At 44.7% G+C, this 61457-nt stretch overlaps 2 protein-coding genes across 6 annotated transcripts; one reads left to right on the forward strand and one right to left on the reverse strand.

The window, feature by feature from the left end:
• Positions 1 to 13944: 13944 nt before the first annotated feature.
• SRRT (serrate, RNA effector molecule) lies at positions 13945 to 33934 on the forward strand. Of its 3 annotated transcripts, none has more exons than XM_032962149.2 (19): positions 13945 to 14063; positions 17426 to 17585; positions 18451 to 18579; positions 19281 to 19415; positions 20692 to 20880; positions 22893 to 23062; positions 23536 to 23696; positions 24779 to 24890; positions 25434 to 25582; positions 26306 to 26367; positions 27359 to 27437; positions 28232 to 28426; positions 29727 to 29891; positions 30547 to 30700; positions 31049 to 31242; positions 31684 to 31903; positions 32550 to 32639; positions 33007 to 33097; positions 33587 to 33934. In XM_032962149.2, exons 2-19 carry the CDS (start codon positions 17461 to 17463, stop codon positions 33660 to 33662), a joined length of 2496 nt encoding a protein of 831 aa, XP_032818040.1. In that variant the 5' UTR covers positions 13945 to 14063; positions 17426 to 17460; the 3' UTR covers positions 33663 to 33934. The 3 variants fall into 3 exon arrangements, with proteins under 3 accessions (XP_032818040.1, XP_032818042.1, XP_032818041.1); XM_032962151.2 differs by having other exon boundaries at positions 31684 to 31867; XM_032962150.2 differs by lacking the exon at positions 13945 to 14063 and adding an exon at positions 14112 to 14435.
• A 1115-nt stretch (positions 33935 to 35049) lies between these two features.
• KIF17 (kinesin family member 17) lies at positions 35050 to 60261 on the reverse strand. Of its 3 annotated transcripts, none has more exons than XM_032962156.2 (16): positions 58959 to 60261; positions 54761 to 54907; positions 53708 to 53809; positions 53089 to 53278; positions 51108 to 51328; positions 49651 to 49882; positions 48864 to 48949; positions 48093 to 48231; positions 47552 to 47661; positions 46704 to 46858; positions 45571 to 45820; positions 42970 to 43228; positions 42214 to 42284; positions 41195 to 41309; positions 40499 to 40688; positions 35050 to 40185 (listed from the first exon to the last, which is right to left on the reverse strand). In XM_032962156.2, exons 1-16 carry the CDS (start codon positions 59184 to 59186, stop codon positions 40152 to 40154), a joined length of 2529 nt encoding a protein of 842 aa, XP_032818047.2. In that variant the 5' UTR covers positions 59187 to 60261; the 3' UTR covers positions 35050 to 40151. The 3 variants fall into 3 exon arrangements, with proteins under 3 accessions (XP_032818047.2, XP_032818044.2, XP_032818045.2); XM_032962153.2 differs by having other exon boundaries at positions 41165 to 41309; XM_032962154.2 differs by having other exon boundaries at positions 41165 to 41309; positions 48864 to 48946; positions 58959 to 60260.
• Positions 60262 to 61457: the final 1196 nt, after the last annotated feature.

The following is a 61457-nucleotide window of genomic DNA, read 5'->3' on the forward strand; positions in this document are numbered from 1 at the left end:
CAGTGAAATCGACAGGAGACCGAGGGCCCTGCACTAGTGGCATCGGTTTGCCAGGCCTTGCTGATGATGCCATAGTAAGTCAGAACCCGTAGTGCAAATTTGCGCTGTTCAAATGAACACTATAGTGATGAGCCCCCACTGTGGAATGTGTGTGGATTAAATGCTCATCTGATTTAACTAAGTCTCGCTTAGGTTTCATTCAGTGATCTGCTGAAGCGGCAAAAGCAATCCAACAACATGGCCATCTTGAGCTCCTGGCTTTGAGCGGCGGAGTTGGTGAGTGTTATCTGCTCGTGTTATTACGGTAAGTGTTAAACATCACGAATTCTATAATTGCGCAGTGACACATGGAAATGTCGCTTGTTATGATGGAAAAAACCAGCACAATTCGAGTACAATTTGCGGCAATACAATTGGGGAGAAAACTGCCGAAATCAAACTGAGTTCATCCTGCGTCCTCAAAACTCGGGTCACGCTAATTGCTGTACCAACTTTGTCGCATGTGCCCACGTTATCGTATAACAGCGGTCCCTATAAATACAGCATGTTTCCACAGTCCTCAACACACCCTTGCCGCAGGGGGAAACGAATCCTCGTCTAATTTTAGTTTCGAACATATGACGGCCTAATGCGCGCGTTCATTCCGATTGACGTGACCTGATCTTGGCCATTATCGGGATTGCTAGCTATCATCATCATCATCGGCAGCAGGGGTGATCATTCCACTGCTGGATGAAAGCTTCCCCTAATCATGGCCATAGCTCAGGGTTCTGCGATGTTACACGCTGGCTATTCCGTCAATGGACAAAGCTTTTTTCAATCCACTACTGGCTGGATGAGGGCTGCTACACAGAATCCGAATCTTTCTTCTGGAGGAATCCGTTTAGCTGTAAAGCTCTTTTTCACGCACCCGCCATAGGAGTCGTGGGGGATATGCGCTCACATTTCTGTAAGCTCAACATATTAGTCAAAAACACTGTGGCCTTTAGAGCAAAGCATGTAGTCGGTGACGTGTCTCGCCCTTCTGCAGAGCACGTGCTCGTAAGTGCGGTCAGATGTTGGAGCGTAGCACAGGACAACTGCTTTTTCAGCATTGCCCTCTGCGACCCACCAGCTGGCCTTGCAAGCCTATAACGCCTCAGTTATGAATAGCACCACGGCCTCATCTACGAGATTAGCTTCTCCTGACGCGGTCGCCTGGCTTGACCACCTGAATGTCAAATTGTAGTTGTTGCTCTGAACCTACATCAGTAGCCGTACTCAAGAAGAAGATGATGTACCACATCTGTAATCAAGCAACTTGGCGTCAGGGTTGGTGGATTACAAAGAGATGAGGCTGAGATGTGTGTGTGTGATACCCAAATACAGGGCCCTGGCGAAGTTGTGACTTGAGAAGACAGTATAGCAAGTAGATTCATGACTTGCTATATCAGTAGGGTTTTCTCTAGCCGGTTACCTAATATGGAAATATTTATATATTTCGAACAGTGGGTGAGAGTCCCAAAGTAAACAACCCCATGAACAAAAAAAGACCCATTTACGAAGGTTCCACTAGTAGAGTGGGTTTGGTGAGAGTGGATTGATCCAGGCCTGCACGTTTTCTAACTGGATACTGTACTGTATCGGCACATTGACCAAATCACCCACAATTTTCCCGATCACAATTTTCCCGATCCCATCGTATCTCGGAAGCTCAGCGTGACTGAGCCTGCAAAGTGAATGAAAGGTTCAGCAACACGCACAATCGGATAAAAGGGCTGTGGGCAGCAAAACATCCACTATTGTACCGTCCTGCCTTTGCAAACCGCAGTGCCCACGGTAGTCGAGTGCTGTCCCAGTAAACATGTCAAAGTCTCGGAGCGCCATCGTCGGCACGTGGTTGGAACCGTTGGTCCAACGTTGTCTGAACGTTGGCGTGTGGTTGGAACCGTCGGCACAATGTTGGTCCAACGTTCAACGTTTACTGCGGTGTGGTCAAATAAACGCCACTACCCAGCGTGGAGGGGCCAAGGGTGGGGAGCGGGGAGCCTCTCACCCAAACATTGCACGGTGCTGTATTGACACACGCGGTATAAACTATGATTACAAGCGCACCTGGCCTTGCCGTGTGTGTTGGTTCAGTTTCTTATTAAAATCACACGACCCACGTGTGCACGTCACATCGTCACCCTCCTCTACACTACCACCCCCACGACGTGTGTGGCACGCGCCCACCCCACCCACCCAATACTCCATCCCCTCCCCGTGTCCTCGTTTTGACCGTCGTGCAGACGAGCCCATGCCATTTCGGCCCTTGCGTCATTGCCGCATGCAGCAAACGCACACGCTGGGGTGGTCGCGAACAGTGGCGGAACGAGTTAAATCTTTCGGGCGATTCGATGGATTGTCTCTGGTCAAATTTAGCCGTCGATTATTTTGTAACAAAAAAAAGGCGGTGAGCGAAGGGAACTTTCGTGAGTGCAGCGGCCTCTAGTGTTGGATGTTCAACACGACGCTGATGATTTTTTTTGTCCCCAGTTGTGCGTTAACGACTGCGTTAGGCATATACGTTCTGCGTCGAACTCAGACCCCCCCACCCCACCCCATATTGTTAAGAAGAGAGCCCTTGCCTTTAAACATCTGACAGTTCGGCAGCCGTGATTCAAGGGAGTCTGATTCTGTTGATGAGACGCTCTGGAGTTTTGCTTTTCTTGAATCAATCATAAAAAAAAAGTTTTTTGGATGGAGGTTAAATGGCGTAAATGTGTGTCGTTAACGTCACCTTTATTACGGATAATAGTGTTCGCGAAAGCCCACGTGTTTAACTGTCTTGAATCAATGCTGCTGACATTACGAACTCCCAGAAGGCCGTGCGGCTGATGGGTTGTGTCAGAAATACTATTTATTAAATGTGAAAAGACGGGTGCGTGAAGGAAACATTGTTTCTCCGATTAGCACGGTCGGCTACGTACGTTGTGAAAGAAGTTCAGCATGCATACGTATGGTTATCTCGTGTTGTTCGGGTCAGATGCATTACATGCCTGTTAACCCATCACGGTTTACTCGTATTCCTGTACAGGGAAAATGAGTTTGCAGGTCCATACGGCGTTCAGCCGTTTCAATACGGGCAAAACAATTGTCTATTTATTTGTGTTTCTCCCTTGTGATAGGACTTTGTAGGATGAACGTTGAGATTTATAAGGGCACGGGGTGACCATTAAAGTGTGAATTGGTCTGTAATGAGGTAGGCACTGATAAGGGGTTGACAGGTATGGAATTATAACACGCAACCTCACATCATTGTTATCATCATCAGCCGTTATCAATCCACTGCTGGATGAAGGCCTCCCCAAGCTCGCGATTCTACGATGTAATAATCCGCCGAGCACCTGCACATGAGATGATTTCGTGGCTCCATCTCAACGGCGTTCGTCGTCTCAGCCACGTTCCATCCCCCTGCTACCACTCCGCTATTATTCGGGACCACCAACCACCATCCCTTCACGTGCCCTGCCCCAACCCCTGCTGACTTTACTTAATCGTTTAAATGATATACGATATTCAACCTGCGTATGTTCTCTAAGCCACGTGTTGTATTTCTGTTGATGCCTCTCAATGCTATTCCAATAATGCATCTTTCCACGCTTCTTTCCGTATTGTTTCGGTTTTTTTTTGATAGTTTTCTTCATAAACACGGGGTAATTATATGACCATACTTCACCATGCTGGTCAGTGCGGATTGATGAGGGTGGTAGGTGGGATTTGAAGCCGAGCGTTGCCAACGCTAGGTATCGCGTCGCAATTGCTCATCATCACGCATCGCGTTCCCAACGTTCAACACAAGGCGGCAGCACTTCAGAGGGTTAACCGGGTTCAAATCCAGCCTCCCGTCCAATAATTTATCATTTTTCCACTTCATAAACAAGCGCATTACACATTCACTTACAGTCGCTGATTGCGGTGTTTATCGTAAAAAAGATTATGGTTCGCAGTTTGATCACCAGTGACTTGCACCTAAAAATAAATTAACGGTAAATAAATATACAATTGCAACTGCTATTGTTGTGCCCGTGTGGTTTTACATGAAGTCCAGGTAAACAGTAAGGCTGGGCAGCAGTGCTCCCAATCATGAGTTCAGATCCAAGCCAAGGTTACAACAATTTTGGCCTGTTCAAGTTATTAGTTGGGATGTGTTCGTTCCTCGAACAAAACAGAAGTTTTTGGTCACAGGAATGTGGAATTTCCACCCACTGACTCAAGACGAATGCGTGTTTATTGTAAATATTTTAATACCGTTCACAGGAAGGATGTTGACATTGCTTGCATGGTTTAATGTCCTCACGATAATGCATTCACGAACGCGTGCCAAATCACGTTGAGTTTTAACGTGACGCGGTGCTGTGCGGGCTGTACGTTTCTGCGTTTGTAATAAATATCGAAACACATCTTTGAATGATCATCGGTGTAGACGTTTTCTTTTCTTGGCCTTGTGTTTGTTTTTTGTGTGTATGGGGGGGGTTTCTTCTCTTTTTCAACCATTCCGAAGTTGATTATATCGCTGGAAAACAAATGAAAACATTGGGTTGTACAGATGTAGCACGTGTATATGTCGAGTGTTTTTTAAAAATACAACAAAAATATTTTGCTTGGAAATTCCCTGGAGATAGAACATCTCATATTGTACGTCCAGGATGTCTGGTCACACGTAGCAAACACATAACTACACATAGGTTACACAGTTTACAACTTACACAGTATTTATGCAATGTAAAATACTTTAGTATGTAGTGTCAAGAACAAATCGGGTGGTGATGGCTCTTCACGCGGTCTGTGATCCAGCACGTTTCCAGTTCAAGTGTCTTTGCGTAACCATGCGAGAACTCAGAAAGTCAGTGATCCGTGTCACCAAAATGGCAAAAAGCTAAATAAAATAAAGTACACCGTTGAAGCAAATAGGAATCGGTGCAAAAACAACTGTGTCGTGTGAGAAATTAAAAAAAATCCCTGTAATGTGAGTTGGCGCGGGCAATTTATTTATTTTTTAGATTGATCAGAGCACAATATGGATATTCTTGGTTCTTTCGAAAGAACCAAGAATATGAATCCCTGCAGTCACGAAAGCTTTAAATCAAAAATTAAATGGATATCTACGGGACCCTTTTTGTCCTGATACGGTAACTTGTACTGATACGTATGTCAAATGCATTTATCTGAGCCCTGCGTTGACCTGACCTCCCCAAGGTCGACTCAGCCATAAATGAGCACATGGTGTAACGTTGCTAACATCAGCACACTCGAGGGACAAAAGCGGTTGGGTGCATGAGGCACTAACCCACCGCCCACTCACGTGACACACCATTCTCAATAAAGGATCGTTAAAATCACTTGCCTCTGCTGTTGGCATAGGGGTAAATAGAGATATATGTGTTTATGTACAACATCTGTCTCCTGTCCCGTGAGCTCGTGTCAGTGGTACACGTGGTCATAGCACGTGACGTGTGGTAGTTACCAAAGTTGGTCACTGGATGTACTGAAGAGTATATAGTGGCCCTACTGAAAACTGAACATTCATTGTCAAACCGACATAAGTGTCGACACTATGTCGCGACCATTCCAGAGTTTGCTTGTCTTGAATCAATGCTGCTAAAATTATGCACTCCCAGAAGGCCGTGCGGCTGATTGGTTGTGTCAAAAAAACTTTTAACTTTTTCATGCGGAGGGACAGATACGTGCACGAGACATAATAACTGCTGATTTATTCTACTTCGTAAATATCGGGTAGCCTCAAACTATTGCTGAAGGCCTCTTCCAAGGCATGTAGGCCATGGAGATTGTTGGACCATACTTCACCAGACTAGTCAGAATCAAAATATTTATTTATACTGCATGAGGAATCCGATTAGCTATAAAGCTCTTTTTCACAGTAGGGGCAGGTCAGAACGACACAACAACAAACACGTGACAGTACAGGAAAAGTAAACAAATTACCTAAAAAAACTAAAACAAATAAATCGAAACTATTGTTTTCGTCCGGGTTGGTGAAAGGAGTGATATCAAGAGGACAGGACCGGTTCGGATATCACTCGACACTGATGACAGCTGTTGCCGGGAATTCAACGGAGGTTATCGGGTTCCCAGCCCAGCGCGCTAACCGCTGCACCGCCTCTGCACCCCAGCTCACCTCCTTCCTATCCGTTTCATCGTGTCAGCAAGTTGCTCCCAGCGGACGCCACATTTTGGCATGGCGCTTTCAGCAGGGGCGCTGACAAACACATTGTTTACATTCGTCTCCTTTGCACCCACACTTTCCACCTCTTAGCATGCCGCCTGCATCTGATGCTGGCGGTTATGTCACCGCGACAGTATTTTGATGACAAATTATTTTTTGTGACGCTGTGCGTTTGCAGCGGGGCAAGAGCAAAAATAACAAACTACTCGATGCATTTGTCAATAACAGGCCTTGAAAAGAAATGTAGAAAATGTGACGTTTCGAGCAATGGCCCTTCTTCATAGCACGTTTTGTGTTTAGTTTGTTGTCCTTCCCCCCCCCCGCATCTCCGATGAGCACGGTTGGCTATGTACTGTGCAAAATAAGTTCAACATACATACAATTAAATAGATATTTCAGAGAGATAAAGTGGATGAGTTGGAGACTGCACGAGATACCATGGGACTTTTTAATGTTTTATCATGTCCATTTGTTTTATTGGCACGTGAATAGTTACCTAATAGTAGCTACTAGGTAACAGACAAATCCTTCCATTATCAAAAGGTATCACTAAATAAATTAATTTACTGTATATACAAAATGTTGTTATAAAATGTTACTGGCACATGATATTGACTTTTTATTAAAGTCAGCTCTCAATTATCTATGGTTATGGCAGGGGAAGGTAAAGCCCGGATAAAGCTAAAATCCTTGCAGTGCTAAATTCATTTGTTCGGTTATAGAAATATATACGTATCGTTTGTCTATATAGAAGATGCAGAAAGTAATTTGACACACGTATGTGGCAATGTGCGTGTGAATGTGACACTTGGGTCTGACGTGCGTAGGGCTCACAACTCTTTACCTGCGGTGCAGGGGCGCACACGCTCAGGTGTGCCGCTTACCCAGGCCGTTGGCCCTGGGCCTCAGTGGCGGAACAGGCTGTAGTAGGTGAGTAAGCCGCAGCCGACCACCCAGCCCAAGAGTAGCAGCGCCGGAACGGCATATCGCTGGTATTTCTTCAGACCTACCGACACACACACACGTGGGCGTGACCGTGCCGTGGCCGAGCAGTGAAGAGCTCGATTCGCCGCTCGTTTGCGGAGAGGTTCGCGGTTTAGAATCCAGCAGCCGCCCCGATTAATACTGCCGGTTGTAGTGCTACTGCTACTAACCACCGTATGCGAAGTCCGCTGTGCTTCACGGTGGACGTTAAAGATTCCCGTGACGTCATTCACAAGAGTAGGCCATTGTGTGATGGCATCAGGATTACCCGCACCTCCGATTAGCACGGTTAGCTACGTCTGGTGCGAAAGAAGCTCCACATACATAAACACATCTTACATTCTCATTTGGGATTAAACATAGCAATCACCCCACCCCCACCCCCTCGAGGATTTTCCACGTGTTAGAATGATACATAAGGAGTGTGCGGCTTTATTATTGGTTTGTCTCGACAGTGGAGGATGTCACGGAACTGCTTCTGAAGTCACTTCAATGGTCCTCTTTAACCACGCTGGGAGCCCGCTTTTTATCTCCCTGACATAGATTATTCATCATGTGTCAGTCAAACAGAGAACCCCGTTCATTCATGTGTGGCTGAATCAAGAATTCTTATTCAGCAGCGCCAACTCGGTGCAATCCACTTGGCCACCCCCCAATCATATTTTTCAAAGCATTTGAGTTAACGTTGTCGAATCTGATAAAATACCATATTTTTTATTTATTTTAGTTTTCAGTTCTTACGGCGCGCATCAGTTGTTTATGCTAGGTTTTCTGCGACATGGCGATACTGTGAGATATTGTACGATATGATTCCTAATAATTGCACGGCCAGTTTTGCTAAATAATATTAATCAAATCTGTAAACGATGAGAAAAGCCCGTCAGAACAGTATAATATTGTAATATCGTGATTATGATAACTCATATCGTCGCGTCCCTTAAAACATTCGATTGTAGCATGATAAGTTATCCCGCTGCAAACCTGGAGTGTACACTTCTGTACCAGTGCTTGTAACACTGCAACGCGCGAGTTCGGATAGCGGTCAAATACAACCGTTCGTGATCGCCATAAATAGGTGGCAAGGTTATGCAGCATTGAGTGTTCCGAACGCTCTCACGTCCTTAAGTGTGAAATCTTTTTTCAGAAGCGCATTTAATTCAACCGTCAGCTGTCAGGCGGCGGTGTTTTGAAACTGTGCCACCCTCAATGGAGCGACTTGTCAATTTGATGTAATAAGACGTGCGCTGCGATGGCAAAACCGCGTCCTAGAAAATTTGCCTCGACATTAATGAACTATGGTGCCTACGAATACTGTATACATGTTATACTTTAAACTGGTCTTGAGTATTCGGAATTGGAATCTTTATTTATTTGTACAGGAGGAATCTGATGAGCTTTAAAGCTCTTTTTCACACATGTCCAGTAGGGGCAGGACAGAAAACAGAGTATTGATTCATTGACACCGAACATTATTACGAACCAGGTTAGAATCAGGTTTAGGGTGGAGCAGTAAGTGGCTAGCGCACTGCGCTATGAACCCACCAACTTGCGTTTAATTCCTGATCACGGCTAACAATGTTTGTACGTATGTTGAACTTCTTTCACACCGTACGTAGCCAACCGCGACAATCGGAGGCTATCAGGGACCCTGCTATGGCTTGGCAACAATTTAAATACATGCAAGTATTTATGTCCCTACCGAGATTTAAAAAAACAATCATTGGCGATTTCTGAACCGATCTTGCCCCTCCACGCCGCCCTCCTTTCACCATCCCACACTGAGCAGCGTGGTCAGTCATGGTCAATCAACCCCTATGTCAGACACAGCATGACAAGTGAATTGAAAGAGGGCTGTAAATTATAATTATTTTTAAAACCCACTGAGACCACGTTCTGAAAAAGGGCCATTGTCCAAAACGTTCGTTTATGATCTATTCATGTACAAATTAGCTGTTGTGAAGAACAGTGGTAATGTATTTACACCCCTTACAAGCCAGAAAATCCAATGTTTGCCTCATGGGGTTGGCTGCTCTGATTTACTTTCTCTTTCAGCTTCTATACTGTGCCTGTTCTATACTCACATCCACTGCTCTCTCATCTCATTCCACCACATCCTTCCATCTCACCCTCAGTCTCCATCTACTCCTCATGCCATGCACCAGTGAGTTATATGGTTCTATGTCTGAGTCTATGGGTCTCTGTGTGAATCTACAGTTCTCTGTGTCGTCTATGGGTTTCTAATCTCCATAGCCCTGCTACTTGCATCCTCTGTGTCTCTTCTCAACTGTGTCCACAATATCTGAGTCCCGTATCTCCCTGACCCCAAGAATATTAGCGACCTCCGCTAAGGCCCTGCTTTCTTCATTCTACCATCTTCTTTCCCCTATATATTTTCCCAGTTCCCAACATCCATCTCAGCATTCTCATCGCTGTCTTTTGAAGTCTCTTCTTTTCTTCGTGCCCACGTCTCTACACCGTATGACACCACCGATCGTATCACTGTCTATGCGTATTTTCTTTCGGTTTTACTCACATCTTGCAATCAGTAACAATTTCTCAAACCTCTGTCCATTCATGCCATCGTGCCTCGCCTCTTTCTCTTTAATTATTGTTACATAATAAAAAAAAATTAATATATATTCTTACATTCCACAATGGTTCATTAAATAATAAGTACATATTCCACTGTATCCTAAGCAACTTAATGTAACTCTAGGTCACCCTTGCAATTGATGTTAATGTATCACGTATCTTAACTGGGACTGCATTTCATCATTTGGGTTGATACTAAATAGAGGACATTACATTACTCCGCAGCTTCCCTTACCTTCCTGGGAATATTATTTAAACGCACACGAACAGAACGTTAGTTTAGAATTCGCCAACTTCTTACCGGTCGCTTCCATCGTGTGCGTCTTCTCTCTCTTTCTCTGGCGAATGACGCGGCTGTGTGGCGTGTGCGCACACAGAGGACAATGGGCACATTAAGTATGGACGCGTGTGTCCTGTATTGCTCCATGCAAGTATAAATAACCGGCGGCTATCAGGGACCCTTCCGATGGCTCGGCAACAATGCGAACACCTGCAAGTATTTCTATCCCTACTGAGATGATAAAAAAAAGCAGCCAGCAAAAAGCCTTTTGGCCACCTGCCCCATGCGGAGTGTGCACTGAACATTTCATCGCCGGCTAAAAGGGGGGGGGGGGGGGGTGTTGACCTTGGTAAGTCATCTGAGATGGTTGATACTTGCTCCAGTCTGTTTATATCCTTTGCTCCTTCAATCCAATGTCCGGACATCTCCTAATGCCCCCTTTGACTGTCTCTCTCTGTGAGCCACGTGCTTTATCAAAGACGTCGTCAATCAGGGCCTTCTTCCATTTAGCCCAGGCTGTGAAATTTACTGAAAAATGTTGCGTCAGATGCTCCTCACAGTTGTATACAATTGTTCAAATTGTTCATGTTACTTAATTCGCTGTCTTCCCTGGCTTCTTCTACCTCTAATTGTCCCAGTCAATTCACATGTATTCAATTCACATGTATATTCAGTCGCTTGTTTTCTAATTGCATGTCTAACAAATCTAAAGTTTCCTATTTCAATTTAATTGTATTAATATTGTTGTTGGGTATCCTGCAGCTATCCATAATACATTCATGCCATTTATTTGACCGTGAAATGCTTAACATCCTGTTTTAACAAAAACAAATTTGCTTCTAGTTTGCTTTGTAGTGTCTTTGTAATTATCATTGTGAGTAACGTTGGCTAAAGTTACCTTATTCTTGGTTCTTTCGGTAAAGTCACATAGAAGGGAAACAATAAAATAATAAAAATATAAAACAATAGAATTCTCACGACGTTTCAAAACGTCGTGAAAATTATATTGTTTCAAAACGTCGTGAGAATTGTATTGTTTTATATCTTTATTATTTTATTGTTTCCCTTCTACGTGACTTTACCGAAAGAACCAAGAATATGAATCCATGCAGTCATGAAAGCTTTAAATAAAAAATTAAAGTTACCTTGTTTGGCTCCCCTTATAATACCTGTGTTCATATTCTTGGTTCTTTCGGTAAAGTCACGTAGAAGGGAAACAATAAAATAATAAAAATATAAAACAATGAAATCAAAATTTAATACCTGTGTTGTTATAATCGTCGTGCAATGTCAATGGAGCTGTTCGATTTTGATAAATGGCTTGTAAATATATATTTTTGGCATTGGTTTCAGAGCTTTAATGACTTACATCAATTTCCACCGAGTCGAATACATTTCCATTCATAGTCTACAGAGGCTAGGCAATGGTATTTTCCAGAATGATTGAGTAAATATAATTAAAATACAATTCATAACGTGTACAATCTATCACGGACTTATTTGACACCGGCTCTGACGCAGGCCCTATAAGAAAGAGGTGTCCCTTTAATAAATTGACCTTTAAGAGGTGAGACTTTTATAAATTGGGCTTTAAGAAAGAGGTGGGCCTTTAAATGCATATTAAAAGTCAACGTAGTTCAGTGTTCTTCACTGATTTTAGGAGGTGGGCCACTTTCACCGATAAGACATCATCAGTGTGAGGGCCGCCACACATTTGAAACCATTGTGGGTTTGACAGCAGCACGATGATGATGCTGATGATGGGGTTGTTTTTTCACCATTTGTGTATGGTCGGGGGCCGCACGTCAGGGGCCGAACTAAAGGCCACCAGGGGCTGCCAGTGGCCCGCGGGCCTTGCAGTGAAGAACGCTGCCGTAGATTTTATGCTTGTGGATATTCAGAGGGATGGTTGCTGCCACGGAGAAGCGACGCCTGGCAGTGATAGATGATAATAAAGTATCAACAAGGTCGAAGGTAGAGAAACATTTTATAAACCTGGTTTGCTCGTGCAATTGGTTTGCCCTCTATATGTCCCCTTACTGTTCTCATATACAGTATATCCTGATAAATCTATTTATATGCAATAACATACTAACTGGTCCGTACTTTTTCAACAAATTATCATAATATTTATTTATACTGGAGGAATCCTATTAGCTATAGAGATATTTTATATATAGATGTCCAGTAGGGGCAGGGTCAGAAAGTTACAACAATAATACAAAACACGATTAGAGTGCAGAGTATAAGGTAAACAAATCAATTTTTGATTTAAAGCTTTCGTGACTGCAGTAATTCATATTTTTAGTTTTTTCGGTAAAGTCACGTTGAAGAGAAACAACAACAAAAATAACAATATATATATAAAACAACGTGACTTTACCGAAAAAACTAAGAATATAAATCAATTTTTTTAAAGTACATGTAAAGCTGAACAAAATGTCGTGAGAATTTTATTGTTTTATATTTTTATTATTTTATTGTTTCCCTTCTACGTGACTTTACCGAAAGAACCAAGAATATGAATTCCTGCAGTCACGAAAGCTTTAAATAAAAATTGAACAAAATTTGTTTAATTTTACCAGATAGAGCTACAGTTTTAGCTTATTTTTCAGAACCGACCTGGCCACAAATGGAAGCTCAACGAAGTGGATTATCACGTGGAAATTTACAGCAGTACAATTATCTGTACATTATACAGGGTCTGGATTCATAGAAAAAAATCTAACTAATTCATATTTTTTTTATTTTCTGCAGGGCCTGTAGAACAGCCAGTGAGAAGCCCCGATCTCACACCACTGTTCTCTGGGGTCACTTGAAGGCGCTGGTCAACTCAGTGTTGAACATTTGCGGCAGCGCATTATTGACGCGTGTAACACCATTAGCCCTGATACCATTTACCTGTGCTTGCCTACTGGGTATCTCGTCTGGAGTTGTGTGATCAGCAACAAAGGTGGGCACATTGAGCACGCTCTGTGAATAAAAGCGTTATTATTGCCTTTTTAAAATGTATTTTTTACTGTGATTCCAGCCTCATGGGGGACACTGTGTAGAATAATACAGGGAGTTTCAAAAATATGGGACCCAATTTCAAAGCAGTATATTTCACGATGGCAACATGTTACAATTACACACAATGTTACAAAGGGTTTAATTGTACAGACGCAAATTCTTGGTTCTTTCGGTAAAGTCACGTAGAAGGGAAACAATAAAATAAAAAAGAACCAAGAATATGAATCCCTCCAGTCACGAAAGCTTTAAATAAAAAAAATGTATAGACGCAAGTTTAGGTTTTTTAATTATATATGTGGTATTCTTAGCTCTTTCCCTTCAACGTGACTTTACCGAAAGAGCTAAGAATATGAATGACTACAGTCACGAAAGCTTTAAATCAAAATTTATATATGCGGTGATACAACGTTCGCTGTGGTGGCAAATGCATAAGCCACACAAAAATCAACGAATTCGTAAGCAAGACTGCCTTAAAAGGAAAAATATATCGAAGAGACGACGTTTCGGACAATGGCCCTTCTTCAGAGCGAAACGTGTGGTATTGAAGGGACACTTTACTGTGCGACGTCATAACGTAGCATCGTAAACGCGATGTTGACGTCATCACGTAGAAGGATGTTGGGTGGAGGGAATTCTTGCGTGATTACGTCATCGCGTATTAAAACCGCAGTTCGTAAAAAGCCACGTGATGCCTCGGTACGTCATCACGCGATTACATCGATGGCGTGACGTCATCACGCACCGAACGTCTACTCAGGGATTTTCCTTAACGCGTTGGGCCTCGCCGCACGCGTCATCACGTAAAGGATGTAGGGGCCGGGGGGGGGTGCTTGCGCGAAGACGTCACCGCGTATTTAACCCACGGTTCGCCAAAGCAACGCCATCGCGCCATAAAATCTGCCCCGTGACGTCATCGCGCACAAGACGTCACCACGCACGGGACATCTGCTCAGGGATTCTCCTTACACGTTGGGCCTCGCTGCTCAGGTTAGTGGAGCAAGAGAGGCGAAGGCGATAATTAGCAGATTATTATCGTTACGAATTAAACACCTTTAGATATAATAAAAAAAAAAACACGGCACTTCACACGCATCGTCGGTGTTTTTACATGTAATCATTCAGATGTGTTTAAATAATCGGTTGACGTTTTTGTTCAATACGATCAATTTTCCTGGGCGGGCCTAGCGCGAGGGCCCCAATATTTGTCACACCTTTCTCTTTTATAACGTTTAAAAATAAACAAAATGCAACCCGTGCGAATCGGCATGATAATTTGTAACGACCGCTTAATGTTGGTTTCTGTGCGTTGTTGCCGCTGCTGACGATGAATAACCTCAGCTTTGACGTGGTGATCGTGAGGTACTGAAAGCGCGGTTTCGGCGTTTTGCTAGTTCCAGGCCTAAGTGCATGGTGCACTTTACTCTTTACAGCTCGCTTGCTTACACTCGTACCCTTTGTTGACCCAGTGCAGCAGCGGAATTCATTGTTCCACTGTACTTCTATGCCCCCCCCACCCCGCCTTCGCCCACGCTTGCCAGCGTGGTGAAACATGGTTAAATGAAGCCTCAGGTGTAGGGTGGCGCTCATCCAGCAGTGGATTGACAATGTGCACACTTATGCGCGTGTATTCCAATTGTGTGTAATCGACGCTGTCATAACCTACATGGGAATTTTACTAGCAGGTTTGCGTCCGCTTGCATTGTGTGTACGTTTGACATGTTAATTTAGGAGTTTTATATTCGTTCCCCCCCCCCCCCAAATTCGAGTTGTGCCTTTTGGTCGTTTTGTCATAGAACGAAATGACCATTCGAAACTCTTGCAGCGATATCGACGTCTGGATGTGTATGAATGAGATGTACAGTACAGCCGCGCGTGGGTTAGATCTGTTGTGAATAGTGCATGTAATTTCTGTAAGTACTGTACTGAAAAGAAAAAAACAATCGTATACGTAAGTACTGCAGTGGCAAGGTTGTGCGTATGTTGGTGCATGTGAGGATATCTGTGACGAATGTAATGTCTGTGGGTTGTGGGTTGTGCGTACATGTGGAGTATATATGGCAATGGGGGTGTGTACAGTATATTATGTGGAGTATATATGACAGCGGGGTGTGCGCATGTGGAGTATATATGGCAGTCGGGTGTGTACATGTGGAGTATATATTGCAGTGGGGTGTGTACATATGTGGAGTATATATGCAGTGGGGTGCGTTCAGGAAATTTAAAGGCGATTATTGCCCGCATTGCACGAACAATTATCGACTATGGCAACTTGGATGACCGACGGCCTGGAGTGACAAGAGTTGTCGCTTGCCAGTCAAGCGCAAGCACTAGTGCGTATGCTGAAAAATAATTGGTCTACCGGTTAATTGATTAATTATGAATGGGGGTAGGGGCCTGGTACGAGCCACTAGTTTACTTGACATGCACTATATTATGCAGTCCATCCTTGCTGGTCACTCAATAACAATGCACTACTTATCAGTAAAGCAATCGGCAGGCTTTTGAATTGCCATGCGTCAGGAATCAGTCATGCCGGATTAGGGTATTACCGCCATTGTCTTGTCAGGTACGGGAAGCGCGTGGCCTTCTGCTGGCAAGTCACGTGCGCTCCGTCTTGCCATCCGATTGGACGTTTTCCCCGCCCCAATTGTTCGCCAAGCTCGCTTGGGTTGGAGGATCAGAACGATGTAAAGATTCGTGGAGGGCAATGAGATATTAACAGTTTGGGGAGGAGGTAGTGGGCGGTGGAAATGCCGCGCGGCGGCGATTGCGCCCGACAATTTGCCGGCAATAATTTCGCCAGTGGCTAACGAGGAGTTTAATGGGGCGGGAGGATGTGCGGCTTTGTGTGCACGGTGTGTGACCGCATTCACCTGCAGTACCGCTGGTTAGACCAGGCGAGCTCACTCGCTCTGTTTAAGTTCTTCTAAAGACCTGTTTCGCCTGGCATACCATTTCCCATGTATGAACAGTGGACTCTGGCGATTTTAGTATTTATATTTCCTAACTTTAATAACAATTCAATTTATGTAGCGCTTATTATCAAGGATCTCAAAGCGCTGTACTGGACACAGCAGCAACATACACTCAGTATAAACATATTTTTGTGTGATATCAGTGCATGGAGCACTGATATCATGGGGTGAATTTTGCTATATAAATGTAAATTAATATTTGATTGCTGGCGATAGTTCCTTACCCCGCACCTCTGATGAGCGCGGTTGGCCACGTACTGTACAAAAGTTCACCATACATCAATGGCAAGTTGTATCAGGACCTCTCCTTCTCCGCCACAGTTTGATTTTAACGATTGGTGTAGTTATTAATGAAGCTTGACATTTGTATTACACAGCCTGGAACAGACAGCTTTATTACATACTGTATCTACAATATAAGATTGTATTTCATATGCATCTTTACAGCACTTTATCTACATTCAATTTGAACCCGAAATAAGGATGCGTGTGTTTGCTTGTGTATAGAGCCACACATTGCAAAGTATAGATGTAGTGTTGGAAATCTATTTTTTTTTTAGTACAAGACATTGGTGTTAGATTTATATGATTTTGCTTGGATGTGGTTGAATGTCAGTACAGTTATAAGGACAGAGTGTACTGGGATTAGATTGGTTTCACGAGGGGCTTGAGTGAGGGCGAGGCAAGCTGTGTTCAGAACACAGTGTTGCAAGATTGTGCATTGTGCGAAAGGTTACGTTCTGCTGGCTTTGACGGGTTTCATAATGTATGCGCGTGCTGCTGTTATATGCACACAAGTTGGTTCATGTTGCAGATTGGTGGGTGTGCGCATGCCTCCCATGACATTTTTCTGGAGGTGGAATTCTGTTGTTTGTTGTCTTTTACATGATTTATATGCGTGTGTGTATAAGCAAACGCAATGGAATTTTCAGCTTTAGGATTTTCTTTTAATGTTAATGACTTGGTTAAGTTTGATTTGCATTTCCAGTGATGGTTGTAAAAGCCAATCCTGGAAACAGATTAGCCATCATGGGAAATTTAATTCAAACTAAGTCAAGTCTTTAATGTTATTTGGAAATGCTGAGCTGAAATTTTCATTGTCTGCTGTTGACTGAAGGATACCATTGATTGCTTGTAATACTGCAAATTAATTTTTCATCCAACTTGCAATCGATGAGACTGGAGATGCAAGAGTGTCATTGGTCAGAATTCTAGAATCTGTATAAAAATTGGCCAGAGCAGTGTTTTTCAAATGTTCTTAACTTCTTATTGTCTCACCGTGAAGCAGAGGATGCAAATGTAGCTTGGTTGTTTGCCCAATCTGAACACGTGCTGCAAAATCCTTTTTTGCCCCCCCCCCCCACACTCTTGCAGACTGCGGTGCGTGTGCTTGATACCGGCCGCCTACCATGGGGGACAGCGATGACGAGTATGACCGGCGGCGCAGGGATAAGTTCCGACGCGAGCGCAGTGACTACGACCGCTCGCGAGAGCGCGACGACCGGCGGCGAGGAGGAGACGACTGGAACGAGAGGTACGCACGGCTGTCTCCTTAGAGCCAGCCGGTGGTATGTGCCGTTAGAGTTTGGAATAAAGTTAAACGCACAGATTTAGTAAAACGTGTGAATTACGATTTAAAATATATTTTCCTACCTGTGTGGGATCATCAGAATTTCATTCTGGAGAAAAGTATAGAAAAGGTAAGCATATCACAAAAATAAATACTAAAACTGTGCAAATTTTTATTTTAGAAAATGCTATTTTTATCTTGCCAGATAAAGCCCACTGAGCTATTAGTTATTTTTCAGAAGCGACCTGTCCAGAAAAAAAGTGCCTTATAGCGTGAAAATGTAGGGACTGGAGCGTAGACGTAGAATGTGTCTTCTGTTTTGATTGCTCCTTGCCGATGTGTATGCGTGGTTGCAGTCGCATGTGAACCAACTCATTGAACCTCGTTGAGTGAGGATCGGCTATAATTATTTAAAACAGCGCATGCGTAAATGTTGTTTTGCAAGCACGGTTTATCTTAAACCCAGATAGTCCATCCACATGGTCTAGAGCTAAGTGTATGTGAATCTTCAAGATTCATTTTCAGGAGTGCCAGCGTGGGGTCCTCGCGGTACAGGTCGTTTTTCACCGGCTGTTTGCCAATGCGAATTAGAAGCAAACCGTGATTCCCTGGCCTCACAAGACATCCGAATTTGGTTCATGGCAAAGCAGGGCCAGGGGTGGGGCGAATTTACGCATCCTTGCATTTGACATGAATATGACTCGTTCGGTACGTATGATTTCAGTGGCACGGCGGTCTGTGTTTTCAGTTGAAAAACAATCAGGCTGGCTGGGCACGGTTGTACAGTGTAAAAAGAGGTAAAAAAAGCGCGATGTGTCTTGCCTTGCAGGGAATGGGATCGAGGTCGCGATCGCAGCCGGCGAGGAGACTACAGAGACTATGACCGCGGGCGGAGGGAACGATTCACTCCAACGCGCAGGGAGATCAGCCCCCCACAGAAACGCATGCGCAGAGACTGGTGCGTGTAAACGAGAGAGAGAGGGACAACGTGTTCTCTCTGGTGTGCGTTGGTTTTGTGCCGCGACTTTTTCAGTCTGACGTCCCCGACATTTTAAGTTTTGATTCCAAACCGCAGCGATTATAATCAATGGCAAGTGATAACTAAGCACATTCTGGGCGCCTCCTTCACTAACCTGCACAATGTCCAGCGTCGTGAAGTATTTTCTCACAATTTCCATGACTGACACTGCATGGGGGAGACCTACATCCAGCAGTGGATTTATAAAAGGCTGTAAATGATTATTATGGAAAAGAAAATTGGTGTCCATAATAGTAATATACTTTACCGTACCTTGAATGATTTTATTGAATTGTCTTACAATTAATAATTGCAGAAAGGAAAAACATTCAAGTAAAAAAATGCATTGGGCCTTATCTTGGACGTTTCATTTTGTCTTCCGTTCACCTTCGGGTCAAATAAATGCTAAGTAGAGTGTCGAGTTGTGTGTCTACCAGTTGACAGATGGGCATATTTACGTTGCTGAATTAAGCACACGACATCCAACTCCTGACGTGTCGATTGTGCTTGCAGTGTTTGCTGTAAGCAGAGCTGCATGGGAAATTTTGCATTGTGACCTTAGCCGAGTGTTGGCCGGGCAATAAATCTTGATGGTTCCCCCCCCCCCCCTTTCTCCCCTTTCCCATTCTCCTCTTGACTAGGGACGACCACGGGGAGGCGTTCCGTGGTGGGTATGACATGCCCTATGGAGGGGGCCCCAACTATGGCCCCCCGCCCCCCTGGTGCCCGCCCGAAGCGCACATGATGCCGCAGCCGCACAACCCCATCCCAAACCGGTAATGGGGCACGTACCGTATTCACAGCGTCGCATTGGCAGTCGGGCCAGAGTGTTTGGGGGAAAAATAAGAAATGCTTTTGTGATTAACTGTAGTGCACTTTGGTCCTTTACTTGCATAAAACAACGGTCTTTATTTTTGTGCTGTTTTTTGGTCTGCCTTGTATTGCCCTGGTTGTTAATGACATAAGAGAAGCTATTTCACTTGCCATGAAAAAAGAATGTGGCGTAATTCCTCGCTACAACTTGGCGTAACTTGCGTAACAAAGTTGAGTGCTTTTCAAACGTGCAGTTATGTTAGACTTGATGCTCCTCGGGTCCTTTGTTATCAATACACTAAATTCAGAGGCTCTCATGGAAAACTGGAAGGCAGCCAAACCTTTGCAGTGCAGCTGTTGCTAAAAACTCTGTTCTCTTTGTGCTGGTGTCATCACATGGTTAAATAAGTCACCACGTATTCTTCGTTTTATTATTTGTAGCTGTGAAAACACATTTTTATAACGTTTGCATGGAAAATTGGTGGATAAAATTGTAAATTTTAAAAGGCTGTCCGTTTTAAAATACTGTATTAATCACTATTTGCTTAATTTTAACCCGACAATGAGACAAGCGAGAGCGGCCTTGGATTGCTTTTGGAAAGTGCAAAATTGGTCATGAAAGCAGCTTACCAATGTGTAATGTAGATGAATTTTTAGTCGGCGCGTTTTACCTGCTCGAACATGAATTGGAAACGTGGACACGGACAAATAAAATGGAACACAACCTGAAATGTACACAAAAAAGCATGGAGGAGATGCATTCTGGCAATTATTGAGATGCGGAAAGAGGAACACGTGGTTCAGAGACCATTTGCAAGTTGATAAAATAATTCAAACTGTTAAAAGCAGGATTGGGCAGGACACGTCACTGGAAAGGATGGTGGCCAGTGGCCAACAAATAAGACGGGAGTGGCAGTCAAGAAATGAAGCGTGTCCAAGAAGATGTTCACCATGGATATAGAGCGATGAATATGTTCATGTGCACGTGCTAATTGGCATATTAAACACCGCACGATCACGTGAGGTGGCGGCAGCTTGGGGAGATGTTTATCCGGCAGTGGGATTGACCATCACTGAATAAACCGAACTTGTTGAAACAAAAAGTTAGTCGGAAACCTGGTAATTATCAGAATCGGCCAAACGTGCAAGGAACCTCCTAAAACAGAGCACTTAGATTAATTGAGGCTTTTGTGGATCTTTAATTTTTTCAATCAAATTCCTGCGGTGTCTCACACACAGGGTGGGCGCCGTGCCCGAGGTGGAGGCCCCGCCAGCCTACCCCATCATGAAGACCTTCAAGGAGTTCCTGCTGTCCATAGCCGAGTCGGTGGACGAGACAGAGGCTGTGCGTCGCTACAACAACTACAAGATCGAGTTCCGCCGCCAGCAGCTGCACGAGTTCTTCATGGCACACAAGGACGAGGAATGGTAAGCGGCTCATTGGCCGGTTTTGGCACGCGGTTTTGACACTTTAAAACTTACTCAGCGGCACTGGCTCTCAAATACTGACTTAAAAAGTTAAGAAATAATCATGTCCAACGCGCATTATGTAACGCTTTTCAACGTGCATTTGTGCTCTGATGTATTGACAGTGCAGAAGCCAAGCGTTAGTGGTCAGGCCAGCTTACTTGCGATTGATTATTTTTGCTCTGCTTTTGTCTCTTAAATGTTGCACATGGCTTTTGATCACATTGGCCAGCTTTTCAATCGGCTCCGTTCCTAATGGGCAAAACACCTCTGCTAAAGTTACGTTCAGTTTTGTGTCAGTTATCATGCTCCCTCATTGCGGATGGGCGGCTAGACAGCTAATGCATTTATGCTTTTATCTGTAGTTGGGATGCGTGAACGATGGAAACATCAATTCATTTCATTTTGTTTCACCGTTGTTGTTTGAACAATGTTTTTGTCAAAAAGAACAGATTCAAGTTACGTGCTGTGGTTTGGGCTGTGCTGTGATATTCATGTCTGCACCATCTGGGTTGTATTTTTGAGTGAACATTGCAACTTACAGCATGATATAATGCATCGTGATAAAAATTGTACATGCTTTAATGAGCTCCAATGCAAACTGACCACGTGTTCATAGTTGTATTCAAGGTTAAAGTTTATATAACTATATAACAAGAGCAATTATATTATCACTTGACGTGCTGGGTAATATTGCAGTAATTAATTTGTAAGATTCAACTGCCCAGAGTAGTTTTGTCTTGGTGCCATCGTATTTTGGAGTGCGGCATTCACCCCTCCAATGATTTGATAAATTGTCGCAGATCAAGAGCGTGATTATATTGGAAAATAAATTATGACATTGTGACAACTAGTGGCTGCAGAGATCATGAGAACCCAATTACATACAAGGTATACAAATAGAAAAATCATCGTTTCTCAGATACATAATCTTTTGCATGGAATACGAGCTTTAAAGTTGATAGCAATCGATGAATTGTTGGCATTGTTACCTGTAAGTTACGTAAAAAATATTTTAGCACTTATGCTCTAATGTTCCGTCGTAGCATTGCCACTGGGTTAAGTGTGCATTTACGTAGAGATGTGAATTTTGAATGTTGATTTTTTGGTACATGATGTTGTTCTCTTGTGTTCTATGCCCCCTTTTCTTGTGTTGCCGACATTGTTCACACTAACACAACTTTCCTCCCTCCAAAAGAACAAGGTGGAAAGGAAGAGACGCCCTGAACGGACTCGTAGTTTAGATAGTGGCACTGCGCACAATGCAGTGGCTAGATTGGTTACAGTGGTTCTAGGGAGCTAGGCATAGGGACCGAAAATGTCACTGGTTGGTGCTCGCTCGTGTTGCACCGCTCTGAGAAAGAAGCAACGTGATTGGCTCAGCCTCGCCCTGTTCGTGAAGAATTGCTTTGGAAGCCCCAAAAGTTGTAAAGTGATGTGTGGAAGTTACTGTTAACAAATATAATGCCCATTTTACAAAATATTGCAGGAAAAAAGGTAACACGTCCTGTAAATTTCGTTTCTGTTTTTAGTTTTGTTTAAATTTTTTTCTACTAAATCAATATAGATATGTGAAATATGCCGTAACAATAATCGCTGAATGTGCTTTTGTTTCTACCCAGTGAATTTCCAATTGTTGATTTGCAAATGTGTTTTACGCTTACCTGAGATTGCAAAAAATTAAAGTATGATTTTTACAAAATAATTTGAAATCTTATTTAACTTGCTGGCGTTTTAAAATGTAAGCAACATTCATTTTTTGCGCTTCAGTTTTGAGCTAAAATACTTAACGACTACGTTAAAAAAATGATCGTTTATTACTTCATTTTGTAAGAGACATGGATAATAACTGTCGTGTTCATTTTTTCTCGGCTGTAAAATAAAATGTGCTTCTTCCCTTTTCTGGATCAGGAATTTGGCGGCGCTGGTCCATCGCGGCACGAGGCTGATGTCGCTTTCGCCGTTTTCCCCAGGTTCCGCGTGAAATACCACCCCGAGGAGTCCGCCAAGCGCAAGCACGAAGCGGCCAGTGCCCTGCAGCACCGGCTCAAGGCGTTCACTTTCCTGCTGGAGGGCGGCTGGTTCAACAGCATCTCCCTGGACATAGACAAATCAGAGCAGATCATACGCGTCCTTGACGCCGGTAATTGCAGGCTGGGAGCGGTCGACGTTGGAAGCCTGCGGGCCGGAAGAAAGGAGTTGAATAATAATACTACCGGAATTCTGGAAAAGAGCTTTATAGCTCATCGGATTCCTCCAATATCAATACATATTCTGAGTCTGAATAATTGGCTAGTCTCTGATTGGCTCGTGCAACACTAATTTCATGGTGGTATTGGAGCACAGTTGGGTTTCAGTTGTTGCAACTCGACTCAAGCTGTATCCGTTCCTCGTCCCTCTGATGTATAGCGTAGGAACCCCACATTCTCTTAATTTGGAGTAACAAATATAAACCTATTGGACATCTGTGAAATAGAGCTTTATAGCTCATCGGATTCCTCCGGTATAAATCAATATTCTGATTCTGTAAACTTATTCATATGATGCTGATTGCAAAAATGGAGGACAGTTGTAAAAATAAACACATGTAATCCATTCATTTCTATTCGGGGGCAGCGGTGATAAAAATGGAGGGTGGCACTGACCTGGACCTGCAAACTGTGGACCAGCCTGAGGACGATGGGAAAGTGGAGAACGATGGCAAGGACTCGCGCAAGCTATCCGAGGTAGACAAGAAGATGTCGGAGTCCAGCAAGGAAGTGGCAGACTCCGGAAAGGTTGGTCCATTCTCGGGTCTCAACCTTGGTTCAATCGCATTGGGAAAGTGCCTGTTGTGCTTCTTGCAACAAAAAATGAAATGGATGTCAATGATGAGAAGAGGTTTTCTCCTTTTTTCTGGCAACAAAACAAGTGTTGAGATTTTGATTTAAAGCTTTCGTGACTGCAGTAATTCATATTCTTAGCTCTTTCGGTAAAGTCACGTTGAAGGGAAACAATAAAATAATAAAATATATATAAAACATATTTTGTTGTTTCCTTTCAACGTGACTTTACCGAAAGAGCTAAGAATAAGTGTTGAGATGTTAAAACACCAAACTGAAACCTTTTTACAAGGAATCATGTCTGCATTAACCACAATGCTTGTGGTCAGAATGTAAACAAAAAACATTCTGATAATATATGCATTGTCTTTGAAACTAATTGGTCCATACCAGAGACAGCTTTCTTTTGAGCCTAGTCCCAAACGGTGTTAGACCAGAGGATGCCAAAAGGCGTATGCATTCTGAGCACAAGTATTGTGGTTAATGCAGACATGATTCTTTGTAAAAGGTTTCAGTTTGGTGTTTTAACATCTTAACACCTGTTTTGTTGCCAGAAAAAAGGGGAAACCTATTCTCATATTTTGGTACTGGCAAAGGAGGTCCCATGATGATGTCAGTGATGGTTGACAGAACTGACTGGAATTGTGATAGTTTAAAGAGCAGGGAAAGAAGATAACGGTAGACCCTGGAATTGGGACCGCAACACTGGCTCGTGTCTATAGAGATCTGCTGGCTTCATACGATACTGTCTGCTGTAACTTCCGTTGCATTTAAATTTGCTGTAATCCGATGAAAAACATGTATTTCTACTGGAGGAATTTAATGAGCTGCGAAGCTCTTTTTCACAGATGTCGCTTCTCCAGGTTTCTTCTCCGATGCACAAATTGCATCAGCACCGACAACAGAATGGCAGCGATAAACTAATGGCAGTGGAGGAAAAAGGCTTTATCCACTTGAGCTGCAATGTTGATTTGTGTCGTCATTCCCCATACCTTTCCTCTTCCCCCTCTGCTCCAACGTTGCTTTGGCACCTGCAGGGAAGCAGGAAGCGCAAGCGAGGAGGCTCTGCGGCGAGCCCGGGCCGTGATGCAGGGAACGTTTCTGGCTCCGAATCGGACCTGGATGGGAAAAAGGGACCAGGAGACGGTGGTGAGATCCTAGAGCGCAGCGATCCTTGATCAAATTTGAAAAGTCTAGTGTGTGTGTGTGTGAGACAAGAGGGGATTGTCATGTTTGTAGGAGCGGTAATGTAGTGGTTAGCGTACTGTGCTACATGCCTGACCACCCGAGTTTGATTCCTGCTCACAGCCAAACACCATTGATGATTATCTGAACCGGTCCTGGGCCTCCCCTAGTTAATTTTTTACCTTAATTTACCACGCTGATCAGTGCGGGGTTGGGTCAGTTTCTTATTCCATGTGATTATCAGTTATGCAGAACATTGAAGTTAACAAACCCGGTAAGGTCAGATATGCCTGGGTGGCGAAATATGGTTGCAAGAACCCTTACGTTCACCAATCAAGTGTTTTGAATAAATTCTTGCACGTACCGTTTGGTGCACGTATGCCTCGTAACAGACCTTTGATATCGGGGAATTAAATCGTCGTTACAAGCCCCAATACTCTAGATAGCGATGGCTCAACCCAACTCGACCGGTGTCAAAAGCCACCGCCCGTCTCCCGCGCCCAACAGAGAAGCAGGCGGGCGAGGACGGCCTGGAGAAGGAGTCGCTTAGGAAGGGAGAGGATGGCGTCCCCGCCAAACCGCGCGCCCTGCACAGGACCTGCTCGCTCTTCATGCGGAACATCGCTCCCAACATCCCCAAGAGCGAGATCGTCGCCGTGAGTCGCTGCTGCGAGCGAAGCCGCCGGTGCAGCAGGGATTGTGCGTCGGCGGCCGCGCTCGCAGATTCGGAATCGGAATGTTGTTTTTACGCGGGGGAGGAGGAATCTGATGAGCTATATTAAAGCTCTTTTTCACACATGTCCAGTGGGGGCACGGGGTCAGAACGTTGCGACGATGCAGCAGTTTCCCAACGCTTCCATTGTCGTGGACTACCCGTGTGTCAGCGTGGTGTGCGTAGGGCAGTGGTGATTCTTTACTAGTCTTGGACGAGTTGGTGACAAAACTGTGGAATTTTAGTCATGTCTTTCATTTGATTTAGTCGTGCCCCTCCGATTACCACAATTGGCTACGTACAATGTAAAAGAAGTGATACATGAAAAATATTAAATGTAGCCTAAATGAAATCCACATTTCACTTTGAGACCAGAAATAAATAATGAAATAAGTTGCGCCACATTTTGCCTTTATATGTGATGCAGAAAAAACAAGCATGTTAAATTGGTTATATAGATATTTAAAACTCAAAATATTGTATTTTGTGATTTCACTAATATGTTTTCACGAAGATACGCAATGATGTTTAGAAAAAACGGATAATGTGATTATCATAGACCCTGTATCGTACGTTCTATCACAGCGTCGCCATCACTCTCAGACCCTCTCTGTGCGTGCTTTGAGCTAACAACAACGGTCGTCACTCTCTCTCTCTCTGTTCACAGCTGTGTCGCCGATACCCGGGCTTCGTTCGAGTCGCGTTGTCAGACCCCCAGATTGAACGAAGGTACGGGGGCTTGCTTGCGATAGAGTGCCGTACGTTAACCAAATAGACACGCAGGACAGTATCTCTCCTTCATATATCTGTCTCTTATTCCTTAATTTCCCCTTTGTTCTTACAGACCACTGGGGCGCATCTGCTCCTGCGTGTTGCTCTGTCAATGCAGCATGGCCTCGGCAGGTTCAAATAACAAAACCTCGCCACATTCATCAATGGCACCGCCCCAAAAGAGGGAAAAATATGACACTATATTTTCTCCGGATTGTAATTCCCCCTGGAGTGTAAGACGCACAATAAACTTGTGCCAGGCGTGAAGTTATGCCAGGAACCTGTGTAACTTGAACATTTGCTGCTAATTTCGTGTGCTGGTGAATGTGTGTGTGTGTGAATTTGATTTGGCCGTGCGCTTGGTTGATTGCGTAGCCTGCTCAACAATTTTTTTTATTTTACCGTTAATAAATGTTATTAATTATGGTATTCATTTCCATTGCATTTTCTAAGCATATATATATAAAAAAAAAATTGCTATGTAATGAATTTACACAAATATTAGTCTTGTAATTCGATTTTAAGAGTACTGTATCTTTTTACGATCGTTGTAAATGTATGACACCGAGTGTCTGCAGCAGGTGTCATTTACAAATAGCATATGCCTATACAAAACAATCCATAAACACATTGTTCAATGCGTGCATGGTAACCATGATAATCTATTTTAATTGATGTTATTGACCCACCATGTCATGCCTAGTGTTGTACCTTGCAGTGCTTGTTCTCATTTCCCGTTGTGGGAAATTGATCACCAACGTTCATATGGGTCGTTGGGTAAATCGGTGGACGGCTTCAGTAGCCTGGTGAATGTTCAAAATGTTCTCATGCTCTCACTGAATATTTTAAATGCCATAAGTTTGAGCAAGGTGCTGCCGTGCGATTCTTTGTCCTTGCAGTAATGAACGGTGTTAAACTGTGAGGTTTGCCGTTGTTTTCATCACCGTAGGTTCTACAGGCGAGGCTGGGTGACGTTTGAGCGCAGCGTAAACATCAAAGAGATTTGCTGGAGTCTCCAGAATATCCGGGTACGTCATCGCTGTTGTGGCTTCGATCATTTTTACATTGCGTACTTCCTATACGCCTGTGACCGTATCCCACGGTGGGGGGTGCGCCCGATCGCTGAAAATCTCGGAAGCTAAGCAGGTTTGAGTATGGATAGTGTTTGGGTAGGGTATTTTAGGCTGCTGTGGGGCTACATTGTCAGCAGAGGGAAACGCAGAAACATCTGTTCTGTAATTTATTATGGTCCTGAATCTCCGCTCCCCAGCTTCACAAACGCACAGCAACCGGTGCGGTGAAGTATGGTCGTGTAACTCTCGTGAACCCTCATGGTGTGTGGGAGGCCCTCATCCTCCCAGTAGCGGATTGACAAAAGGGCTCTTGTGTCTTCACGTACATTGAGTCATTTCATGACAATGAGAGAGTGCTGCTCAGGTCAATGGAATATTCTCTCATGCAGTGACTGTTCTATAGCAGCAGGGGTGTGGGGAACGTTTTCTATAGTGAGAGCTCTCATCCAGCAGTGGAATGCAGAAAATGGCTATGCAGTCACATGTAACAACTTTGGTGTTATATACTTTGTATATTTAAAATTAAACAATTTTTATTTTACTAGTTAAGACCAACTGAGCTATATATAGCTATTTTTCAGAAGCGACCTGCTCACAAATGATAGCCCAACGAAGTGGCTTATCACGTGGAAATTTGTAGCAGCCAAATATTCTTCATACATGTTGTTAAGAGAAGAAGAAAACAAATTCCTGACTCAAAAAAAAAGATAATTTACAACTAAGGTGTCGTCTGAATCTCCTCCTCGCAGTTACGGGAATGCGAGCTGAGCCCTGTGGTGAACCGCGACCTGGCGCGGCGAGTCCGCGGCGTGCAGGGCATCACGCAGCACAAGCCCGTCGTGCGCAATGACATCCGCCTCGCGGCCAAACTCATCCAAGCCCTTGACCAGAAGGCGCAGCTGTGGAGCGCCACCCAGCCCATCAAGGACACCGACATCTTGGCGGTAAGAGAGACTTTTTGTCGTGGGGGTGGCGGAGGGGTGTGCGGAGCGGTGGTCTCGCGCAGGGGTCCCCAACCCCCGGGCCACAGACCGGTACCGGTCCGTGGCCTGTTAGGAACCGGGCCGCACAGCAGCAGGTGAGCGGCGAGTCCGCGCGTGGCCCGCCCATTATTTTATTATTTATTACTTTCGTCCGCGCCTCTTTCCCGCACTGCGCACTTGTCTCGGTCACAGTTTTGGTAAGCCCACAAGCTCTAACCCCTAGCCAAAATGAGTAAAAAACAAACGTTGCTGGAGAGCTTCTTTGGAAAGGGGGAAAGACCCAATGATGAACCCCCCCCCCGCCCGGTCCGTGAAAAAATTGTCTTCCCCGAAACCGGTCCCTGGTGCTAAAAAGGTTGGGGACCGCTGGTCTTGCGGTTAGTGTGCTGCGACCCGAGTTCGATTCCCACTCACGGCCGACACCAGTCACGATTATCTGAACCAGTCCTGGGCCCTCCCCTAGGTCGACTCAGCTTCAAATGAGTACGTGGTGCGGTGTGTAAACATCGTCACTACAGAGACGAAGGTGGCCGGGCGTGGTGCTAGCCACCCACTCTTTTGTGTGCCATGCCGGGCTTCATAGGTGCTCGATAACAGCACTTGCCCCAACACTCTGTTAAGGCTATACGGGGATCTTTGTCTTTTGAGGCAGTGAAATTGATGTATGTCAATTGGAAAAATAATCATTGGCGTCATTGTGGAGAATATATGTAACATAATAAATAGACGGTACATCTCTTTCCCATTATTTTCACCTCTTTGTAAAAAAAAGTACTTTTTGAAACATCTCATCGGCTGCACGGCCTTCAAGGAGTGCATCATTTCAGCAGAATTAGGTTCAACACAAGGCAAACTTTGGACCGGGTTTGATGTACGGTGTCTCGTAAATAGTTGGGCTTCCTTGAATCATCGGTGTTCAACAATGCATTGTTAATGAGCTAAGTTCAAGTTATCGAAAGTGCCAAGTATTAAGTCAACTTTTAATTTGTGTGGTTCATAATGGATTTTTGGGTGAGGCCACGTAATGATCGGACCAAATCATAATTGTGTCTGCGAATATCTGCGTATTAAGTTAACCATTCACTTAATGTATTTCACAATTACTGGGTCTAATACAAAGTCCCCCCCCCATTCAATACAAATAAAAAATATACCGTTATAAATATATTTTTTTTAGTTTTTTTATCGCTTTTCCACCTTGACAATGTCTCCCTCGCACGCTCAATCATCACGCGCACACACGCACTTGTGCGCTCCGCAGCCATTTTCGTCACAAAACCCGATCCTCAAGAACATCACGGACTACCTCATCGAGGAGGTCAGCGCCGAAGAGGACGAGCTGCTTGGGAACGCCATCACGGGCTCGGACGAGCCCAAGGACAGCACTTCCGACGTGCCGCTGGAGAGGGACGGCAAGCTACTGCAGGTCAGCCTTCCCCGCCGGCGCAAGCCACGTCAACGTTCCCTCCTCCCCATCGCGATTAAAAGGTTGCGGAGTTGATTTGAGAGCCGACGTTTTTTTTTTTTGTTCGACCCGTATTAACGCTTGCCACGAAATAGTCACCCGGGTCTCATTGGATCGAACAGAATTGAGTAGTCGGTGTTTGGTTGGGCGACCGCCGTGCACAGGTTGTTGGTACAGGCTTGCGGGGATGATGCGGTGGGCAGCAGAGGTCGGTGCTGAAAAATGTATTGTACTGCTGCACGTCTACCGTGCCTTCAATCCGCACTGGCCGGCGTGATTGAAGTATGGTTAAATAAACCTTCCTTCCGCTCCCGCATGCCGTGGGGCTTATTGTGCCCCTCCATTGAGAACCTGAAAACATGTTGAGTTTTGATATTTACCAGAACATTGAATGCCGTTTCAATTAATCTAGGTCACTCGTTTAAAAAAAAAAAGTGACATTTTAGGACTGGCCCTCGTCCTGGGAAGTTACCAGACCCACATCTGGCATGGGGGAGGTGGGGAGGCCCTCATCCCAACAGTGGATGAACAGGAGGGCGCCGTGCGTGTACACACGTGCCTCTCCCTATACTGACCGCCTCTCTCCACGCTGACCCCCTCGACCCCCCGCGCCCAGGTGCTGGACCGACTGGTGCTGTACCTGCGCATCGTGCACTCGGTGGACTACTACAACGCGTGCGAGTACCAGAACGAGGACGAGATGCCCAACCGTTGCGGCATGATCCACGTGCGCGGGCCGCTGCCCACCAACCGCGCCACGCACAACGAGGGTGAGGGCGCCGCGCATGTCGCGACATGGGTGGCGTGCAGCGGACTGGCACATGTGCGTACGTGTTTGTGTGTCCATGTGCGCGTGCATGTTGTGCATTGCGCACATTTGTCATCTGTGTGTGTATGCGCCCATGTTGTCTGGTGTATGTGTGTGTGTGTGTACGTAGTAACGTGTGTCACGTATATGTGTATGGTAATGCGTGTGTGCACACGTGTGCGTCACGTGTATCTGCACGGTAACGCATGTGTGCGCACGTGCACGTCGCTCGTATCTGTGTACGATAATGCGTGCATGTGTGCACACGCGTATATTACGTTGTGCGGGCGCGCGCTCTCCCCGCTTGCAGTGACGGAGTACGAGCGGCAGCAGGAGGAGCGGCTGGCGCCGCTGCTGAACGCGCGGGACACCCCTACGCCCGAAGAGGCCATCAAGATGGGCAAGAAGGACCCAGAGCAGGAGGTGGAGAAGTATGTCCAGGGCAACACACAGGAGCTCGGCAAGGACAAGTGGCTCTGCCCTCTCAGCGGAAAGAAATTCAAGGCAAGCGGCGCTTTCGTTTTCGGCCCCGGGAGGGGTGGGGTGGACACTTTGTGAACATGTAGTTTTTTTTTTGTATTTTCATTCGAAGGAGTGTTTTGTTCGGTGTGTCAGGAAATTATGGAGTTCCTGGAGAAAACATTCACACGAGGAGAAAATCATAAAGGCCCCCTCCAAATGGTTAATGGGCACGTTAAACGCTTTGTACATGTAACAATTTCATTTGTTTTGGCTTTGTTGGCTGGTGGAGGGCCTTGCAGCATACATATGATCAGATCAAATCACCCAAAAAGCAGTTATGAATAAGATAATCGAGAGAGATAAACCGCATAGGTGAGCAGCGGAACAATGACCTAGCTGGGCGTGCGAAGACTCGTTGCACTGCTCGGTCAATCCGCGGTGGGGGCAAGGCGTTGACCTTTGACCGCTTATACCGCCCGCCAGGGCCCCGAGTTTGTGCGCAAGCACATCTTCAACAAGCACGCCGACAAGCTGGGGGAAGTGCAGCGAGAGGTGGGCTTCTTCAACAACTACCTCATGGACCTGAAGAGGCCGGGGCCACCCGAGCCCAAGGGCACGCAGCCGCCAAACGCGGGGCCGCCCGCCCCTGGCGTGCACAGCTCCCCGGGTTCGTTCGCTCACGCGCCCGCTCCAATCTTGCACGGTACCCCCCCTTCCTCCGCTCCCACCAGCAGCCGCACTACATCGTTAATGTACTTGTGGCAACGAGAGTTGAGGCTGACCTGCGTCATACTTTTAACGAGACGTTTCGACTCGAGCCAAGTGGTTGTAGTAGTCGTCACTTGAGAGGCACTCAAATTCGCCGCCATGATTAAATTAATGTGATGCTTGAATCTTAATCGCAACCCTGACCCAGATCAGGAAGCTCTTTAACACGAAAGCTGAGATTGTGTTAACGCCTGGTGATGCTGAATTGACATCTCCATTTAAATGTCGTATAAAGTTGTAAAAACTTAGCTCGCTGTTCAACATTCCAGTTTTTCTGAAATGCCTAATCATTCGTGATATGATTAGCTCTGTCGGGTGGTAGAGGGTTATAGTTAAACACATAAAATTTTACCAACACGATCTATCCCAAGAGAAACTAATTCATGAATTATAATATTGGTCATGAAAGGCTCTATTTGACGTTAACTCTGTTCCCTCCGGTGATTCGATGAATTGTAAAAATTCAGAGGAGCAAACTCCTCTGTCCTTATGGTTAATACAGTTGATCCATGACATGACTGATGATAAAAAGTTAAATCATGCGATGCAATACAATTGTACATTTTCTTCTCCAACCACAGGAATGGGTCCTAACATGGGCTTTCCAGGAAACCCGCAGCAAGGCATGATGGGATTCGGACAGCCAAGGCCACCCCTTTTGGGTTACGGAGGTAAGTAAGCCCTGGAATGCTCAGCTTGGTTTGTATCACAGTGGCACCAGAGTATAAATATGACAGAAGTGGCCAAGCACGATAAAATTAGAAACCCTGTTGCCGAATGGAAAATATGCCCCTCTCGAGTGCAGCTATGATAAATATTTTATATGTTTCGGAGTGGCCTTGAAATAAATTTGCCCATGGGCCGTAGAATTAACCCACATTTATCTTAAAATCTTCATGTGGCTAAACATAGCAGTAAACAAATAGGTATTTTGTTTTAAGAGGAAATAATTTTAAATCTTCTTGGGTATTTGAGCTGGCTTTCTACCTAGGCACCTTTGTTATTAATGATGCCGTTGGCGCCTCTGTCTTCCCGCAGCGTCGCCCTACCCTCCTCAGTTCGCCGGAAGAGGTGGCTATGATCCTTATCGGGGCCAAGGTGTCGGTTTCCCTGGGAAGCCCCGAGGCCGGTACGAATCGCAACTCATGTAAAACAAGTGTACAGGCGCGCAGATCCGTGTAACGTTTAACCCTCTTTTGTAATGTCCTCGTTTGTTATCCTCGGTGCACTTACAAACGAAGTTGTCGTCTTGTACAATTTCACTCGTTGGTTCGCGCTTTTGCTTTGTGAGAATTTGCACTTGTTTTTACCACCGTCACCTGTGCATAAGAATGTTTTTTTTGGTGCATTACGGAAAGTGTGACGAGGGTTGCGTGTTAGCGATTCTGCCCACCAAAGACGGGACACTTGTACTGTTTCACAGTTGAAAAAAGCCCTCCACGTATGCCGCCCAAAAGGGGCTTTTTATCCACCTGATTTGATGGCTGTTTTTGAGCCTTTTTTGAGATTCCCAGTCCGTGATAGGATTTCATAGCCTGGGAAATAGTGCAGTTTGTTTTTGCCAGTGCAAACACCACAGCAGATGAATACATATGGCTGTTATTTTTTATGTCTGCAGAGGACCCAGGGGCGATCCAAGAGCTATCATTGAATACAGAGACCTGGATGCTCCTGATGATATAGACTTCTTTTAAGGAAGTATGTTTGAAACATCTCAACTCCCGTATGCGGTAGGTAGTCTGGCATCACGCCAGTGATGAAACAGAATTTCCGGTTGTAGTTGTAGCAGTCACTTAAAAACGAATCTATAGGATGCTTATGCAGTATATTTTTGAGTAAAGTATTTACCATAGCATTGTTTCATAATGTTAACAGTGGTCGGTGTTACATTTTAAAAGAAGCTTTCTTGCATCAGAAACAGACTGTACAAGAAAATAATAAATAATTTTTTTCAGTTTTTCTACAATTTGTCCGTACTTTTTTTACTTGTGTGTAACGAGCCTATATCTTGAAGGTTGTCGATAAACCAAAAATTTCGGATGCTTTAAATGTGAGTGCGCGCATTCAATAAGATATTGCATCGTCATCTTGAAGCAATCTCGGGCAAAGAATCCTCCAGGCTCAATTCAGAACCCCAACTTTGAAAACACCACTTCAACCCATCTCGCCACATCAACCCCCAACCACCCTGGAGGAGCAAGACGATGGAACATCCTTCACGTGGTCACCCCTGGCCCCCCCCCTGCCCCCCATTACGTGCAACGTGTCTGTGCTACGTGCTGCTTGGCAACACAACGGGATGTCGTCAAAAAGAGGGCCCCCCCCCCCCCACTGCGCATCGACTCGCCGATTTTTCGGTAAGGTCAGCATCCCTCACCCTCGTTCCCAACTAACTCGTTGACTACCCGGTACGGGTATCGGGATTGCACGTGCGTGTAACGTGCAGCCCTTCATCAGTCCACTGCTAGATGAGGGCCTCCGCTGTGCTGCGCGGGTTGTAGTTATTACGGTGGGTTGGTGGCAGGGAGCATAGACGTACAGTGCAACGATGGAGTTTGCTGCACTGCCCTCAACTTCTCACAACGTAGCCCTGTGGTCTTTGTGATGACCTCATTGATAAGCGTGGTCGTCACCCAAGCACCGTTAAGGCTGAAAATCCTGCTTAGCTTCCAAGCTCTGATACGATAGGGTACATTCCGTGTGATTAGGTCATAGGAAAAAAATCACTGGCTTAAAGAGATTAAACTTTAGTGTAATGCCACAGAGCACGTAACAAGCAGTGATATCGTAGGGCACAGCATGTTATGTGGCAGTGCAGAGAACTTTGCATACCTTAGTGGTCGCACACTGGTGAACATTTACAATATTTAAGTGTCAAGGATGGTGCAAACTGAGTTTCATTGTTTAATTAAAACAATGTGTATCTTTCATAATAAAGGTTTTTGGGTTAGATCGCATTATTTATAAATGTATCTGCTTAAGTCTTCCACAGCTGACTACTTACAGCTCAATTCACATGGGATAAACTAATCTATTTAACAACACATTCAATATTGAAACAGTTTCAAGGATGCACTTGGCAAAGGAGCACTTCAATCATTTTATTCGAACGTTTAGCAGTTTTAATCCAGACAACTCTACAATTTGCTTAGAAATCAACAGGCACAGTAGTTACATGTTATGTTAAATTGATTTATATAAATTTTTCTGCATTTCACATTTTCGCGCTTCTCGATTTTTTAAACTGGCGATGAAGTCACATGGCATATCGCCTGATCCATGTGAATATAAATACAGCATAACTTATATATTTTATATATTTACTTACGTTTATGCACCACGCAGTGCTTGTCTTACAAAATACTGACATCTAAATAATAATAGAGGATTTACATGCCCCATTTTATTGTACGGTGCTCCAAATATTTGCTTTGCCTTGAAATAATATTCGACCAATTAGAAGGAGCGGAGGATTGAGATGCCTCATGCAAAGATTTTTCGTAAAGCCATGATTTTGTAACAGAAGTAGTGGGTGGTGATCACATAATTTATTAATTTGGATGAGGACTGTAAAGTTTTAGAAATAACTATTGAAACACTAAGTTAAGTGCTTCCAGGATTGGACTGGGGTGAAAAAATAACCTGCCTTAACAACCAGGAGCAATTGACCCATGGAAGTTCATGGCGAGCCAAGGGGACATACGTAGTGATACACCACCACAATTGCAGAGATCCACAGAAACACGGAGACAGATGCGCAAACACAGGGATATACAGGAAGTGCCACGCATGTTTTAAATGACTCACCTTGGCTGTGAATTTCACGTTAAATTACCGTGACAAAATCGTAGCTCTAAGTTTTGAGTTTCACAGGCCACCTTATTCACGTGGCTCACCAATGCTTGCAGTGGGGCGGAAAGGAAGGAGAATGCAGGGGACGGGAGCAGTGGACAACAACAATCCCCCACCATGAGCATATGAGAGGCAGACGGAGGCACGAGGGAGAAGGGGAAGACACATGGAGAGGTTAGATAGTTTTGACTTAACTTTCATGACTGCAGGAATTCATATTCTTGGTTCTTTCGGTAAAGTTACGTAGATAGAAAATAAAATAAAAATAACAATAAAATAAAAATAATAAAGCCCTTTAAGTAACATTTGGAGGCTTGCCCCCTCTTTTCTCTCCGCCCGATGAAGACCGCTTGTGTTGCGATCAAAACGTCGTGGGTTTTTTGCTTTTATTATTTTCAATCGATTATTTTTAATATTTGATTTTATTTACATCATGGGGCCTCCTTTGCCAGTAGCAAAATATGAGTTTTTCCCCTTTTTTCTGGCAACAAAACAAGTGTTAAGATATTCTTGGTTCTTTCGGTAAAGTCACGTAAAAGGGAAACAATAAAATAATAAAAATATAAAACAAAATTCTCACGACGTTTCGACTGCAACACAAGCAATCATGATCAGGTGTGAAAACCACAGCAAGAACATTTACTGACTCTACAATTTTCTTGCTGTGGTTTTCACACCTGATGATGATTGCTTGTGTCGCAGTCGAAACGTCGTGAGAATTTTATTGTTTTATATTTTTATTATTTTATTGTTTCCCTTTTACGTGACTTTACCGAAAGAACCAAGAATATGAATCCCTGCAGTCACAAAAGCTTTAAATCAAAATGTAGGTGTTAAGATGTTAAAATACCAAACTGAAACCTTATACAAGGAATCATGTCTGCATTTACCACAATGCTTGTGGTCAGAATGCAAGCATTGTGGTTAATGTAGACGGGATTCCTTGTAAAAGATTTCAGTTTGGTGTTTTAACAACTTAACACCTGTTTTGTTGCCAGATAAAAGGGGAAAAACTTATTCTCTTATTTTATGTTATTTTATTTTCTATCTACGTGACTTTACCAAGAATATATAGGTTAGATAGTGTATTATTTTTTATATATTACACATAGTTTATCATGTGGATTCACTCAATACCTATAAAAAGCTGAATAGAAAAAAGTGCTGTACAAATGCACCACTTTTATTGTAACAAATGTTAAAAAGAGGAAGCATTCATTTTTGTTGTTGGTATCTGAACTAAAATATTCCTAGCATTTTAAAACTTTGTTTTAGCCCAAATGGAGGGTTGAAGTAGGGTCTTTATTTTCCATTTTCAGATATTCTACAAAAGTGCAATCATTTTTAAAGGGGTCATATCAGTGGGTCATTTGCACTTTTTGTTGTGTACAAAGATTGGCAACTGGCATCCACTTAAACATATTTCCCCAAATTCCAGACTTAATGCCTGTTTTCGGAGTGGTGCTGTGTAGCTTTCCGACGTGTGTTCAGATGTTACCATGTGTTGTTTGCCGTGCCAGTTCCTGAAGACGCTTCCAGAATGTGGAGAAAAACTGGTTTTTATTCCAAACAGGTGAAAGAAAAAAACACATTGAACAACTATACCAGATTTGACATCTAATAAAGAATGAATTTAAAAGACCTTGATAAATTAGTTGGAACGTTTACTTCACTCTCAATGTTTGCTGTTTCACTGCAAAGCCGCTTATAACTCAATAAAAACATTTTTATGTATACGGAAATAGTTCCCATAAAAATTTTTGAAAGAGATTGGTGAAATAAATTGTCCAACATATCATAAACCCGATTATGTATTCAGATAAAAGTTGGAGCAGTTTGGCTTACCCAGCAATGATTTTCCAAAGTTTAGTTTTTTTTAATATATATGGTAATGTGTCCTCTGCATTTTATTACGCATTTCAAAACTTGGAAGTGAAAATTACATCTCACGAATCCCATGAAGAATTATCCTCAAACTTGATGTGGCATTCAATTTTGGTTATATTAGTACTTGTTTGAAATGTGCACTGTTGGGAATTTAACTTTAAAATTGCTCTAGTTCTCTCAGGGAATTCTAGATGTTGACAAACACCAGAAGTGACATCTTCAGGACAAAGCATAATTACATAATCATTCTAACTAACTTTATATTATGAAAAAGTCAGATGTGCAATGTCACAGGTGGGTTAACAAATACACGGATTCATTTTCATTGTGTTTTGTAACTTAGTTTTGTTTGTATTTGTACACACTTTTGTTACATGGTGCATAGTGAAAAAAATCTGTCAAATACATGAACAAAACTATTCAACTTTAACAGAATCCAAAATATAACCCCGCTACAAGTTTGAGCATAACATATCATGGGCTTCATGAGATAATGGAACTTAAGTCAATTGTGTCATACACAAGATTTAAAAATGCAAATTTATGTCATTTGCATACATTTAAAAGCCAGAAACTTTCAGAGATTTATCATGGGTCATAAACCAGTTACTCTACTACAAGTTTTGGTGCAATGAATAATGGGGTTTGAGATATTGTCAATGTTCTCCAGTTTAAACAAAATAAAATACGGCTATCATTTCATACATGGTAATAAAACCCAAGATCTTTGTTTTCCCAATTAATCACTGGATTATAACATAACTACACTGAATTGAAACAAAATCCATTAAGAGGTTTATTTTATTTATTTTTAAATCACCTCTTTTTATGACTGGGTGACAAGTTGATTAAGTAGGTTAATCGACTTAACATTGTGACCGTTGTTCTGTGATTGACTCCTCTGGCCCCTGAAAAAACAGCAGCTGCCCTGACATTCTGCCTCCCGAAGGTGAGAAACCGTTGACGAGCCACACCCAACGTGACGGCACCCAAGCTCTGCCCCTCGCCACCTCCCGTCCAGCGGCACAGATGGTACCAAAGGGTGAGAATGTTTTTCCAACTATTTACATGCTGTCTGATTATTCAAATTAAAACATCTGTACAGTAATCCATTAATTTATATAATTGGAAATTCCAGCATTACTTATGTTTATTTCCAATGGCCAACCAGTGGAAAAAGTTACGGAGTGCAATTATGCAAATGCCGCATTTTGCGTTGTGCAGTCAAAGCGCATACAATTGATAGGAAAATGTTCAACTAGTTCAAAAAGGTGTTTATTGTTCTTTGGTGGAAATGTCAAATGTGCATTTCTGGTAAAAAATTTAAGTAACTGCTCTTGTGCCCTCTGAATATTACAGAAAACAAGTATGACAATCTGGTGCAATGCATCCTTTAAGGGAGCATACTTGCTTTGTGGCATCTTGAGGTCATGCAACACCCAATTTGAAAATGAGAAATCTAGACCCAGTAAAGTGTGTGCACTTACACACTGGCCTTTGACACATTGGTATGATCAAATCCAAAGCAGCCTCCGTTACGATTACAAGTCTATAAACCCATCAATATACAATTTTAAATATAAATAACAAAATAAAGATTTATCTTCATGGCGAGCTTTTGTCAAATAGAAAGTAACATTTTTTGTTTTGAAGGCAATGATTAACACACTTAACAAATCGCAGATTCTGTAGAATCAAGACAATATTACAGCAAACAGTCTTTATCATAAATATATATTTTTAATAGATTCGTATTTGTTAAACTAGATTTTACATGTTATGACATCAGTTGTCATATTTATCCTGAACAGCCTCTCAAGAATGTATTTCAGAAGGATCCTGTGTTGGAACGATTCGTTGACCAATTCCTTCTCAAGGAGTGTTCCGAGTGTGGGAAACACCAAAGTTTCTGGACAGGGGATACAATTAAAATATAGGTCCACACAGACAGGGAAAAACCAGAGGACCCAGAGAAGAATCCATGCGACCACGGGGAAAAACATGCAAACTCCAAATATACCATGGTAGGGATCAAACCCAAGACCTTGTATACTCGGCGAGGTAGTTACTATCTTGCCACTGTGGCACCATAAACAAACCCATACAGTGCTGCCATCTCCTGACCACCGAGCAGCTGAGTGAAGAGAGTTTAACAAATCCACACACAGTCTGCCACCTCTTGCCTCTAAAATTCTGGATTGCAGCTGTACACTCCTATACCCTTACAGAGTGTGCTGGTCAAAGGTGATGTTGACATTACCCTGCTACAACAAGAAACGTTATCTTGCAGGAGCTCCTCATCTTTCTCAATTTTTATATCGGAAGATCAATGTGTTGCAGGGCTCGTATTGGGTAGTGTTTTTCCTGACCGTATGACCACGCGGGTACACGCGTACATGCCACGTAACCGTCGTTTCAGGTCCAGGCCTCTTGGTCTCGTTTCCTCAGAAAGGCGGCACCTCCATGTCCTCCGAGTTGCTGATGCGGACAAAAGACACACGCACAGTCATGCAACTTGAATGTATATTGCGCTTTTATCATTAAATAAGCAGTGTCTGGGCTGAGCCCAAAAACTCACTACACGCAAGAACTCGATTTAATCCCAGGACCTCAGTGGTGCCAGGCTCAGTTCTCTATACCCTCTGAACCACCCCGCCATCCATCTCAATTTAACTACTACTTTATAGAAACTCTTGAGATCCCGTGTATTATCCTATGTGTGTCAATTTATATGCAGGCCCGTGTGCCAAGCCTGCGTGTTAGCGAGCTCATGAGTGTACGTAAGTCTCACCCGTGCGGACTCTGCTTGTTCCGTTTCTTCTTCCCTCGCTGGGCGGTGAGTGGCAGAGGCCCCTCGAGGGCTCCGAGTCGGTGTGGCCGGGCACTAGGGGGCGGCTCGAGGGGTCCCGGCTGGGGATAGAGCCCCAGTGGCCCAGAGAGTGGGGATACAGGGATGCTTGGAGCACTGTGCCCATGCCCAGCTGTGTGTATGTGTGTGCGGGCGTGTCGGAGTTTACACAAACAATAGTGCATTAGAGAAACGTTTTAATATTTACATTTTGAGTTTGAAATCAGCTGCCTCCTGACATAGTTATAGATTTTGATTTAAAGCTTTCGTGACTGCAAAATATAAAACAATTTTATTGTTTTATATTTTTATTTTTTTATTGTTTCCCTTCTACGTGACTTTACTGAAAGAACCAAGAATATAGTTATAGATGTTTTCCCAAAACTTAAATTGGAGACATATATACAATTTAGTAAAAAAAATGTTGTATTGTGAAGGATTATATCTCGTATATTGCATTTAACACAAAGGGCTTTCACGACCAATATTATCCATAAGAGGTTTCTTGGTTAGATCAGTTTGTTACATGACAAACCTTACTAGTTGGGTGGTGGCAGGTTTAACGACACATTTATATTTACGCGGGTCTAACCCAAAAAAACCTCTTACGTATTATATCGCGGCGAGCCGACTCTGTACCCAGACTGCGCGATGCCTCCTTGTTAAGCAGCAGGGAGGCGCGACGCGGCTTGAAGTAGTTCCCGGCCACGTCCTCGGCTTCGGCGCGCGTCAGCCGCTCTAGGAACCGATCCTCCTTTGACACGCGTTGGGGGGTAAAGAGACAGCAGGATGGACGAGAAGCAACTTAAAAGGTGCACGCAAACCCTACTATCCGCCCACGAGTTTTTCAGACTCTTTTGTCAGTTAAGAAAGATTACAAACAACAGGGGTGGCCCATTCGGTCTATTCTAGCTCGTTTGGTTGTGAGTAGCAAATCGATTCCAGTATCTCATCACAGCATTTCTTGGAAGAGTCCAGAGTAATGACAGCTGTGTACTTTTGCAGACGATCGACGGATAACATGTTGTAGGGGAAAGTGGTGGGTACTCCCACGTCTTGTAAGATGCCTGATCAGCTTTTAAGAGTAGGCCAGAAGACCCACTTTAAAAGGGCTCTCTGGAACCTTCTCTAATGGAGCAATTTTAGCACTGCATATTTAACTTTACCATAGAGAGTGGTGCCAATTTTGTGCTCCAGATGTATAAGTATTGCTAACATATGCATGCTCATGTGCAGCTCCTTCACAATGTGGTGGTGATAATAGTGCAGGTGATGATGACAATGCTGCTGGAGTGGGTGGTGCTGCTGATTTGGTAGTGCTAAGGTTATGTATAGGCTAAGGGAGTAAAACATATTACAAATAAAACTGAAAGAATACGAGACGATAAAAATTTGACAAAAATAATTATTGAATCAAATCGGGATCCCTTAACGTAAGAAATTATCAATCGTTACATGACAATGCATATATGTTGAACTTCTTTTGCACCGTACCTACCCAACCGTGCTAAACGGACGCGCAGGGAAATGTGCCGAGTGGTGAACCCAGGTGATGATGCTTATTGTGCTGATGCTGGCCCTGCTGATGAGGATACAACGTGGGAGGGGGGGATGGTGGTGGTGATATGCTGGTACCGCTCCACTGGTGTGCTTCTCACGTGTTGGTGGTTCCCGTTCTCGTGCGGCGGGGTGCGACGCGAGGGCTTGGCTTGTGCACCGCTGCCACCGGCTGCACTCACAGGAGTTAATCGTGCGATCGTTATTCGTTCAATAATCTTTATATCTTGTCATAACCCATAAAAGTCAATCGAATTGCTGGAGGGTATGGATCATTGCATGCCGATGACCACATTACCCATAATGCGCCTGATCTTATCAGATCCCCAAAGAGGAGCAGGGTTCAAATTTGGATGGGCGACCCATAACCTGCAAGGCTACGTGATTATGTATGTTGAACTTCTTTCGCACCCTATGTAGCCAAGTGTTAATCGGAGGTGTGGGGGAAGGGCAACTAACGAAACACGAAAGGCAGTTCTAAAGAATTGAGTTTTACATATAGAAGATTTAAAGTGCATAGCTCCAATAGCTTCCTAATATCGGCAAGGAAGAGCATTCCAGCAGAAGCGCATCTGAAAGTGCGTGTTGGGCTCCCAAATTTGTGGTTGTGGGAAGGCCCTCATTTAGCAGTGGCAGCAAAAGGGCTGTACTTGTACACATACGTGAATCATTACATGCCGAGCTGACAAGACAATTGAGACAAGGGACTGCCAAGTTCATTGGAAAAATTGTCCTTTGACAAGAGGATTGACAATTCTTCCTGGGGGAGGCCTTTTCCTGACTGACAGCCCTCATCCAGCAGTGGAGCTACAACAGGGCTGTGCGTGCCCGGAAGAGGAGGAACCTCCACATTTTACCTGGCGGCAGGGAGGTGCGCGTGACGACCATCTCAGGCAGCCTCCAGGCCTGAGCGTCCTCGTCCCACGTGGCCTCGCTGCGCACGCGCTCCAGGTTGGCGTAGTTGCAGTCGCGCCGCAGGCACGGCGCCACGCGCTCCAGCAGTTGCTGCTGCAGCCGCAGCTCACGCTGCTGCCGCCGGATAGTGTCCAGGTAGTCGCGCCGCTCGCTCTCAAACTCCTGCTGGATGTCGTTGATATCCGCCTGCGCGGCTCGCAGCTGTGGCACGCGGGCGTCCGAGCAACCCGGTTAGCGGTGCCACGGGGACGGTTCGAAGTACAGAATGGGTATCGGATGTAGAAATGTGGTTTCTTATATAGCAAGGGTGGGGACCTCTGGCTCACGGGTCACAGGCGGTCCACAACTTCGATTTCATATGGCGCATTGTCACAACTTGACAAGGTTCTGCAAATACTTATTGATGTTTTCAGTTTAACACGTAGGCTTTGGTGATCAATAGCCATAAGTGTTTTTTTGGGTTAGGTTGTGCAAATATGAATGCATCATTAAACCCACCACTCGAATTGTAAATGTTGTGGGTTTACTCTCCAACACACCGGTGTGCTGAACTAGAAGCTAATTATATTCTTGTTTCTTTCGGTAAAGTCACGTTTAAGGGAAACAATAAAATAATAAAATATATATAAAATTCTCACGACGTTTCGACTGCAACACAAGCAGTCATCATCAAGTGTGAAAACCAACAGCAAGAACATTTGAAAGAAGTGGCGGTTTGTATTTATTTATTTTTAAACATTAGCACCACGGATATCGATTTGACAGTTTGTTTAGATGGACGAGTCCATCTATGTTCAGAAAAGAGGAGGGGGGAGACAAAAAATTAATGTATGCTGTCTGAAAGCCACCGTAAGCGTGAACAATCAATTAAGACCCGAAATGGTTTATCAAATCCTTCCAATGATTGCTAAGCCAGAATCCATCTTCTCGGTTGAAATTGTCTCTGTGTTTGTATATGTGGATAGCCTCATGAACGAATATCTCATGGTAGCCAGATGGCTTGCAAAGAACCTCTGTCTTGGAGAAGTCAATGTCATGTGAGCCTACTTCATTATAACAGTGATCTGCCACGGCCGAGGTGTTGGTCCTACCGTGTTTAAGGTCTGCTTTGTGTTCACGAATGCGGTCCGAGACATGTCGTTTGGTTTCTCCAATGTAACTACTACCACAGAGGCAACTTAGTTTGTAGACACCAGGGTACTGTATGTTCGGAATCACATCTTTTACAGACGGAACCAGATCACGGATTTTATGTAATGTGTGGAAATGGCCCTGGATCTTGTGTTTATTCAAGATTTGAGATCTTTTTTGTGATCCCCGCAATGTAGGGTAAAGTGATGGTTTTGCAAGGCTCCTCAAGAGGGTCCTTCTTCATGGTTTGAGTGATAGCTTTGCGGATTGTATAGTCGGAGTAACCATTAGCCTTAAGAGCTTGGTGTACGTAAGGGGTCGGCAACCTATGGCTCGCGAGCCAGATGTGGCTCTTTTGATGACTGCATCTGGCTCGCAAATAAATCTTAGCTGACATTTCTTTAGTTGTATTCAGTGTTAAAAAAATATTATATGGCTCTCACGGAAATTTATTTTAAAATATGTGGCTTTCATGGCTCTCTCAGCCAAAAAGGTTCCCGACCCCTGGTGTACGTGCTTGAGTTCACTGCCTATGTGTTCCTGGTCGGATATGCATTGGGCTCTATGGTGCAGAGTCTTGATGAGAGAATTCTTCTGTAATGGATGATGGTGGGAATCCGGTTTCAGATAAGCATCCGTATGGGTAGCTTTCCTGTAGACAGAGGGGCTCATTTAACCATCAGGTCTCTTTTTTATTAGGATATCCAAAATCTGATGGCTGGGTGTATGGAATTGATGTGGTCGAAGAATTGGTCTAGAGCAGGCCGGCCATGTGGCCAGATGACAAAAGTGTCATCCACGTACCTTTTCCATAAGGTTGGGTGCAGAGTGGCAGTCTGGATGGCGTCAGTCTTAAATTTCTCCATGAAAATGTTGGCTATAACCGGAGATAGGGGGGAGCCCATTGGGGTGCCCTCAGTTTGTTTGTAGAAAGTTCCATTCCAAGTGAAGTATGTTTTGGTTAAGCAGTGTCTCACCAGGGGGGGTACCTCAGTGTTTAGTCCTTGATGAACCAAGTCTTCAATGAATGCGATGGTGTCAGGTACAGGAACTTTGGTGAATAAGGAAACTACATCAAAACTGACAAGCAGGTCGTCTGGGGACAGGGAAATATCCTTGATTGTCGATACCAGGTGAGTAGAATTTTGTACCGCAGAGGTGGTTTTTCCAGTGACTTTACCGAAAGAACCAAGAATATGAATCACTGCAGTCAAGAAAGCTTTAAATCAAAATTTAGAAGATAATTGGCATGTTTTGGATGGTGGCGGGTTTAACGACACGTTTATATTTACGCGATCTCACTCAAAAAACCTGATGGATTATGTTTTATCGCTGCAAACAACTTGGCCGCACTAAAAAGGGTACTGGATGGGAATATTTTGGACCTGGCAAAATAGCGGCCGAGCACTTACCTTCTTGCGGCCCTTGTTGAGCTGCCGCTCCTTCTCCTCTGCCTCGTCCCTCATGGAGTCAAAGACGCGCATCACCACCTCGTCGCTGTCGCCCGTCCCTTCGCCGTCGGCCTCGTGGTCCAGGCGCAAACTCTCCATGAGTCGCCGGTGCCGCTCATCCGCCAGGCGCCGGCGCTCCTTTCGCCGCTCGTGCAGCTCGGGGTTGTTGGCCTGCTCCCCGCCCACGACGTCGCGCTGGAGCGAGCTCAGCCTGGGAAGCAAGGCGCGAGAAGCGCACGGCGGTGCTCACAACGGCCTGGTAAACTAACATCAAGAAAAGGGCTGATCACCATCGGCACCTACAACACTACCAAACCACCAAAATCACCAGTGCTATCAACCCTAGTACCAGCACTTCCAAAAGCACCAGCATCATGATGTACACCACAAGCCCTAATTTAATGCTCAGGCATTGCAGAGAGCAACCTGAGACAATGCAAACCAGGCTATCAAGAATCGCCAACTCCAGGGGAGATCTTCCAGTTTCAAATTACCCCGCAAATAATGGTCCGTTTTGCACCATATGTACAGCCGATGCAGCTATCTCCTCTAGTGCCATTGCTGTTACTAAGTCTCAAACCGTGCATCACATCGAAACACAACTGCCAGCTTAGATCAGTTGCTGGCATTGTTTTAGATATTCACCAGGCGACTCCTGAAGTGGTCCACCGACTCAAACACCAAACACGCCATAAGCATATTCAGGTTGCTGATCACTCAATTATGAACAATTTTCACTTTCCCAGTTTAGGCCCACTGAGCTATATTGCTATTTCAGAAACGACCGGACCACAAATGATAGATGAACAAAGTGGCTAATCACGTGGAAATATATCGCAGCCAAATACTCTAAATGTATGTTTCTGAATGTGGAGGGAAAAACCAGAGGACCTGAAAAAAATCCACGCAAACCAAAGGGAAAGATGAACATACAAATTCCAAATATACAGGCATGGGGATTGAACCTATGTCTCGTGCATACCAGGCGAGGGAGTTATCATCTGGCCAGCGCAGCACCTCCCCTACCATACGAAAGGTAGAAGAAGCTCTTCATCTGCCTCCCCCGCTCATTCCAGTACCTGCCAGGGTCCTACCTGCGCAGCACCTCCTCCTTCTCCAACAGGGCAATGGTGCTGGGCTGATCGGCAGCCTCTGCCTCCAATTGCGTGCCCTCCCTCAGCTCCTCCACGCTCTTCACACTGTTGATGTGACGCGCTACCTGCGCGCTGGCCGCTCGCACGTCCGGAATCTGTGGGAGCAGAAAACGCGTGGAGTGTATGGACGGGCACGGTGTTTCACAGGGCACTCCCATACTCAAAACAAGCCAGTGATTTCCCCCTCGTCTACTGTTTACAGCTCTGAACCAGTGGAAATTCCACATTCCTGTGACAAGGGCAGAGTCTACTCTGAGAACAACCACAGTTGGCTTCCCAACAAAGTGGTACTTATTTACGATCAGTCATCCCCCAACTCGGAATTGAACTAGCAAACCTTCCGATTACAATCTGTTTGTTCTACAGCTGAGTCACCTGACTGAATACTCAATAAAATTGCCATGTAATGGAATTACTATGATTATAAATACATTGTTATGAAAAAAAATCTGCATATTTTTGTGCATTCACTTCAAAATGAAAACAATTACTCCCAATGTGAGTCACGGGAAGGCGTGGACTGAGACCCATTTGGGCCCCGTGCAAAGGGATGCCACACCGGGTGCGTCACAAGACGTAACGCGTTCTGACATCATCGTGAGGCACGTGCTCACATCCTCATTGGGACATACGCCTGTGCCCCATAGGCCTCGTGGTCTCAGTGTGCCCCAGGTGCCAATACCCTCTTCATCTCTATCACTGGCTATTGCAAGAGGCTTCGCGTAAAGCTGCGGGGAGGGGGTGGCTTGGTAGGTGAGGAAGCATCGACTGAGCTTTCGCACGGTTACCTGTGCTTGGGGCAGCGCCCGCTCCACGCTCGTCAGCGCCCGTGGGGCAGCTGTGCCTGGCCTCTCCACCCGCTGTTCGTGCTTCACCTCCGCTTGCACCACCACCGCCGCTATCACCAAATGCAAACGCACAGAAAACACACAGCTTCAATCATGTGTTCTTTTTAGAAATGGTGTATCTGCTAATGTTCATTAGGCATGCAATAAATCGTCAATTAAAATAGATTCTTATGATCAGGATTAATATATCAAATGATGCATATTAGTACTGATGGTGTACTCTTCATGAAAATGTACAATTATGTTGATGTGACTTTACACGTAATAGAACAATGAGATAGAACAAACTATTTTTAACTATCAAATAAACTTGACAAATGAGACAAATCGTCCAACTACAATGATTTTTTTTAGTGTTCATGGAGAGAGGTTTGGGAGGGGTGGCGAGTGGGCCGTTGTGGATGTAAATGTCTGGGAAGAGTGGCGAGTGACTGAGTGGGGAGGTAGAGGTCTGGCCTGAGTGGTGAAGGGCATTCCGCACCGGTGAGGCGCTCCTCCACGGCGGTGAGCTTCTTCTCGTAGGAGACGCGCAGGGTGTCCAGAGCCTCCTCCAAGCGTGCCTTGGAGCGCTGCTGGGCCTCAAAGTCTCCCCGCACGCGCGACAGCCGCTCCTCGTACTCCTGGTGGGGCCCGGCCAAATTGTGGTGATGAGACGCAGACGCACAAAGGTGGCGAATGGCTGGGTGAGCGAGGAAAGAAGAGAGCCCTGGGATTATTGGGGATGGGCTGCACAAGGTGAGAGGGGAAAAAGGGCCTTTGTGCATAATGCTGCATTGCATTTACTGCAAGTGGTTGTTAGATTTTATTGAGTACTTTTTTGGGCAAGCCATACCCAATGTGTCAAAGGATCATAGTAACTAATCAGTGTATTACCTGCTATGACATGGATCAGACATGGATGCTGACGAAGAAACTGCAACAAGTGTACATTTTGATTTAAAGCTTTCGTTGACTGCAGGGATTCATATTCTTGGTTCTTTCGGTAAAGTCACGTAGAAGGGAGACAATAAAATAATAAAATATATATTTTTAACACTTGTTGCATATTCTTGATTCTTTCGGTAAAGTCACGTAGAAGGGAAACAATAAAATAATAAATATTCTACGTGACTTTACCGAAAGAACCAAGAATATGCAACAAGTGTGTTAAGAAGCATGCACAGATGCATGCTTGGCATTACACTGAGAGAAAGAGTAAACAGATGGGTTTGGGCAGGACACGTTGCTGAAAAGATGGCTGGTGGGCATATACCTGTCGAATCTTCTGCCTTTCATTCTCAATTTCAGCTTGGTGATCGACAGCTGCAATGACTTCCTCCTTTGCTCTTGGTACCTCTGCTTTAAAGACACAAGTGGAAATTCTTGGAATGATTTATGCTTTCACAGCTTAATACAGTCATCGTGTTGCACCTGAAAAGCGAGGTTTCTGGAGTCAAGCATGAACCACACATCAGCGCCCATCCAGACAATGCAACTACAGAATGTCCAAGAAATACTGGGCTAATTCAGGAGTGGAGTGCCCTGGTATATTCTAAACAGAACCACATTAAGTCCATGAATACTACATTATTCCATTTACAACTTCTGCTATTTACATTATTAAAATATTACAATATTATAGACGGTAAAACCACCAATGAAACCAACGAAATCCTCCATTTTGGAACGCACAATACAATCCCTTAGTAGTTACTACACCGTACAGTATTAACCTGGGACTGCCTTGCGCGTGAAGTCTAAGCAGTATGAAGCCACAGCTAACAACAAGCCACCATCACCTTGCACACTTACATTTTTTACTTTTATACTTCCATTTTTTTTATTTGCCCCAAATGTTTTTTTTTACTTTTTAGGGGTATCTCCCGGCCCCTCTCCCAAAAAAAACATTATTTGCAGGCCACAGTAAATGCAACCACATTGAGGAAGTAATACATTGCAGAATAAGGGAGGCTTGCTCGAGTTTTCTGGGGGTGGGTTGGGGTGTGAAGGGGTTGGGGTCAGGGGGTTGGGGAGGGAGGGTGGGGTGTGCAGGGTCTGACCAGGTCGGCCGGGAGCTGCAATCTGTCCCTGGAGCAGGGCCTTGAGGCGGGTGATCTCCTCGCGGTACTCGCGCAGCATCGCGTCCTTGGGGTCCTCGTTGACACGCGGGCGGTTGCGGATGCTCTTGGCGCGGTTGGCATAGCGCAGAGTGCTCAGCGACTCCTCGTAGTTGTTGTCGGCAGGAGAGATGCACGCCACCATCAGCGTCTTGGTGTTGCCGCCCAGGGAGTCCTTGTGAGTGCCATCGTACGTCGTCAACGAGGCCACGTCAGTCTCAACACTCTCCAATCACTCCACTGGCTCCCCATCCAATCGCGATCGATTTCTAGATCACTCACCCCGTCTTCAAGTTGCTCCGTAAAATTGCCCCCGAATACCTCTCCCCCACCCTCATCTCGCTCTATTTGCTTCCACGCGCACTCTGCTCCAGCACGCAAGACTTTCTGTGGAAGCCCCCAGTCGACCTTTGCTCAGTGCGAGGTTGCCCATTCTCCTCTGCTGCCCCCCATAGTTTGTAACGTCCTTCCCCCAGCCACCCATGCTGCTGACTGCCTGCCCCTGTTCATATCCAGCAGCAAGACCTTGCTTTTCACCTCGACCTAAGACAGAGTGCTTCTAGCTGAATAATGTGCCCACTTTTTATGTACAGCGTCTTGATATAAAGTTATATTCACACGCGATATAAATACAATTGTACTGGTATCGTCAACCTTGTTAATATTCCTTCTGTCACAATTCATCACTATCACCATTACCATCATCGTCAACAGAGAACATAGCAAGTGTCCTGGCTGCAGCATGGATAATCTAAAGTACAAGAGTTGTGTTTGGACTTCAATAAACCCCTGCATCGTTGACTGCCTTTTTGTTTTGACCGATCAACATTTCAACGCGATTACACCGTCATCCGCATGTTATGTACATGTATAAGACATTGAGTATTGAATCGACAAATGAATCACAGGCGAATTAATCAATATATGCCTACCTAGAACATGTGCTGTCCTTTTGTCAATCCACTGCTTTGTGAGGTGGGCTTCCCCATGATTTAATTTGCCCATTATTCATGCTGGTAAAGTGCCTTTGGCGCTGTTACACTACCATGGCCACATTCCCAGCTGTCATTTGTTTACTGCAATGGATGATGAATGGCTTGCATTCCCAATTTCTTACTTTGCCTTGTCCAAACACATACACTCGTGCACTCTCTGGTATTACATCTGTTGCTTTGCTATTTGCCCGCTTTTAAGGTGAAGGCCATGTCCTCCCAAATAACAAATATGCATTTTGGAAACGCGATCACCTTTTTCAGGCGTTTGGTGTATTTTCGCTTATTGCTTGCCATAATTTTGGTTCTTTTGCAAGCAGAACTCATGGGACAAATGAAGCATCTTTCAATAAACCGACAGCAAATTAAAACAGAGTGGCCATTTTTGGATGGGGGGGGGGGGCACACCTGCAGTAGTCGCGTGAGCTTGGAGTCGCGGTATGGCACATGTTTGGAGCGCCCATCCACGAGGGCCGAGATGACGTTCCCGAGTGCCGACAGCGACAGGTTGATCTTCGTGGCCTCCTTGAGGCGGTCGCCCTGCGCGCCGGTCTTGGACTGGCGCTCGCTGCCCGCCAAGTCCACCAAGTTCAGCTTGCCCGCGCGGATGTGGTCTTCGCCCTGATCGTCTGCAGCGCCAGCAGATGGCAGCACGGGGATTACATTTTGCGAGGCGCGGAGCTTAGAAATGGGGGGTGCGGACATGGCCGCTCGTGCGTACTTGCAGTTCTAGAGTTCGAGTTCTGCGGTCACCCTGGTTAATACTGCGGGTGTATTAACACAAAATACGCACCATCTGCTTCACAGCAGATGTTAAAGGTCGCATGACATTAAGAATAGGCCGTGCGTGCCTGGCCTGTTTCACCGTCCAAAATTTAAAAACTCGAAAGGGTACTCGCAAATCACTTAATTTGACATTGCAACATTACCTCCTACTGGCAGACTTCTCGTCTGTGATACATAACACTTACATGGTACCCTTGCATTTGAAGAATGGCTTGAATACCAAATATACTAATTATTAAATAAGTGACAGCAGTGTGTATACCCAGGCGTAAGTGTTCAGTGCAGTGGGATATGCCCATGAAACATGGAAAGTGCAGAAAGATGCGATGAAAAGACAATGCTTTTTGAGATGCGGTGTTTCAGGAGACTCGAAGTAAGCTGGTGTGATAAGACTGACGATGTCCTGAGATAGCATTATTTTTTTTATAAAACCACGACGAGCATCAATTACTTATAAGTCTGATGACAGAGAAGGTGGCATATGCAATGTCTTAAGAAGGCCAGCTGGAGATATGAAGAGGATGATTCTGCGAGGGAAATGGAAGAGAAGAGGGGAAGAGGGAGAAAACAGATCAGCTAGTGGGACAATGTCATCAGCCAGGTGGGACTCTCCATGAAAGACACTGAATATTGCAAATGAAAACATACATCACGGACATCGACCCTTGGTTATGAGCATCACACTCGATAGTACAACAGTAACTATATTATCCATCTAGTACCATATACATTGGAATTTAACTCATGTGATCTGAGTCACTAATTATGAATCAGGATTACTTTTGACATCTCACAATGTGGTTACTCATTTTATAAACCCCGAAGTGTCGGTAGTCAATCCCATACTGATATTTAAACTCGCAGCACAATTGGTAAATAACTGGTGGGGAAATATTGAAACTCATAATTAACACTAAAAAAGAAAACCGCACATTTCACAAAATGTTATCTACACAGGATGCACTTGCAAAAGAAAGCAAGGCATGCAGACATGTGAGAGTGCCAAACCTAGTGGGATAGAAGGTGGCCAGAAGGTGGCAGTACAACAGGCAGATTCATGAACCTGCCTCTGCAGACTTTTGACGTTATCTGCGTGTCTGCACGTGTCTGCACGTGTTTTCTCCGGGAACTCCTGTTTCCTCCCATGAAAGCCTAAGCATTGCTTAAATTAAACTGGCCCAACATCTTTTGATTTAAAGCTTTCGTGACTGCAGTAATTAATATTCTTAGCTCTTTCGGTAAAGTCACGTTGAAGGGAAACAATAAAATATATAAATATTTCTATATTTTTTATTATTTTATTGTTTCTCTTCAACGTGACTTTACAGAAAGAGCTAAGAATATGGCCCAACATCCTAATGCAGGACTGTTGAAAAAGTATTGAGATCAGTGAGGCCTTCTTGGATAAATAAAGAATAACACTTCAAAAACATGCCAAATCCTAAAAATCAAACATGTCTAATCTTTACGAAAAAAATCACACTGTTACCCTTTAATAACGGATCTCAACAGACTCTCAACACAGAAAAACATACCACACATGGCATACAAAAAAAACAAAAATCAAGGGGAGAACGCAAGAGATGGAGTGCAATTGCCATACCAGTGGTGCACATCTCCAGGTGGATGCTGAAGATGGAGTGCGATCGCGACGAGTCTTTGTTCATTAGCGTGGCGCCCGTGGCGCGGTTGCTCCAGCCCGCCTGCATGATGCGCTCGCACTCCGCCACGCTGTGCACCGTGTGCATGGACAGGTCGCGCACGTACACGCCACGCTCGGGGTGCTCCTTCAGCTGCGGGTCCCACGCAAAGGGCACAACAGGTGCATAGGTTGGCATGGGGAAAGGAGGCACGGGGGGAGACGCAACAGGGATTGGTGGCACGGGGAGAGGAGACATGGGGATGCAAGGTGGCACAGGGGGAAGTGGGAGTACAAGTGAGCAATGCGGTTGTGAATAAAACGTTTGTGGAGAGGGTAGAGGGGAAGTTATTGGAAGTGAGAGGCAAGAGGGAAGCAGGACAATGACATGCACGGAGTTGAATAGTGATGATGATGAACTGTAAATAATGTTTACAAAAAATGCCGTGAAAGAAATCAAGTGAGATCTTTTTTGTTATTGTTTTGGCGTGGAATATTACAAAGTGAAAGAAATGTAATATCATTAAGAAAAAAAGTCACATGCATTAGGATGTGTGTATGAGTGAACAAACCCCTCACCCACCTCAAGCCTCTGCTTCGTGTCTTTTCCAAGCAAATCTCTTATCTCCTCATTGTAGATTTCCAGATACGAGGCTCGGAAAAGGAACTTGGTGTTTTCTGCACACTGAGGGGCAAAAACTACGATTTATTTCCGACGCGAATGACACATCACATTTAATTGACAATCTCATCGCTGCAATATGGCCCGATTATTCTTGCAAGGAATTGTATTTCAAATTAAATGCTAATTCAATGCAGCTGCTATCCTTACTGTTATAATGGATGTCAACAGACTCTCACCCAGCGTAATTAAAATCTAGATTGAAAACCCTTTTCTTTGGAACTGCTTTTTGTGTTTAGTCAGTTGTACTTCAGCACAGTTGGCGACGTACAGTGCGATAGAAGTTCAACGTACATAAAAGCAAGCAAAGGCAGAAAACAAAACGTGAAGCGAGAGGTTGGCAAGGCAAGAGTGGCAATAGATGTAGGCAGCGTACATCTCCAGGTGGATGCTGTCGATGAAAAATATTCCAATTGCAGTTATTCCTCTTGACATTTGATTTAAATTCAGGGCACAAATAACCAAATTGAGGATAAAAACTGTGTGGTGATGCACAAGCTATACTGTGTTGAGACACCGGTACTGTAAACACCACTGAAAGAACAAAAAGTTAAAAGTGGCACTGGCGAAATTCCAGGGGTGCGATTACGAGTAGAATTACGGGTTAACAGCTGATAGGCTTGTTGTTTATGGGATGGCTAGCACTAGTGGCCAGTTGGATAGTTGGTTATGGTTAGGGTCAATGAAAGGCTAGTTTTCTAGTTGGTAGGGGGTAGTAGTAGTAGTCAGTTAGCTGGGCAAGGAAGATTAAGATCAGGGCTAGACTATAATTGGCAATCGCGCTCTGCCCCAAAATGGGTGACGATCCCCCATCCTATTCTCAATATAACCTATAGCTTTTTCAAGATTTTGCTCTGTAAATTTTTGTTGCTTAAAGTGCGACATCTGAATTATTGCTCTTGGTGCTGACAACGACCATGACCGTGACTACGGCAGCGAGCACAAGGCACACACCTGGATGCTCTCGAAGATATGCTCGAACGCACGCGGTATGACGCCTCGCTGGGCAGATGGCTCCGATACGCCCTGCATGGTAAAAGACTTTCCACAGCCCGTCTGTCCGTACGCAAACACCGTCCCATTGTAGCCCTCCACCACGCCCTGGTAGGAGTCAACACACCAACACCTTTTTTAGCGACAGGGTCATAGCCACACATCAATATAAAAGCCCGGCGTTCCGTTTGTCCATCAACTAAATTATAAAATCCTTTCAGAAGGCCTGAATCAAAAGTTATAGAAAGTGGACCCCCCCCCCCCACCCCCGATGTGGGGGTAAAAAGTTGACCGCCAGGTTTTCAAATAATGTCGACCAGCCCCCCCACCCAAAAATAAATAATCTATTTTGTAGACATATGCCTACACACCATACATATAATAGTGTCTGCACACATTGGGGGGGGGGGAAGGGGACATCAGTGGTGGCGACGGGCGAGGCACAAGGCGCCGAGAAGCCCTCCGCAGGAGCTCGTAAAATAAGTAGTATTTAAAAAAACGTATTTTTTTAAACACGCTTTCATGAAACGTACCCTACTAGTAATGGAAGAACTCCACGACTCCAGGAAGTGTCCCCGAAGCTTGCCGTAACGTAAGGGGCCGTTGGTCAGTTACAGCCAACGTGAGTTTACTGTGGACAATTAGACCCAAGCCGAAACATAACGTTTCTAAAAGATTGTTCTAAAATATTTTTTTATGATAAAATATAGTATTGTCATCGGAATGACGTAAGTATACCAAGTTTGCAGTCGATACCACATTGGGAAGTGGGTTAACATTGAGTTACAAGATTTGAGGATACGACAACAACAGGCAGAGTTAATAAATAGCGTGTAAAAAATGGTGGTTCTCAACTTTATTTGGCTTCTGTACTCCTTGTTGAATTTTGTTTCAACCGAGTACCCTCTTCCCTCACCCAACATGGTTCCGAGAAATAAATGTATGAAAAACGAACATTAACAATGTAAGCATATTAAGCTCACCTACCCCCTGGAACATTTCCACATACCCCCAAGGGGTCTGCATACCCACGGTTGAGACCCACTGTGCTAGAGTATGGTTCCTCGTGGTTATTGTTTAGATTGCAGAGAGTATCCACAAACTTCGCTCCCCACTTGGTCATGGAGTAGAGGCGTTATATTATACAATAATTACCATATTCCCCAAAATATGATGCTCTGGAAATTAAGATGCACCCGATGCTTGTGCCCAGTGTCAAGACATACCCCCAACTAGTGCTTTAAAATACAATAAGAGTCTTATAACACAAAGAATGCAGTATGACAATCTCCACATCCATTGGCTACGGACTCAGTATTGAGCCTACTGTTCACACGCTTCTCTGTAATTAAAAGTTCCATCATCAGCATTTGTCAGCTTTGTTGAAGGGAGAAAAACACAGACTCAAAAATATCACGATTGTTTTGTCCAAAATGTTGTAGGTGTCTCGTAGCCATGTCTAAATATGTTGTGGGTGTCTGAACTCCCACGATATTCACAGAGGCTGTACCCCTGCTTTTGGGGGCACCAGCGGGATATTAATTTCCTTTGTGCGAGGGCTTTAAGTTGACCCTTCTCATGTTCTCTTCATACAGCCCCCAACAAGCTTCCTCTAATTAGTCCTTTATGCGTACAGTGTTAGAAAACCCCCTTGAATACGGAATTCATTTTTTTGCCACTTCAGTCCGGCACTGGAGTAAAATGAAACAAAAATGTATTCTTGAAATGTCTTTGGGTAGGAAACTTACCAAACCACAATGAACTTGGCCATATAAAGTGGTGCTTGTTCTGCATCCTTGTAACATTAGTTGGCATATATATCATGAGCCAAGACTTACACAGGCACATCTAATATATTTGCACTGATGCCAGGGTCCTATTGTGAATAGTAAGAAGATAATCCTTTTAAAAATGTGCTTTTCTTTTTTGACAATATTTTAAGGTTCATTGCACAATGTTACAAAACACTTTTGTGTGACCAATTCACTCTAAATGAACTCCGAGCTCATAGGTTCTCTGAAACTAAGCAGGTTGAGCCTGTTTAGTGCTTGGATGGGTGCCCTCCAGGACTTGCAAGGTACTGTATTGTAAAAGTGGTCCTGCGAGGTAGCGAGATGGCAGCACTGCATTGAGGTTATCTGGGAGTTGCCGGATTTTCTCTCAAATGCCATTCATTCATGGAATTGGCCAAACAATGGAGGAACCCTCCCGAAAAGGAATAATTCGACTTTTGACTCAATGAGGCTTTTTTGTGTAAACAATTGGTATTTATTTAAATAAACAAAGCACACGGACTTAACAAATCCTGAAGAGTATTTCTCATCAGCAAAGCTTGCCTGTATAATGAACAATCGACAATATTACTATGATTCGGATGAATAACTCAATTAGGCTTTCCTAGATAAATAACATTATTGCACTGTATTATTAGCCACATTCGAGGTTTTTTTTGGGTTAGATCGCTAAATGTGTCGTTAAACCCACCACCACCCGACACAGCCAATTAGTAAGGTTTGTCACGTAAACAAAACATGCCAATTCGTTACTAGTACAGCACCAACGGTGTGTTGGAGAGTAAACCCACAACATTTACAATTCCAGTACAACGTTTCGCCAGTAATTACAACTAGCATCATCAGGCGACAGCCAGATTTTGTGGAGAAATTCTGTTTCAGGTGGATTTTGTGAATGTTGTGGGTTTACTCTCTGTACTAGTGTAGTGTTGCTCCGGAGACACTTCGTAGGGGGGGGGGCACGTCTTTATTATCCACACGTACCCTAACTACTATACATAAATTCTTCATACAGTTGATCTTGAGGACCTCTTCCACTTGGTATATTATACAGCTCCTGTGTAGCGTGCCTAACCCGACTACGCTCCAGGTCCTCCGGCTATAATATACTATGTGAGACTACCTGACCTGACCCAGCCAAGGTACAGGTCCAACACTGACCTCACAGAGTTTCGGCCCTTAAAAGGACGGCGAAGCTAGGGGTTCAGAGTCCTACTCTAGCAGGTCTTCTTTCTTCAACTGGTTATCTTCAACTGCTCCGGTTTGCAACTGCTTCGGTTTTTAAACTGCCTGGACCTCTCCAGAAGTTCGCCTTATATCCGTTTCTCAGCCTGGGTGCCGACCTCAGTGATGAATGTTGGTGACCCCAGAGTCTCCCACTGAGGTCCGCATGTCTGCCGTTGCAGGTCAGTGCAGCCGCAGCCCCCCCCCAGCCTTTGGGAGTGTTTGCGAGGGATCGTAGAATCCCTCAGCCCCGCAACTGCTTCAGGGCTGCCTGTCATTGCCTGCAAGTGCAGCAGCCCATCCATGTCGCTACACTAGTAACGGATTGGCCACGTTTTGTTTACGTGACAAACCTTACTAATTGTCTGTGTCGGGTGGTGGCGGGTTTTAACGACACCACATTTATATTTACGCGATCTAACCCAAAACAGTACTCTCACAGATAATATTGGTCGCGAGAGCCTACGGCGTTAAACTTTATTATCATTATAAACCCATCGCTCTGCATTGCAGGGCTGTAAAGGTTAGCAATGTCTTGACTTGCTATTCAGAGGTTGCCTTTAAAACCGCCGTGACGAGGCACTTGATCCAGTGGACACGTTTCTTGAAAATCTCTCCCGCGTCTGTACAAATTGCAACAACTAGCAAATATGCACATCGCATCGTGTGGTGGGGTAAAGTGTGGGTAATCCCCACCTCTTCCAAGACGTCTTCAGAACTCGTTTAAGTGGAGGCCCTTCCACTAGCAGCGGCGTGTCCAAGCAATTTTTTTTTAGTATTTACATTATATTATTGCTGCTATACATTTCCACATAATCACAAGCCACTTCGTTAAGATATCATTTGTGGCCAGATCGCTTCTGAAAAAGCTAATAGCTCAGCGGGCTTTACCTGTTAATATAAATAAAATAGTTGTTTTATTTGTACGTTTGTTGTAACGTTCTGACACGCCCCGACTGGACATCTGTGAAAAAGAGCTTCATGGCTCATCGGATTCCTCCAGTATAAAATTAATATTCGCATTATGAATTGCGGGGCTGTAGCTTTACCATCTTGTCTAATAAAGTAAATGTTTCATCAGACATTACCATTGTAATATATTGGGGGGGGAGGGAGTGGAGGGGTGGTGACGGGAGCGGTACCTCGACGAGCGGGTAGGCGATGTCGTTGTAGATTTGCTCCGTGCTGCTCTCGATGAAGTAGGTGCCATCGAAGGTGAACTGTTTGGGTTCGTCCCCGGACCCGGGCTTCTGAATGAAGCACTGGCCCCTCGCCGTGTCCATACTCACGACCACTTTACAGCCCAGGTTCTTCTCGCGTTCGTTCGTGGGCCGACATCGAACCACTACCTTCACGGCCTCGGCCGACATGGCATGCGGCAGCCAGTGGAGGTGGTGGGGGGGTAGTGGTGGTTGGTGGTGGTGTGAGAGTGATCGATTTTGCTAATGTTCGCGAGAGTTGAATAGTATGTGTGCGTGTGTGCGTGCGACTGGTTAGCAAGTGAGTGACTAACGTGTGAAGCTAGTGGTCAATAGTTGGTGTCAAAGTGACCCAGGCGGTGCGTGAGATGCAACCGCTGTTGTTTACGCGCGATTGACTTAACCACTGGTTTGCGATGTCGTGTAATGGTAAGAGAGGCCAGCAAGTGAGTGTCGCAAGGCTCGAGCGAGAGGGACCTCGCCACCACCGAGGGTAAATGAGAGTGGAGGGAAACGAAATCGCTTGCGTTCGCTGATTACAAACGCGCCCCTTAAACCTTCACGCCTCGCGAGGCCGCGTTTGAGTCGCTACTCGCGCGCCTCCGCTATCAGAGCCTGGCCGAATGTTTTTATCTATATTCAGGCGGCTACCCCGTTCGAGTTTACAAATTTGCACCCTTGTACATACACCGACGTGAGTATTGTGACACTCGTAGTATACGTTACACGTGGTCGTAACGCAATGTATTTACTGTGACATTAAAAATAAATGAGCCTTCGCAAGGCCTCCGCTTTCTGTTCGGCGAGCGGCTGCCCGGGTTCCCGTTTTGGCATCGCAGCTCAATCGCGACAATGCCGATAACAGTTCACGTTGCTAAAAAAAACAACTTTCGGTTATATAACACCGCATTTGAGAGGAATATAATAATCAGATATTGTGACGCCGTTACACGTTCCCATTCGCCAGGTTCCTCAACGCAAGTACCTTGAGCCGGGTGAAGGCGTCACGTCGCTAGGCGACCGCCTCGGCCGTCGCCTTGCTCACCGCCCATTGGTCAAACAGCGGACAGGCGGCACCGCCCATTGGTCAAACGGCGGACAGGCGGCACCGCCCATTGGTCAAACCGCGGACAGGCGGCACCGCTCATTGGTCACCCATCCCCACGCGTGGAGGAGGCCCCGGCCTGAAACGTCGCCTGCTTATATTACAGAACACTTGAACACTTCCCCCCCCCCCCGCTTGAAGGCCATTGTTATTTACGAATGTGTTGTTTTCGTTATTTGATCTGAAACATCAAACGGCCGTTCTTCAGACTCTCTGGCCTTGTGATAATTGCCAATAAATATAAAAATTGTTATCAAGTAAATCCGCTCTTATTGCCCGTAGAAATAAATCAGTGGCCACTCGCGTGTTTTTGCGACCTTACCTGCCACCAATTTTCCCGCTGTCGGCAAGTGGACTAAACGCGCTTGGAGTGGACGCGCGGAGACGGGAAGAGAAAATGTATCGAGGTGAACAAACGCGCAAATCGGGGCCATCACTTTGACCTCAGAGGGCCTGCGAAGGGCGCAAGGGACCGTCCATAAATGACGCCACGCGATTTTTGACGATTTTTCACCCCCGCGTCACACGGCGTCACAAAAAGTCAGACCCCCCCCCCTCAAATATGACGCCACAAAGCTCTGCCCCGCCCCCCCTCCCCCCCCAAAAAATATAAAACATGCTTCAAATCGCTTTAAACGATTGTCATTGTAGTGCGTATTGAATGTGGCGCTGCACTCTGATGTTGGTAGGAGAAAATATTTATTAAAAAGTTTAATTAAGTAGAACGCGTTGTCTATATTTAAAGTTGCGCATTTTGATGTGACGTCACATTTCTCAAACACGTTTTACCTGGAAAATTCATTTTCTGTTCGTTTGCATTTCGATGGAAACCAGAGGGCCTGGCAAACAGCCATGCATACCAAGGGTGGAGAGTCGCACTTTGCGATACAGGCAGCCTGGCACACCTCCGATTTGCACGGTTGGCTACGTACGGTGCGAAAGAAGTTCAACATATATACATAAGAGCCATGCCAATGTGGTCCACGTGGGTGATTTTCAACCATGCCAAACCAAAATGTAACGGCGATACTCTGGCATTACAAGACATATATTTGGTTTGTGGCGAAGTAGGTCTTGTGGTATGTACATGTTGAACTTCTTTCGCACCGTACGTAGCCAACCGTGCTAATCGGATGTGCGGGACAAGGATAAACTAAACACAAACTTTTAATGAAATTAGTTTTCAATGTAGATTTCTAAGTGCATAGCTCCAGTGGCTTCCTAATATCGGAAGAGCGTTCCAGACGGCCGTAGAAGCGCACCTGACAGCGCGCGATGCGATGATCGTCTTTGCTCGATGGCTAGCCAAGCTGCTGCTGCTAGGATGACCAGAGTCC

The sequence above is a fragment of the Petromyzon marinus genome, chromosome 28 (genome assembly GCF_048934315.1).
Source record: "Petromyzon marinus isolate PM22_M1 ecotype Great Lakes invasive population chromosome 28, UKy_Petmar_22M1.pri1.0, whole genome shotgun sequence".
Classification (NCBI taxonomy): Eukaryota; Metazoa; Chordata; class Hyperoartia; order Petromyzontiformes; family Petromyzontidae; genus Petromyzon; species Petromyzon marinus.

Excerpts from the sequence above, each read along its gene's own strand:
- SRRT (XM_032962149.2), top strand. The coding sequence starts at position 17,461 with ATGGGGGACAGCGATGACGAGTATGACCGGCGGCGCAGGGATAAGTTC. Across the intron at positions 23,697-24,778 it reads AAGTGGCAGACTCCGGAAAG|GGAAGCAGGAAGCGCAAGCG; the intron begins GTTGGTCCATTC and ends TGGCACCTGCAG. Across the intron at positions 29,892-30,546 it reads GGGACGGCAAGCTACTGCAG|GTGCTGGACCGACTGGTGCT; the intron begins GTCAGCCTTCCC and ends CCCCGCGCCCAG.
- KIF17 (XM_032962153.2), bottom strand. The coding sequence starts at position 59,186 with ATGTCGGCCGAGGCCGTGAAGGTAGTGGTTCGATGTCGGCCCACGAAC. Across the intron at positions 53,279-53,707 it reads ACACGAAGCAGAGGCTTGAG|CTGAAGGAGCACCCCGAGCG; the intron begins GTGGGTGAGGGG and ends TGGGACCCGCAG. Across the intron at positions 49,883-51,107 it reads AGCTCACGCGACTACTGCAG|GACTCCCTGGGCGGCAACAC; the intron begins GTGTGCCCCCCC and ends GGCACTCACAAG.